Consider the following 72,089-nt stretch of genomic DNA (forward strand, 5'->3'; position numbering starts at 1 on the left):
TCCTTAAGAATTCTTGTCAGAAGCTAAATGCAGTATATCTAACTTTATTTGAAATAGATTAAACTACATTTAGAACATTTCTGAACCAAGTACTCAAATGCTTTCACAAAGCTAGATGCTGTCACATTTATTCATTGCTCTGTGATTATTCAATCATTAACAGATGAACTATCATTCTTAGCTCTTTTCAGCAGAAAATGTGGGTACAAGCAAATATATCTATGTGTAAATTACCACAAATACTTTTATTATCTGTTTTTTATTTGGTTCAGATAAGTCCATAATTCATTTAATAATAAAATAGCTAAGAAAATAAGTGTCTACTTGATAGTGCTCCAGAACTGCTCAAATGAAAAAATCACTGTACAGAACAACCAGAAATAAACTGAAAATGTAAAATCAATTTGAATCTGTTTGATTTACTTCAAATTACCCTGAAAGAAATTAATCTATTTACTTCATAGTGACTTATTGTTCTTACTATTTTGTTATGAAAAATTTAAAGTGACCAGCTGCAAGGTTTTGTTTATTTTATTTTTTATTTTATTTTACTTACCAATAGACCAAGAAAGGAGAAACAGTGAAAACTGGGAAAGGGTGGTGGTGGAACCAGTAAATGTGATTTACCATTATGACATTATGATTTGAACCTCTACACTACAGGAATCCTAAGATTTTATCTGTTCGTAGTAAAATCTCTTTAGACACCAGATTCACATTCACTGTGAACCGACCATGATTTGTCACTATTTACAGACAGCAGACATTGGCATATCATACATTATATAGCATAACATACAATCTGAATTTAAAAGTATGATTTTGCATAGTGCAAAACCCAGAAAGAGAACTGACACGGGTTGCAGACCCACAACGAATCACTGAACTGATCAAAGCATCATAGAGCATAATTGTCAGGAGCAAGCCTGAAGAATATTGGTGAGGAGGAGAAAGAGAATAAATCATCTTCATGTGGGACAGATGTAACAAATCCTTTGCAAATGACAGAACAGTAGTTTTACAGTATAGATGTGTGTAGGCCTACTGTATATGACACACACATATTACCATATAATAAACACACACACACACACACACACACACACACACACACATATATAAATAAATGCACAACCAAAACAAATAAAAAAGAAGAAACAAGAAAGGCAGCTGAATAAAGAAGTCTGTAATATTCTGCACAAATCACTAATTTACACTAAATCAAACGTCAAGTAATAAAATGCACCGTAATCCTGCTCAAAGTCACTTATACTTGTATTTGAGACAGCACCCACTTTAACAGCCTGTGAAAAATGAATGACTCAGAAAAGAATGAGAGGGGGTTTGATATATGCACAGATGTTGTTAGCCGTTGTCATCATGCTCAGAATCTTAGGGAAGTAGATTAAAAAAATGTTGCAAATCCAGAGGAAAAGAAGAAACAAAAAATGTATTTGCAGATTGTGTTGGCTGTGCAAACTCCAACATAGTTTTAAAAATATAATTGCATTGAATCAATGCAATGAATTTCACATTTCACATATATTCAAAAAGGGTGTATCCATCTAACAAATGAGAGAGATGGTGGGGGGAGCAGAACATAGTATTCCCATAAAAATTTCCAAATTAATTATTGCAAGCAATCTCTTACATTTACAGGGATAAAAGATGTCTTTTAAACCCATTTCTCTCTCCTTTATTCACACATATTGTCTCTCTCTCTCTCTCTCTCTCTCTCTCTCTCACACACACACACACACGCACACACACACACACACACAAAACAAAAGCTCCCTCTTTGCAATTGAAGTCTGCCTCTAAAAGGGGTTTGTCATTTTAAGGGGGTTTCATAGGGCTTTTGTTGATTTTGGTTTTGCACCCTCTATCAAAGGCTCACAGGAAGCGCGTTAATCAGGTAGGAGCTGGGGACGCAGAGGAGGTGGGACGAGCCATTGTGCTGCTATGAAAAGCTCGCCAAAGGGGCGTCTCTTGGCGTTTCTTTACTTTCACCTGCTGTGATCCATTTGGTCTCTTTCAGGGCGTAAAGGAGCTAGAAAATGAATGAAGAAAACGAGAAGAGTGGCTTGTCCAGGCCAATGGCTTCATCAGCAGGCACTTGTAATCACCACAGTGTGGTTCGCAATACAACTTTGAATCCGCTATAGGTTTTACTGGAAAACACACGCACCCAGTTTCAGGGACAGCCTTGGATTACGCGTGGTAATTTTGTCAACGTGGGATAGGTGAGAACAATATGGTAACTCTTATGCATGAGCAGTGTAAAATTCAGGAATATCATCAAAATATGACATCTAAGAAAAACTGTTCACAACAAGCGTTATATTATGGCCCCATCTAGTGGTCTACGGGGATATAATCATGGATGTCATCTAAATATTTGATGAGATTTTATCATTAACACATTTTATGTAGTTGTTTTCTTATTATATTTAGTTGTTTTCTGATTTTAAAAGCCCCGAATTTTGCAAATAGCCATGGTATGATGTTCACATAACAATAGAACATTTATATAATAATAAAACCTTGCCCAGCACAAGAAAATATTTGATATGAATTACTGTGTGAACAAAATCGGTATTTCTGCATAACTTAATAGGATGACACCAAAATAATATCGTCCTCCTTATTACCACCAGAGGGCGATCGACAAAATGTTTTTTTTTTATTCTAATTAACACACACACACACACACACACACACACACACACACACACACACACACACACACACACACACACACACACTTACTTTTATTGTGGGACTAATTTATACTTTTCACAGAAGGCAGCCAAAAAAATCTTAATGTTATCTCCTAAAAACCTCAAAGGCAGTTAGTTATTACTACAACATTTTAATGATGGCATAATCCTTAACTCACAGATTTCGCGCAGCTGCTTCCAACCAATAAGAGAACTGAATTAACCCTTTGTGTTTCATCACAAATGTGCCAGAATACGACGACACAAAAAAAAGAATTGAAAAGAGAATGGAAAAGAAATATAAACAAGGATTATAACATAGTGAAGGAACATGGATCTGTGATCTGAAGGTTATTAGAAGAAAACATTTCCAAATAGAATATCTAAACCATCAGAATATTTGCATTTGACCACATTGTACACAGACGTGGGACATTTTCTTAAATACCTAAATACACCTTAACCGAGATGTGTTAAACTGCCACGGGCCAGGTTCCAAAAAGCACCACAGTGTAAAAAACTGTTCTTAATCCTTGTCCTTCATTCTTTGCCCTGCCATCTAAAGGTGATGTTTGTGTCACAACACAACCACCCGCACACACATCCACATCCACAGGGTCAGAAGCGCAGAACACGGTGCCGTACATACATTACTCAAGCAGGGCCGGACATGCATCTATTTCTCAAGCACAGGCTGGCTATCTGGAGAGGTGTGGACATGCTACATTGATATAAAGGGGTCATTCTGAAGACTTGGCAGGAACCGTGTACTGTGGCGGATTGGATTCTCACATGAACGCCCGCACTCACCCCTACGCGCCCCTCCCCCACACCGAGACAGATCCTGAGTGGCAGAACTCAGTCTCTGATTGCTCTTCGATTGCCCTAAAGAAGAAAAAAACAACACCTACCAGCAGATAGAGCAAAAGGACATATTAATATTGAGACAGTGCCAGACAAAATGACAACTGTCAGAATATAGACTACCTGGCTGTCTTCTGCCACAGAGCTCTGGGCCCAGAAATCTGAGATTCTGAAATGCGTCTGAGATTATGAAACCCGTCTCTGACAACGTGGATGTGGTCGTCTGCTTCAAACTAAGATACGCCTGCTAATTGACTCCTTTAAAATGGAAGAGTGGCCAAATCAGTTCCTGCACAATCAAGTGGGTGGGGGAAGCTGTCTGCCATCTTGCCAGCTGTTTTATTCCATTTAACAGCGTGTGGTGAGAACCGTTGGGAGTTGCTGGTTGTAGGCGAGGCGATTAGAATGCGACTCACGTAAAGTGGGTCTGTATTTCTCATTTAGCCCTCCGCCGCGCTGCAGGAGATTATGCCAACGCAGGATGCAAATGAGACGCTCTGCAAGAGAGCGAGGGGCAGACACAAAGCTCAATTAGAAAGGGAGGGTGCAGAACAGAGGTGTGCTGTTGCTGTGGTGTATGTGTATGTGTATGTGTGTGCGTGTTTTGAGTTGGGGGATGTGACTGGGCACCTTATGCCAACCTGAGACATTTTGGGTTCCACACCTGAAGTGCCAGTCGGGCATATTCCTCCATCGGTAGATAAGGGGGAGTAAAACAAACACACACCCACACACACATACACAGACACATACACACACCCACATACACACACACACCACGCATGCACATACTTTGTCATCGTAGTCAGCATGATCTGGGTGGCAACATGGTCATTGCTGGCCAGGGAAGTGTGACGCCATCTCACTCTGGTGCAATCCCCTTTGTCGAAACATGAAGTACAAGCCAATGGTGTTCTGGGGGTATAAATCCTGTGTTCTATTGCTGTTTCTGTCTTTTTTTTTAACTATGTATTTTTAGCTATTTTGTAAAGTCTGCCTGTCCTACACATTTCAATCGGTCTTTCAGTTTTGGTCCAGTATCACATGATTAAACTTTGTACATTCTTAAGGGTGAAACCTCTACAAATTGATCACAGGCCGTCGCCAGACCTGTATGATGCATGGTCCCTACCTCGCGCCATCTCCGGCCCTGGTACCTGGCCAGCTCGTCTGCATGTGAGCTGCGTGCCTGATGAGGCCACGTCATTTGCCCACCCTGGGTTTGGCAAGGAGAGTTGCGCTCGTCCCCGTCAAGGCTGCTAATGTCACAACAGACACCCCCCCCCCCACCATTTTCCACCAGTCACCATGGCAACAGACCACCCGAAAATGAAAGGGAGAAATTAAATCATGCTGTCGCGGGGTGGGGCGCATTAATTTTGCATAAAAAGCAGGCGAAAATGCGGATGCGCAGGGGTGGGTGGGGTGCTCCTTTTGTTCCCTGCCAGCCACGACAGGTACATGGCTGGAACACATGCCAATTTCAATGGATCACAGATAAGACGTGATTTTTATTTATTTATTTATTTATTTATTTTAAAGGCTCATCACACCCTACCGGCCCTTATTATTACAGTCTTACACATTTTTGTGGAAAAATCTGGAGCAAGTTGGCTTCGCATTTTCAAGGGACGGTGTCCTGAAAACATGCATGACTTGGGTGGGTGACGTCCCTGTTGGGATGTCTTGCCTCATTTAACGTTGTGAGGAACCTCCTGGTTTATGTCAGGAGATTTGTGACATTTAGTGACTAAGTATGCTAGAACAAACATGGCGTTCAGTGGCTGAAACCCGTTGCCTGCCGCGGTAGCTGGAGGATGGGCTCCAGAATAGCGGAGGAACCAGACAGATCCACAGCACCGCCAAACCACAGAAAGAGCACCAGCTCTTCAGCTCATCTCAAACACAGTGTCACTTCCTCACGACAGGAGACGACACGTTCTCCTCACCCCACCGACATGCGGTTTTATGCTGATGACAAAAAAAAACAAAAAACACTCCAAGCACATAGGTTGATCACGGTAATGTTGATTTGATTAGAGCTCTGAGCAGACCCAGCGCGGCTGTAGCATGCTTGGCTTTGATTTCCTGGCCAGGGAGGTGTGTCAGCCCGCATGCACACAGGTGTTCATCACACTGACAGTAATGCATCTAGTGTTGCTCTGGGGCTTTCCACACTATTGTCCTGCAGTGCTCAGCATAGACCTCTGGTCAGCTATGACTCAGTACCTTGCACCGATATGTAATACTTCAGACTGCAAGGAGCAGTGTGCGATCATTACAATAAATAAATAATAAAATTAAAAATGATAAAACGAGGTTTGAACATAAAAAGAGAGATGGAGATAGACATTTGGGACCAGGTTGATACCATGAACTAGCAAATAAAAAAATTCTAATAGAATATAACAGCGTTTGTCTGCATAAGCCGCCAAAGCAAAGCAGCTCGTTGCCTTCTCAATAACCCAAACAGCGACACCCTAGTGAATGCAATCTGCATCTATCAGCAGTTCAGACAATAGCTGACATTATGTCCAATTTACAAATCATACGGACACACAGTGATGGCGTTACCGGGCGAAAGGCTCTGCTGACACTGGAGAAACCACTGCTGCATGACAAATAGATCATGCAAATGATCTTGCATGGATTGGGAAAGGGGCGACCACATAAGGTGGCGGGAGGTAAACACTATCCATCAGCAGTCGCTCTGCGCAGATACCACTTCCACACGGGGGGACCCTGCTTGTCATAGCTCCACATGAAGGCTACCTCTTTAAAACAAGAGCTGCAGAGAGCCGGTTGGAGCAGCAGGTAGAAGAACGCATTTGACACCACCTTTGAAAGACTCTGGGCGAGACACTTGGGCAAAGAACAAACCAAAGCCATCGTTCCGTCTGTCTGGGCACCTTCTCGGCTATCTATATACTCGAGCCTGTATCTCATCAATAATGCAGCACAAGTTCATGTTTATGCAATTGACACGACGGAGCACATATGCACGCTTGGTATTGTACATTCTGACAAGCCCCTCAACAGACACATGCAAGCGTCTACTTGAACCAGCATCTACTCAACAATTACAATGGTCAGAAAAATTCAAGTGGCACATCACTGTTGGAGAGCATTAGGGGGAGAAAACCAGACAGATAAAACAGAGGAAAAAAGCTTTAAATACTCACCTTTTAAGCACTTCCTTTGATTCTGTTTAAGGCAGGTTCTTAGTGCTTCATGATAGCACAGCACTGAAAAAATAACTCTAGTGGCATGGTGATATGCAAATTAATGGATCACGCTGAATACAGGGACATTTATTATTCATAAATTACTCATGTTTATGCAAATTAGGCTACACGAAGCTACTCAAGGCGGTGGGGGGGGGGGGGGTGGGGGTTGGTAATTCTTATGTCTTGTTGCGGATAGTCAACATGGGCTGTCTTCCAGTTTTGTTTTGGGTTTTTTTTTTTTTTTTTTTTACATTTTCATTTTATATAACCACCAATTTATTAAAATATTTGACTTACATTCTTAAATGATCATTTTAATCACCTATAATCATGGTAGTCTGACTTTCAGGGCAGAAATATTTTTCACAAAATCATCGTGTCAAGTGTGGTTACTACTTGAATGAGGTTAGACACCCTCTTTTTTACTTGCCTGAGGACAGCATTCAGTCCCCACAGTGGCTAAACGTAATTGGTTACATTATGTAATGCCTTTTAAATAGGCCACTGAAACCGGGACCATGTTAATCATTAGCGCAACAGCAACCCCTGCAATAAAGAACTCAACAGACCACAATAAGATGCATCTGGGAGTAAGTCTGGTACGTCACTAACACCCTTTGTTAGAAGCAGCACAGCTCAGACCATGAGAGCTCTAGCAAACCAGAGGAATGTGTTTGCTGCAGGCATGCTGACTAATCTGTTTGCCGTTGAAGGTTCTAACAAGTCAAACTAAATTCTGAAAATGTATATTTAGGTTTCATAGAACTCAATGTCACAGCTGTATTAAGGTTGGGGGAAAAAAACAAAATGTATTGTACAATATGCAGAAATTTCATATTTTGCCCAGCTAATGCCACTTTAGAAGACAAGAAGATATGAAACAACCATTTTCTTTTTTTTTTTTACACAACCCAAGATTTGTACAAAAAGGAATCCAGTATCCAATTAAAACAAATGTATATTGTGCATTTGGGATGAAAGACCAAAAATGATCACTATAAAGGGGGGGGGGGGGAGATACTAAAAATAAGTTTGTCGAACAGCGACCTCATGCGACCAAAAAAGCAATCACGTCGGTGTTAACTGCAAGCCAAGTTTAAAAATGTGAATTTTAGAAAATTAAAAGATGACAAATGTTTTCACTATTCACCATAGAAGTATTCATAGTGATGTGCTGAAGGAATATCCAAAATTAGCCTATATACATGGTTACAAATATCTGCGAGATAAGTACAAAAACAAACAAAAACGTGCTCTAGCCCTGTGAGTGGTACCAAAAAATTGCAGTGTCCGAAACAGACGTCCGCTTACATCAATGGGAAATGGTGACATTAAGCGTGGACAACTACTTAAGCGTAAAATAAATGTCTGTATATTTGTTACTTAGACCCAGCGTAAATATCCAGTAGTGATTACATTTCCCATTTCACATCTGAAGGGATAAACGGCTTAGGATTTTTTTTTTACTGTGTCAGAATTCTCCATTCCATCTTTAACCAGCCTTTTTGCACAAAGTCCTGTTACGCTACAAAACTGTCTTGGTGTCCAAGGACCATTGATCCTTCCACAACATTAGCAACTTCCTTCTTCAACTGGTGGATAAACTTAAAGTCACAGAATCCTCTATACAATAAACCTGTAGCCAGCGTCTTCATGGCTTCTTTCATTTGGTGAAGTGATGGTACTGTGATCGTTTGCATGCTGCCGTTAACGTGAGCTGTAACGAGGCTGTGCTCACGTTTAACGGAAAGAAGTTCACTCTGTGCGGAAGTTACTCGATCGTTAATAGTACAACATCTTCCCTCCGCGCCATCGACAGGACGGAGCTGTTGCGCCTCAGCATCCGACCTAACGTCGCCATCCAACGCAGACTGCTGAGGCACGGTGTGCTTGCTGTCCGTATTTTTTGGATAAACACGTTACCTCTCACGCACAACCACTTCTCGTTTTTTAAAACCGCTATACCAAGTTGGGCTTGGCCTGAAATTAACTATACCCATACGCACCGACAACTCCACTGCTTTCCCGTGAATCATTACATTTGTTACATAGGTACCGTTCTTCTCTGAATGATCGATCCACTTCCAGAGTGCAGCCTCCAATTTCGGGAACCATATAACGCATGTTTTGAGACTAGGAGTAATCTGGCTTTTCGATGTAAAATTTCTTTTTCGGAGAAGCCTCGAAAGGACAGATTGTGAAATATTCAGCTTTCTTGCTGCATTCCTTTGGTTCATACAAGGAAGCCGGTCGTACATTTCAAGAAGTATTCGTTTATCTTCCATTGTATATTTTTTTCTTGGCAGCCCCATCTTGGAAGACCAGAGAAGGACGTCACTTAAGAGCCCCGGGTACGTAGGAAATAGCTGGTTTTCAGGCGACGCCTTAGTTAATTTTATCCTACTCAATTTATACTGATCGATTTTATTTTTCTTCTAAAATGGTTGTTAATAAATTATAGCATTGTTATATTGGTTTATTGTACTTTCCTCTTTGATATTATTTTATATCATTAATAAAGACAATTCTTAGTATTATACGTTAGGGGGCAGTATATAGATACGGTTTTCTGCAATGTGCATACGAAGAAGAAGAGGTTGAAGTCAACCTAACGAGTTTGTTGTATAGGTTGTATACACAGTCCGTTTTTTGTGTAAAAGTGAATTCGTGCATTGTGATTGACCTGCTCACGTCCGAGATTGTGGAAGTAAAGCAATTCTCTGGCTACAAAGGTGAGATGCGTGTTGAACTGTGATAGCATTTGAGAAAAGTAGATAACTCGCACAGGAGTCAAGATGCTGTAGCGAACGTGCCTAAATGATACTTAGCTAGCTGACATGTTTCTGCTATACTATAGAATACGTTAACTAGCTAGTTCAGCGCACTTGATTCGCCTAATTATTAGGCTTCTGCTGTGTATGATCAGGTGGGTCACAGCAAGGAAGTCGGCACATTAAGATGAGCCCAAGGGATACATTTAAATATACCACTGCTACTGGTAAATTAGAGAACTGGATTACACAGACAAGTGTTCCAACGCTCCTGTTTCTGCTCAAGAGTACACAAATAGAAAATAAACATGGCCGTGTTTCTCGATTTTACAGCATTGTAAATATCTGATCACACTCGCTGTGTTAATGCCAGCTATCTGCATTGATCTGCAGCAGCTTACTACTGAACATTACACACGACTGTGGTGTTGTTTTCCAGAACGTGAACTGCTTCCTTTTTTCTCGTTTTTTTTAAATTTAAATTACGATTAAATATGAAGCATCGTGTTTCATACCTGCACATAATACAGAATACATGGTATTTTTGTAAAACATCTATTGCCAGTGCGGTCAGACATCTCGCATTACAAATGCATGTGATAATGTGTATCAGCTTAGTGTGTTCTTTCCATTGTAACACGTACATGAGCGGTATACTACTCTTCAATGACAGAGTTCGATTGTGTGTTGTTCTCGTATGTATATTCCTCTTCTAGCAGCTGTGTGTTCATATAACCTGATAGTCACTTCCACCTGGAGCTTATGAAGATCATAATAAACAACATTCGTTATAGCTGTCATGCAAGCATCATCATCAAGCTAGACACCATCACCATCACCATCAGGTTATTTCTTGATGGAAAATTAAGAGAAGAAGAAAACCGGTCTGGCTGTAGCAGTTGCTTTATGCAGCAGTGTTCTAGCTCCTAGCTAACCTATTTCTACATCTACAGCATCTCCAGTCATGTATCACAACAGCTCACAGAAGAAATTCTGGATTTTTGATAAAGAGGCAAAATTGGACCAGTTTAGACAGGAGGCCAACCAGAAGTTTCACTCTAAAGCCCTGGGTCTCAGAAAGGTGAGGAGGAGAGTAGCAGCAGGTACAGCTTTACAAGTCTGCTTGGAAATGATGGTGATTTAAAAAAATCACTTTGTTAATTACAAAAGATTTGTGGCCCCCATATGTCTGTTAAATTCCTGTAAGTTTAAGGGTTTAAACTCTTATAAAGAGTAAGTATAAAGGGGAGTTCTGTGCCAAAATAAAAAAAAAGACACTTGTTAGATTTGTGCCTCTTTTCTCTTGCACATAACAAGAAAAAGTGCTAGGACTTGGTGGAGATATTGTTGTTATAATTTGCCTGTCTTCTTCCTTCAACAGCCTGGAATAAATGAGTCCATGTTTCTTGAGCCTCGTGAAGAGAAAGTGCTTTTCCGACACTATGAGAAGAGATTGCTTGACTTCTGCTCAGTATTCAAACCTGTGATGCCTAAATCTGTTGTGGTAATTATTAAAGTGACCTCAGAAATAGTCACCAACCATATCTCATATTTCTTTCCTGAGGTTCCCACTGCTAAGTTTCCCTTTGCATCTACTATTTTGTGCAAACAGGGATTATTTTGGATTGAATGCTACAGCAATGGCCAGTTCTATGATCATTTAAATTTTTAAGATATTTTATATATTCTACTTCTTTATTTTTAGTTGTGATAGGGAAGGCAAATTATTCAATTATATGTTTGAATACTTAATCAGGGCTTACCCATGTACTGTATTACCCATGTTAAAAAATTGTAATCTTCTCTTTTAGGGCACTGCTTGTATGTATTTCAGAAGATTTTATTTAAACAACTCTTTAATGGATTACCACCCAAGAACAATAATGTAAGTGTTAAATCAATTGTACACCAATTAAAACTAAAATGGAAATAGTGGATGATAATCTGTCACTGGTCATTTCTGTAATACTTTTTCATAGTCCCTTAAAAGAGCATTGCAGCACACTATTTACTGCAGTTTACCACAGTTCATGTCAGAATACAGTTTAGTTTGTTTGGCGTTTGAGTAACTCCACCTGCATCCCATCCTCTTCAGGCTGACCTGTGCATACCTGTCATGCAAGGTGGATGAGTTTAACGTTTCCAGCACTCAGTTTGTTGGGAACCTTCAGGAGAGCCCAGCAGGACAAGAGAGAGCCCTGGAACAGATCCTGGAGTATGAGCTGCTCCTCATCCAGCAGCTGAACTTTCACCTGGTAGTACACAACCCCTATCGGCCCCTGGAGGGTTTTCTCATAGACCTGAAGGTAAGGCCACATGGGGCATGTGTGGAAAATGGCTCGCCAGCGTGTGGCACAGAGCTCATTTTAAGAAGCCTATGGTCTTTAAAAAATTTTTTTAGACGCGGTACCCACTCTTGGAAAATCCGGAAATGATGCGGAAGAGTGCAGATGACTTCCTCAACAGAGCCTCCATGACAGACGTGGGGCTGCTGTTCTCGCCATCACAGATCGCCCTCACTGCCGTACTTAACAGTGCCGCTCGCGCAGGACTCAACATGGAAACGTGGGCTTGCATTAGTAACATTACATAACATCAATGAGATGTAAATATGCAAATAACTAATCAGTTAGTCACTGCCTTTGAGGGGATTTTGAGTTAAGCAAATGATACATGTCTAAAAGAAATGATCTTTCTATCCAGATATCTTACTGAATGTATGGGACTAAAGGAGGACAAGGAGACCCTCTCAAAAATGTATGATGTAATGAGACGTACGTATTATTATACACGTCACTAACATACTGGGACTCGTGGAAGAAGTACTCCAGTCACAAGAATGGAGCTGTTTATACAAGCTCTTATGAGAGATTTAAGAGAACTTGCATTCACTAATTTTCTTATATGTAGAATTTTCTCTTGGGCATGAACAATCTAAGCACTCTGAAGTGGTGTAGAACATATACAACTGTTCCCCAAAGAAAAAAAACTAAGGACGGGGAGTGCTGTCTAATTTGTGTGAAGAATTTGTTTGAATTGAGTCATATTTTATGATGTGATTGACGAATATTCAAACATGTTTATCCTGTTGTGGTTTAAAAAAAATAGTCAATACCTAAATACAGACATTTTATACATCTTTATCAAATTGTTTTGATAAAGTGTGACAATACGGACTTTGTGAGAGTGGACTACATGAATAACTTTGGTTACCAATTATTGGCTTTAGCGGGTCATTAATTCCACCACTTGTAGTGGTGATATGTTTTTGCTTTCACCCTTTGATGGCATTTGTATAAAGGACACTTCTGTATGAATTGGTAGGGCATTTATCCTTTTAAAGCATTTTGGGTGAAATGGTCAAATATACTAATTAATGGTTTCACATGAAATCACATTCTTACAAAACGTGGTTTACTACAATTCGGTGAATTTATGATCTTTGCTTAATCTGTTGAGGCCTAGTCGTACAAACCAACTTTACAAGTATGAAAAACCTGAGATAAAAATACATAAATGTTTGTCATTTGCATAATTTAGGATCTTTTGCAATTTTAGGAATAACAACTCTTATTAAGGAATATGAACTTCCCAAAGTAGAGGAAGTAAACATGTGCAAACAGAAACTGGAGAGGATTCATGCTGAATTCACCACAAACACAAATTTGTAAGTATGACATAATGGCAGCATATCAGCGTGTCAACGAAAGTAATGTGTACATACCAGGAACCACAGTCTTACAATACAAACAGTTTTATTCAGCCTGATCGTTCATATGTGTTTTGTATCCAAGATGCAAAAGTGATGTTTTTGTTTTTTTTTTCTTCCCTTTTCTTCCATCAGATAGAAAAATAAAAAATACATAAGCATTTAGAAATTTATAGGAATCATATTACAGTGACATGCTGTTTCTCAGGTCAGTTAGATCACTGATCACAGGCATTGTCTTGCAGCTACAAAACACTAATTTGGTATATTGTTTGGGGTGGTAAGTGCATGCCTAAAAGAGCAAATTTATGTTAATTCTTAGACTACCTAGACAGTTAATCATATAAAAAATTGTTACTCATTGGCAAAAGCTGTGTGTGAACAGAAATGTTTCCTCTTCACAAAATTTACCAGCATGATGGCAGGAAGCATAGAGAGGTGTTACACGATGTAAAATCAAAAGGTGTACAGATATCTTGCATAAATCAAACACATTACAACACTGTCCTACACTGTCGATTAAGTACTTTCAAGGACCTGGTTAGCACTGAGCGTGTGCAGTACTGACCATCAGCACTGCATTACTTCATGACAACCCAATAGCTTCAGCACAGCTACATAAACCACGGCGTCCATCTAACAAAGTGCGGGCCATGTTGAGTCTATCCCGAGTCGCAGGTCAGGTTTATCAAATGTAAACGTGTGCAGATTAACTTCGGCCTGGCCACCTGTCCTCCAGAAGTGCTCAGAAACCTGTGTCCACATCACACAGACGGCAGTTTGTCTGCAGTAGCTGAGGTGCAGCATTTCATCAAGCAAAGCTGATGGTGGCGGGTGGGATGTACCCTAGGATCGCTTGCCAACTCCATAGCCTGACATGCCCTGATGGACTATAAGGAGGCTACACAGTGAGCTCTGAGTGTTTAAGGCTGGTGCAGCAGGCGCGTCTCGCTCTGATGCAGCGCTACAGGTCTTTCTCACCATGGAGGTGGTGATTTAGCATGCGTCACGAGGTTAGCACTGCTCGCGTTCTGGCTCTGGGGTGCTGTAAGCAGCAGCAGACTGTTGTAATTCCCAAGTCCTGTAGATGGGAAAAATCCAAGTTGTAGCTCCTCAGAGATTTGACTGCTCAAGGACAGCGTCAGAAAGCATCAGTCTTTGATATTCTCTGAGACAGCAACTTATAAAGAAGGGTCCTAATTTTTACCCTGATATTGATACTCAGTTGAAATTTGGATTCAGAAAAAGGACGAAGGCCTTTACCTTGCCTTCTATAACAACTACGAGTCCTCACTTTAACAAATGTGAGTGCATAAAATTTGGAGCCATTCTAAATCCAGAGTGTTAGCTGGCAGACAGTCACTGGTCTATGGCTTTATGACTCATGTTTTGACAAGTCCTTCCTGTGCAGCGACTGCTGTTGTCAGAGGACCTGGATTGTGGTAGCCATTATAGTACATTCAGGTCTGCAAAAAAGAAGCAAGGTTAAGAAAACTATAAACTTTGAAGATTAATAACTGGGCATGAGGTGTTGTAATTTTAACCTGCATGCTCTGCAAAATCACTGTGCAGAAAATTAATATTTTTAATTTGCTTAATTAAGCACTTCTTTAATAATGCCCTATAATTTTGTAAAGGCACTAAGAGTCCAGGTTGGTTAAGAGAAATTTCATAATTTACACTATTCCTTGGAATATAGTTTGTTACCCAAAACCATTAAATACCTACCTTGTCCTGTTCTGAAGAGATGACCTACAGATAAGTAAATCCAACACAAAACTCTAAAAGACAGAAATGAATCTCTAACTACACATGGAGGATCTAGTGGCAGGAAGACAATTACATGCTCAACAGATATGTAGACGTAATGGGAAACTAAGAATGCAGCTTCTACATAAGTGTATCTTCAGAGACAGACTGAGGTTGTTCTAATGGGCTTTTGGTACATGTATTCTGTCTCCTCCAGGAAAAGAAAGCATGGCTATGAAGATGATGACCATGTTGTGAAAAAGCCCCTTGTTACTGAGGAGGTAAGCAATGGCTTCCTGACCCCTTTCCCTTCCTTTACACATCATTCATTTGTCACTGCCTTCATTATATGGAATCTAATGAAGGGATATCGTGTTTAGGAGTGGAGTGATGAAGATCTGGATGCTTTGTGACAAGAATCGTCCATCTTGTTTTATGAAGACACATTTTTGAGTTTTGGACAGCTCAGCAAAGCTACTTAATCCACCTTAGTGAAGTTTGATAACTGTGCTTTCCAATTTTGTCACTTAGTTCTACAGACAGGATTTGTGTATGTGTGAGCGAGAGAGGACCTAGGCAATATTTGCTATCTTGTAATGTTGACTTCTTTACTGAAAATAAAAGTTTCATACTTCATTATCTTCAATATTTTGTATATTGATGATGATATTCTACATTGTTGTTTACACAATCACCACAGTTAAAGTTACAAAAATCAGAAAAACCTGGACATTAAAAGACAAGAAATGCATTTTTACATTTAAGGAGTTGAATTTCTTTGCACCCTATTTAAAAACACTACACAATCTGACAAAGGAGTCAGTACTTTATAAAATGTTTAATAAGTGCATGCATTTCTGATACAGTCTTTACTATTATAGATCTTTACTGTTGTAAACATTTTATTTACTCTTCCCTGAGAACAAGTCTGGCTTTGAATTAATCTCAGGGAAGACTAAACCAATTAAAAATATAATGGGGTTGGGGGGGAGGGTATTCAAATTATATACTCATGATTCCAGCAAGAGAATTTATTGTTCTGATATAAAATAATCATACTCTCTTAAAAAAAAACATAACTAAATGAAAAGAACACTAGTTTGAGCACATTTTGAATATTTGACCTTGTAAATCAGTAACAAATTACAGTTTTTAAAAAAATCATTATAGCTCAATCCAGTTACAGAGATCACTGCAACCTCATGTCAGTTGAGATTCCATATCAAGCAGACAGAGTGAACACTTTGGCAACCGTTGTACAATGGTACTCTGACCTTTGTTGGTCCTAACGGGACCCGTTTTCAGGAAAACAGAAAAGCGAATGCACTCATGATATGGGCTACAGTCAGTCAAACTGAAGGTGCTGTGTCGATAGCTTACAAAGTCATTGGTCTAAAACATTAGCCCCAGGCTTTTTGTTTCACTGCTGTAGTTCTTGTGGCATGGCGGAGGAAGGATTGGTGGAGTGAGAGGGGGAGAGGTTGGGAGAGGTTGCCATGGTGATGAGGGTGGGGCATGCTGGGATCCCACTGGCTACTCCATGGAAACGGAGACAGACTGACAGACAGAGTGTGGAAGATGGAACTACCTGTTGCTGTTGGACATGGCGTAGTGCACCTGTTTCTGCTGGAGGAGCTCAGTGATAGCCAGCAGCTTTTTCAGCACATGCTAGAGAAAGAGAGAGAGAGATGCAATTAGTGGTAGTTTCCAGTTGCCATTTATAGATGACACACTGAATGATAGAAGCTGCCTTGTCTCAGACCAAGTTGTCTCAACTTTCTCATTTGGAACATTTTTTTGCACCATATCTGAGCACCCCCACCCCACCTGCTGTGCTCCTCTCTCGTTGCTCAGGGTGCGCAGCTCATCTGAGTGAGTAGCGCAGATCTCATGTAGGGCAGCAAGGTCTCGGGACAGATCGGTCCTAAAGTGCTCCATAGCATCCGGCAGGTCAGGGACATTCTGGAGAAGCCAATGAGAGCAACCACCATCAACAATCAACTGTTAAAGGAATTATTGCACACCCAGACATGGAGCCTAGCAGCCAAAAACCTATACTCTGAATGTATGAACCCAGTATGATGGCAGGATCTCACCCCCAACTCATCCAGAAACATGATCATTCGTTGTTTGTTGTTCTTGATAAATGGATTCACTCCTTCCATGTAGGGCTCCTAGACCACAAAAAGGAAATGTCATTTTTATTCACCCTGCTTAAAAAGCCAGTGAGCATATTACCCTGGCTTATGTGCTCAAGTTAAGACAAACCTTTGCACCAAACTCCACCAGGTTGGCCAGGTTCTGGACTGACTTGGCCACCAGGGTGAGTGTTCGCCCCGCCGTGGGGGACGGAGGGTCTGAGAAGGAACACCCATAAGGTGCAGTTACATATACTGCCTTCCCTTTACTCCCCTTCCAGCTCTTAATATGCTCAAAGAAAATACTGTGACCTGAGCCAGCACTTAGCCTCGAGGGTCCCCCACCCCTTTAAAAGTCCCTAAGCGGAAGCCCTCATTATGTAAGCTGAGCACTCACCAGCGATGATGTTGAACATTCTGGGGTTGAGAATAGCAGGGCAGATAAGACGTAGAAATACAAAACCACTGTGGACAGAAACAGAAGCATCTTACTCAGCTGAACAGAAGACTATATACCTGAATGGGGATTTATAAGGGGAAAAAGTACTAAAAACAGTAGTGGTTTACCTCACGACTCTGGTCCGCATTGTAGTGTTGGTGGGCCACTTCTGCTGTACGGATTTCTGCAGGCATCCATATATAAATCTCAAGGTCCTGGGACAACAAAAACAAACAAGACAACATCAGATATAGGATAGTGCAGATATTACATTTACAATGAAGAAGGGGGAAAAAAATATTGATTTATTTATTGCACAAATTGTTTGAGTTTCTTGTGCTTACGGCGGCAGGATCTCTGCAGCCATGAAGATCTTCTCTACCAGCTCTGAGAGGATGGTGAGCAGATGGGTCAGGTTCAGATTTACGTCCTCGTTCTTCTCCAGTTTAGATGGGTTCAACTTCAGAGGAGAGCAGAAAACATTTAAAATGGAGACAATGGTCTGACATATGATGAACTAGTAGTAAATTCATTTGTTCAGTTAGACTCAGGCTACAGTTTATCATCTCAGTACACATCTACAAAAAACATAAAACCTTAAAGAGGAAATTGTTACAAAACATAACAATAAAAACTGGGCTATTTCACATACACAAGGAACCAAACACTAGGGCAAAAAAAGTGGCCTGAAAAACAAAACAAAAACAAACAAAAAAAACAATAGTATGTTCTGTGGCCAAACCTCGCAGGACTGCTTGCTCTCCATGATCCTGAGAATGGTGTCTTTGAGGGCATGGTGGACGAAAGGTGTGGCTGTAGCCTTCATGTACTGCTCCATCAGCGTGCTGGCAAGAGTGGTGGCGCGGAACAGAGTGGTGGCTTCATCTGAAGCCCAGCACAAAAAAAAATAGACATTTTGCTGCTTGCAACAATCGACTTTCTCACTGGCTTTGTAGATACCGGCTTTCTGTTTCCTTTGATCACAAAGGGCAAAGCGATGAGGGGTAGCGCTAACAGGATTTCTGCCCGAGAGCCCTACCTTCCATGTTGATCTCGCGGTCGTTAAGAGTCCTCAGGAGTGGGGCCTCAGAGTGCTCGTGCCGGAATATCCTGAGCAGGATGCTGGCCAGCAGGGTGCGGTCCTGCCCGCACACATGAGCCAGCGCATAGATCACGTGGAAGTCTCTCTGGAGGATGAGCTACAGAGAGGGGAGGCACAAGGCTGCTTACGTTCCCACCTAGAAACCAGACTGAATCATCTAATCACGTGTGATTCTGTTGATTAATCAGTTCTGATTCACATTGCTTATATAAGCTACTGGCTGGGCTAAGATGAAGAAGTCAATGGAATATGTAATAAAATCATTAACCCTTGCTTGGTCCAATTCTTATACACAGGAGTGTAATGCATGCTGTGGCACAGCCGAGGTCCGAGACTCTGTACCTCTTTAAATTCATTGTACTCCTCTTCCGGCATGATTTTCTCCATAGAATAACGAGCTCGCACACGCAGGGAGCCTGGCTCAATCCCCTTCAGGGGCACATGAGAGCTCAATGGGAACCACTCATCAATCATCTGCCCCCTCTGCAGCCGGCTCAGCTGGCAGCGCATGAACACTGTATGGACACACAGAGTGCTGCTAATATGTCTGAACTCTTCAGTACCATTTAATTTGGACACCAGAGGGAGCCCTAATGCAAGCATGGGGAAAACGCTGCCTACACCACTTTGAAAGCAGTTGTGCTGGCTGACGCCTACACTGTAGCACAAACCTGAAAATATCATGCAACATTACTTGTGTATTATTCAGTCCAATCTGTTGCGTTTCATAGATTCTGAATGTGTAGGATGTTAAACGTTGTGTGTACTGCACCAAGCACTGGTAGTTTGTTGGTAAAACATGGCATACTTACAAATATCACTTTCTTTGCTCTTCTTAGTTTTGTTGCTTAGGCTGATTTCAAATCTGTTGATTTCACTGGACAAGTCACTAAAAGAAAGTTAAGAGTTATCAATATGCACAGGAAAAATGTTTGCATTCACTTTTATCTGTACGATAGCCTGCAGATTTAGGAGCTGATTGAAGTAATTTGGAAAAATACAAAACATCTACACACTCAAAGATGAACTCCTCTGTGAATACGGGATTCTGGCCCTCTCTCGGGTGAGTCTTGGCTACCTGCACACTGTTTAGGTAGATGTTGCAGTAGGGGTTGGTGAAATGCTTTATGGGAAGTTTGTGGGCCTCTTCCACATAAAGCACCAGGCTGCTCACCTGAGGTGGAAGGACAATGATTGGTGTGTGCTCTGACGTACGAATTGCTTTCACATGCTCCGACGTACTAAATGAGTCGGTCATACACAACACTGATCTAGTCCACAAAAAGCGGTAATGTGCCTTACCTGGCGCAGACGCTTGTTAGAGGTGGCCTGTGCAGGCTTTCGTAGGTTACTGCAGAAGGTTTGCAGGCATTTCATCCAGTCCTATGAAGAGTTAATAATATGGTCAGACTGAACTTTAATGTCAGCGTTGACATGATGGACGAATGTGGGACTTATACATACTTGGGCCTGTTCAGGTATGTCCCCAGCAAAGTAGAAAATGTACTGTTCCTCACTAAAATGCTGAACCACAATCTGGAAACAGTTGGGCCTGCACGACAATATATAATACAGCCATATTCTGCTTGCGCCAATGATTTATATGGGAAATAGTAGTATGTTCATGTGCAAATGGGTCAGCAGGTGCAGTGAGGCAGCAGGTGCTGGTTACCTGCCAAACAGGCTGTCGTGCACTCCATACACGGAGCACACACTGAGGTCGATCAGCCCTTTGGGTTTGGTGGCACGTTTCTCGCTCTCAAAGTAGATGAGTTGGGCATCGTTGCCCTCCAGGATAAAGTACAGGTTCTTCCAGCGCTTTCCTTTGCCTAATCCAACAGGATGAAACCACACAACTCAGGCTACACTTGGATAGTGTGAAACCACATAACTCAGGTTACCATTGGACAGGAGGAAACTACATAACAATGAGTGCCTCAGCTGAGTCTTCCAAGCAATGCAAGATGCATTCTTTACAAAGTACTGAGAATTGACTGCCAACACTGCTATACAATATAGCTATAGTCACATACCATATAGCTATACCGTAGAGTCAATGTTTTCATATATGCCATGAGAATTATGCTTGGCATTTCTTCTTCACTGTGCAATATGGTCCTTGACACAGTTTCTACACCACTATGCTTTTATTATATCTAAAGGGTTCAGTGCATGGAGCGTTTCTACGGTCTGTCTCCGGGTCTCCTGTCCCCCTACACCGCTCAGGGCCCTGTTGATGATGATGATGATGATGATGATGTGTGCAATATGTTGTGCGATGTGTGTGCAACAATTAACCATCAGGCAACAAATATTTTCACCAAGATTTGCACACTGCTTATGTTCGCTAGAGTCACGCGAGCTTCCTTTTTTTAAAATCTTTTCCTGCTAAGCGGCAGTGGAAATTGAATCCAAAAGTGTTCTGCTGTTTTGAGACAGCCTGACTTGCTTAAGAAGGTGTGGAAAGTTAATAAAGGAACCAGACTCATGCAGCTAGCTGCCACTCAGTACCTTTGTTGAACAGGAGGTATCCTTTCTTGACAATGTTTTTGTAGAAGGCATCTTTCGTTTTTCGACGGATAGTGTTATAAATTTCTCTGCCGTCGACCAAATCAGAGAGTACTTGTTCTTGTTGCTGAAAACAAACAAAACAAAGATTAAATACATGATCAAAGATTTAACCACAAGAACAAAGCAGTTATGATTTCACCTACCTGGACTGAAACAGGATCTTTCAGGGTATATCCTTCTACAATCTGCTCTTTTCTGTAATGCTCAATGATATCATCGACACTGCCAAAAAACAAACAAACAAACAAACAAAAAAGAAACCCAAACATTGTGGAAACCCCATTAAAGACCACCATGCACTGACTGTGCTTTCCATTACTGATTACAAAAAGTACCTTTCTCCAAATATATTCATTGTTTACCTAAAAAAAAAAAAAAAAAAAAAAAAAAAAATCACACCATGTTATTTTACTCATAGCTCTAACAAATTTAGTGATCCTAGAGGATCACTGTATTATAAGTCCATCAAGGACTGCTCTTAGCAGGGCTGCCAACATAGGATCAGTCTTTGTTCCTAATAAACACGATAATACAGTTAATCATATACACAAATAAACACAATAATATAAATGAGAGGAAGGTTTTCTTTGATCAGCACCACAGTTAACAGGCAGGTCACAGTCATGTGTTCTCATCTATGCTTCCTGTAAATCTATGGTGTGCTGCCTATTCGGTGAGGCATTCAAACTGAATGAGTAAGAGTTCCAGATTTTCCAGACATAGCTACTGGGTTGACAGTCTGTCTGAGCCTCAAGAGATCCCTCAGGCCTTGCCACCACACTTTAAAAGCCATGGCCTAAGGACATACCTGTTATAGTATCGCCCTCCCATCATGTACTGGTTGTTGGGGGTGGGGCAGATCTTGAACCTTTGGATGTTCTCATTGGTGCGGAAGAAGAGCGAGTAGTCCCCCGGTGTGTTGTCCGATGGACGCACCAGGAAGCTACACACCTGGCCCACTAGTGAGAAACGGAGTGAACTTAGGGTGTGTCATAATGCTATAAAACCATTCTTACCAGGTGTAAGAAGCTATAAAATAGCAATGATAAATGCTAGTGTCATGCTGTAATGTAATCCTAATGGGTTGTTATTTTTAAAAGTTAGACAATAAAGGAAGCTCACCACACTTTTACATAAGCATTTTATGGGTATATCCAATTTTTAACCCACATACACAACATATTTATAACTGCAGCACATTGTATAAAGCTTTATTATAACCTTGAGCAGAAAATGAAATAGACTGCAGCATGGCTGAAATGTTAAACCAAAAATACAAATGTGCAGCACTGCTGACTCTCAACATTAAAATGGCTCTTTTTTTTTTTTATTTTTTACTTAGTTTACATTCAATAATACTCTCAGGGAAAATATGAGCTGAAACATTTTATAGTTTTATAGTGCAGTTATCTATAAAATTGCTCTGTGACTGCATGCATCAATCCTCAAATGTTGAAATTTACATACCCGTCATCAGGAGATTGTATGCCTCTTGTTTACTGATTTTCCCATGGTACCAGCTACAAAGACAGAGGGAAAATGAAATGAATAATAAAAAAGGAGTCCCATATTGAATAAACAAGAAAACCAAGACATGAGGGGAATTTTAGTGCATGTGATTTTCTTCTGAATCAAGGTGGCGTACTCAAGTCTACGGCATGTGGAATATGACAGCAGCGATCAAACACTTATCTACCCGTCCTAACCAATGGCATTCTCTGGTTAGATTGGTGGCCTTCATGACTGATGCGCGCGCACACACACACACACACACGCGCACACACACGCGCACACACACGCGCACACACACGCGCACACACACGCGCACACACACACGCGCACACACACACGCGCACACACACACGCGCACACACACACGCGCACACGCGCGCACACACGCGCGCACACACACGCGCACACACACGCGCACACACACGCGCACACACACGCGCACACACACGCGCACACACACGCGCACACACACGCGCACACACACGCGCACACACACGCGCACACACACGCGCACACACACGCGCACACACACGCGCACGCGCACGCTGCAAAGGCTTTTAGAAAGGCCACTTCTGACCATGCCACTACAACCTGCACAAATCTAGCCACTAGCCAAATAATTAGGGGACAAATGCAGCAGAGGGAAAATATGGATATGCTAGGATGATTTTACAACTAACAAATGGACTACAATTACTTCTGTTTCATCAGTGTAGAAAGCCTGATGCTGTCTGAAGGTTAAGCATTAATAAATGTCTTTTCTCTGGTGAGCGTCACGTACGCTTCCAGTAAAAGACTGAGCTAAGACTAAAGTCATTGGCCTTGGGAGAGCAGTAATACCACTCAATTAAAACAAAGTGGCTTCTTCACAAATCCTAGCCTGTATATCTCTTTAAGTAGGCCACAGGTCTTAATCATTTTCCCTTAAATATACCATTAGACAGAGGTTCTATAAAACTGCACTGTCTTTGGCTGAACAATCTCAATAAACATGAATCAATGATCACATTAATTCTGCTGCCTCCCATGATATAAAATGATATCAGACAATATTAAAAAAATGCAGTGGCTTACATTTTACCCTCATGGGGATCCTCTTCTCGTCCCTGCAAACAAAGTCAGTCATTAATCACAGTAAGTACCACAGCACCACAGCCCATGACCCACTCTTAGTAAGAGCTATTAGTCAGTGAACAGAGGACAATATGGAGATTCTCTTATGTTACTGCTGGGTTTAGATGAGGCAAGCAGACACTCACCACCTCCTCCACCAGATCGTCCACTATAAGGCCCTGCTCCTCCGTTCTCACATTAGTTACCCACATCCAGCCATCATCAAGTTCATTGTGAACGATAAACATGTCTCCTTTGAGGAAACTGGAGTGCACGCGCACACACACACACACACACGCACAAAAATGTATGCATCATGAATTATTCCATAGTTCATTAATGACCTAGCAGCCTAAAGACTAAGTGAACTAAGCAAAATTAACATATTGGATAGAAGATCAAAAAGTGAAAGAGAAGCGCTTTTTCAAGATTGAGAGTCAAGCCAAATAACAAAGCATGAATATTTAAAATAACTTGGGCAAGATATAATATACCAGTAAAGCTACATGACGTGAGATACTGTAGGTTTATGAGAGGATCTATACCTGATTTCATCTGTCTCTGGTACTTTGGTATATGGCAGGATGGCTCTCACTCGTCTCCTGTCCTCCACGGGCTGTTGAAGTAGACAACAAGTCAGCAATAAGTCAATTAAAACACATTCCTCAACTTCTTGAGAAGCTGAAAACCAGATGAGAGAAAGCAAAAAGACTGGATCATTGCATGATTATTCAGCCTTAGATGTCACTTTTTTTATACTGAAGCAGTAAAAAAAACAAAAACAAAAACAAAAACAAAAAAAACAATGACCAAGATTCTTAAAGAGGAACCTTTTTGCTTTTGTGCTAGTCTCACATCATCTGCACTTATCGGGGAATTGTGCAAGCTACATTTCCTGAAACACTGTAACTGGATGCTGAGATTGCAGTATTACCTCTGGGGGAGCTACTGGTGATAGCAGCTTTTCACCTTTCAGTAGGCAAGACACATAGCTGTAATAACCAATGAGGTCTGACAGTGATGAGAAACGCCTCCCACCTATGTAGTAATCCCCACACATGGCAATGATCCTGAAAAACAGACAAACAAAACAAAGTGTGTGCTGTTTCTTTAAATGTGAGACATCTAATTGAGTATTTAAATGAAGTGGTGGTATAGTTAAATATTTAACATTATAATCAAATATTTATTTAATATTCTTGTTAAATGTTGCCATTGCTCAGGCTTTTAATCTTCAACAGGCTTAGTTATTTGTTACTTTTAAAATGTCGGTATGTATGAGTATTCCACATTCAGCTCCGTGTCTGTTTATGCTTTTGCATTCTCTCTAAGATTCCTTCCTCAGTCACCTTTCAAATATAAACGCAAGTCTCTAAAGCTCCACTTAAAAGTCTCTAAGTTCCAACAACCACACCTTTGATGAATTAAATGCTTACAAACACCTCATTTATCTGTAGCAGCTGTTATCATCTGGGCAGGTATACAAGGGCAGCTTGCCTGTGGCTTCATTCAGGCCTGTGGTGCTAAGATGGGTCAGGGTCCCACAGGGCTGAGAGTTGATGGCCCGATGCATACCTGAAATGGTTGACCACATTGGTCATGCTGAGGAAGGACAACACAAAGGACCCAGGCCGTCGGTCACTCTCCCTGATTAGGTAGCTGCCCGGGGTCCTAGCCTGACGGAGACGCTCCTCTGCAATTGTCCGGTCCAGCTTCCCATGGTACCATCTGGGGCACAAACAACAGATGTCAGTATTGAAAGCTCAATCATGTGTTATGAATATTACAGCTTTTAGTTTCATTTCCTTAATGGCACACTTACTCTGATAACATAATTAGGCCTGTGTTTTGCATTCTGAGCTAAATCTGCTTTCAGCATTGTGCCAACTGGTCCATGGAGGGCAGAATAATGAATTTCTATTGTGGAGTGCCTCAGCCTAACAGAGTTTATCAGGAAAGGTGAGACAAGGCTGCACTTCAGAAGTGCTTGTATAATATTCTAAAAGGCTTTCCTAGCCGTGTGGAGACTTTCCACCCATGTCAGGACCAACATCCAGGGATGGAAGCATCCAAATATATCAGTAGTGAAATTTTTGCCTTAAGAAGGCAGCTCAGTACAGTATGGAGGCTAAAAAGCTTTTATACATAATCTCAGGCCATTAAAAACTTCCCACCAAATAAATTAAATAGTAGCTTTTTTTAACAGCACCAGCTAAAATATACAGTGGATTTAGGTCCCGGTGATAAAAATTAACACCCCTTACTGGTATGGCACCCAGCAACCTGGAACCCACAGGGCGGCAGGGTGGGAGGATGGAAGAAAAAGAATAAGAAGAGAGCAAGTGAGAAGTGCATGAGAGCGAGAGCGAGAGAGAGAGAGAGAGCACAAAAGAAAGTATGAAGGCAGACAAGAGGGCAAGACGAACAAATGCTGCGCAAGCAGTTTTCAGCCGAGGCTTAAAGGGCCACTTCTTTTTCACAAGAGCAAGAGTCCAGCTATAAAGAGAAAAGACCAAGGAGTTGGCCAGAATGCTGAGGAATCTTCCCTGGTGACAAGGCTGTGCAAGTCTGGTGAAGAGGAGAGTGTTTGGGGGGGGGGTCAGAGACAAGCCTACTATCTAGTAACTATAGAACATGGCTGCTTTTTTGGCTCGGTGGACTATGTTCAAAGGTTGTGACACAAAAATACTTCAAGACTAATTGGCTATATGCTGTTTGAAAAGAGGTTAATAAATATATAAGCCTGGATGCAAAAGGTTGTAAAGCTTTTACATGAAAATGCATGATACCCCAGGTATGTGGTATTGTATGGTATTGGTAGGTAACTGATTAAGATTGCAGTCTTGGTATGGGATTAGTAGTACAATTTTATTATCTCCAGTATTTAAACTCAAGGAAAACTGTGGAGACAATGTTTATTTTCATGGCCATAATACTGATCTTATTTAATTTGAGCCATTTACACATAAGTGTTTGCATTAATTACATTTTAGTTTAATCTCAGTATATATTCATTAGGTTATCAGAACCTGTACAGAATTCTCACTGGTGTGCACTAAAAATAACAGGATCTCAATTTTTTTCTAACGCTATGTGGAAGGAGTCTTTGACTAAGTATATGTGTATGTGTGGTTAAGAGGAAGTGGAGAGCATGTGGTAATGGTGGGTGAATAAATGTTTAACACTGATGGGAGTGTGTTGGCAAGTGGAGAGAAAAAGCCTTTGTGTTATCTCTCAGAAACTGGTCTCTGCACAGGTGACAACAACCACTCAGTATTGAGAAGCACATCTGCCACTGACATAGCTGAATGTTGTGAGACTAATGAAGGACTCTCAGTGGTGCAGGTTACTTGCAGCAGCAGCATTGTGTGTTCAGCTCTTCAACCAAACACACATTCGAATGCTTCCTCACTCCTGAGGTAAATTCTGCTCTCACTGCTGAGGCGAGTGGTAAAATATAAAAAGCAAATAATGAGAGTAGAAGGCCTTGTGTTATTTTCAGTATGTGGTCTTCACAGATGACAACAGACAGCCTGCCAACCGGCAGTCTGCCATTACAGAGATCTCCTACATCGACATGTAGAGATTTCCTACAGCTACTGCAAAGTGGGGGAAAAAAACAACAAAATAAAAACAACAAATAAAATCCATACGACAACACAAACTTTAGAAACAAACTTCACCATATAAATGATAGAGCAGAAATACTCTGTATGAAAAATTACCTGACATCAGGGAGACCAGACTCCATGAAGCTTTTTATAGGAGTAAAAACTGCATAGACATGCAGAGGAAAGGTCCCTAAGAATTCACTGAGGGTTTGCTGCCCAACACTACTTTACATAATAAAAATGACAGCAGCTGGGGAGAGTTATTAGCAGATCAGCTAATGAGCTCAGTGGCTACAGTCTTGTAAATCTGTGGCTGGCAGCCGTGTACTAGGAGAAAGAGGAGCGACGTTGGGACCAAAACCATGTCCAAATAGGGCCTGTCCCAAAGTCCATGCTTTCAAGTTTGTGTTCTTGCGCACGTGTTCACGTGCGTTCCTGCCGCTGTGCAAAAACATTCCATTGCTCAAATGTGCAAAAGCAGTGTGTAAGACCTGTTTGTGATTACTGAATCTCACAGTTCTGTGCATTCTTCTATATGCAATAAATCCAGAGGGAAAAAAAAAAAAGCTGAGCATTGGCCATAAAAATAAAAGTGTTATGTATGTATGTATGTGTGTATATATCTGTGTGTGTGTGTGTATATCTATATATATATATATATATATATATATATATCTATATATCTATATATATATATATCTATATAGATATATATATATATATATATCTATATATCTATCTATATCTATATAGATATATATATAGATATAGATATATATATCTATATATATATCTATCTATCTATCTATCTATCTATATAAAAAAAACATTACATTACATTACACACACAGCACAGTAGTGAGCTAGCTATGTAATGTTAATTTGACATGTCTGGAACTCATAGCATATCAATTCACAGTAGCATTTACTTAAGCAAGACCAAAAATCACAATGAATTTTGTTACAAAGATATTCTTCTATATGCTGGGTATTGAGAAGCATATCTCCAACAAAAAACTAGAAAAATGAGAATAATGGACAGGTACAATTTATTTTCACTTGTAGGTACATTTAGCTCTTAAACCAAACCAACGTTCAAATGTGGTCAAATGTTCATGGTTATCACACCTCTTGAGTTACTGCCGACGTGAGTGGTAAAATATAAAGTGCAAATAAAAAGAAGGCGGTCCCATGTTATTTTCAGTCTCTTGTCTGCAAAACACAATCGACAGCCTGCCATTATAAGGAACTTCATATTTCTTGCAGTGTAGCATCTTTGGCAGTGAGAAATGACAGTGTTTGCTCATGACTTCAGAAAAACAAAGAAACACACCATAAAGCTAAAATACACGAAAGATGTTTAGTGCAGAAATGCTCTGGACGGGGAATGACCCATGACATTTTCTTATGAGCGGATTTGCTAAAGACGAGAAATGGTAAGAATTACAGACCAATGTTAGACAATTGTCAAGTTCAATTTCTACTCATACTTCTCAGGCAAACACTAAGCAAATATGGTCTTCTCCAGCTTGCGAGACCATACACAAGTACAACTTTCATCATACTAAGGAATGCCTGATCATGTCACAGCATGAAATGAGGCAATGGGTAGCAACCATATAGAGCTAATGTAGATGCACTATATTACAGTTACCAATGTTCATAAAATCACCACAACACTCCTTTATTCAACTGGCAAACACGCTATATTTTCTGGTAAAACTAATGGTGCAACATTAGATCTGAGCTGGTTGACCTTAAGCTTTATGTGCAGCTGTTGCAGTGTTCCAAGCATGTCCAAGAAATGCCAGAGGAACCAAATGGACTCCAAAGATTTCCTGCTGAGAGTGGGCTTCGATCAAAATGAAGATATAAAACACAATTTACACGAATAAACTACATCTTGTACTTTATGCATGTACAAGTAATATGCAACATAAGTCCTTGATACATTTTAGGAGTGATCATCTAAGATTAGCAGTATAAATAAGTGTATAAGTAGGCCATATGGAAAATAGAACTGCATAATATGCACAAATATTAATGGCTAAAGTATCTACTGTGATGTGCCTTGCAGTAGCGTATAAAACACTTAGGAACCTTTAATGAGACATGGTTAAAGACTAGCCTGCATTACTTTTGACTAAAATAATAATGTGTCATCATTTGAATGCTAAGATCAATTAAAATACCCACAAAATACTCATCTGGAACATTAGACACACTGTACCCTTCTGCGATACCAATACTGCAGTGCCTAATATTGCAGTAACAATTAAAAAAACGGCACATAAATATATTTGAAGATTCCAGAGAGCAACTGATGTTAAAGATACAGAGTATAGTACACAAGGATTCCAGAGGTACAGGACGTTCTATACAGAAGTCCTCCTTAGAAGTTCAGAAATATTTTGTTTGCACAGCTGATCTCCACTGCAGCTTTTATTACAGTGCACTACAGTTGTCACTCCCTGAATCCACCTCTTTAGAGATGTTTGTCTATCTATCTAGTACATGATTTGACAATTTCACTGAGACGTTTGGGTGAGATTGGCTGCTAGTCTTGTTGTCATACATTCTGCATTGAGCTTACATCTGACAGCAACACTGCAACAGCTTTTCTACTGCATTAGACCAACTCACTCACCAAACACAGGAACAGGAAACATGATGGCTTGGACAGAGTGCACTCTTACAGTGTGTTATGTGCACAAGTGTGACAATTCTCAACTGCCCCCCCCGGCACACAAACACACAGACACCCCTTCATGCCTGTAACCATTTTAATCCCTAGGAGCCGGCTGTTATGCACCATATGCTATCAAAAAAACAAAAACAAAAAAAAATGAAACAAAAAGAAAACAACTTGCACGACCCTAATCCTAATTGAAATTGGATATTTTACCTTTTTGATGAGCTGTTTTATGACTGAATATTAGCCTGCTGGGAGAGGACAGAGCAACATTTTAAAAATGATACAGCAACAGATAAAAAAGGAAAAGCCAACAACATAAATCTAAGTTGTATGGTTCCCCAAGTGATTAAATGCCTATACTAGCTAACAGTTGAAGATGGGCCCCAGAATAAATGCAGTAAGAGAGATTACATGTTATGTCACATCTTCTGAGCCTCAGAAAATTGATAAAAAAAATAAAAAAAAACCAAAACAGATCAACTCTGCATGGCATGACCCATTATTTACTTCCCCATTTGTTCATTAACAAACAACATAACAGCAAAAACAAAGGCCCTTGATCAAAAAGTGCAAAGACCAATGCATGTAACTGTTCATGTGATTTATAACAAATGTATGTCTAGACCCAAACAACCTGGACAAGTAGGACCTCGAAACACTACTGACAAGATACCAGCATACATCAGTACAATAATCTCTTCCTCTCTCTCCAGGCTTCAGGTTCATCTTATTGAAAACAGGACATGACCTTTTTGTGGTCAGTCTATGGCAGCCATCCTGAGAAAAAAAAAAGAGGAGACCTCTCAATTTACAAGGCTTCATCTCAGAGGAAACAAGGAAAGCCTGGGCTTGTTGTGGCTTGATTGAGGGGTCACTCTCTGCCACACCAACCCAATCCCCCTCCCTGTCCAATCAAGGAACTTTTAGATGTCTCTCTCTCCCCAACTGTATTCTGCTCAGCTCGAGTGCATGTCCAAAGATAAAGTCACTGGTCATCATCAACAAACAAATGAGGAAACTGTACCACTTTACATTAAAAATGTCTGTGTACTGTGCTGCCAGCTGTCATCAGGGAATTTAACACAAGTGTTCATTCGTTCGTTCTCTCTCTCGCTCGCTCTCTCACACACACACACACACACACACACACACACACACACACACACACACACACACACACACACACACACACACACACACACACACACACACACACACACACACACAACAAAGCTATGAAGGTTCTACTAAAAAACTTAATCTACTTCCACATTCAATGATCTTAAATCCTCAGTTGCAACTGAAATAAACGTTTTAAACTACAGTACTACAAGACTTCAGCCACTAAATGTAAAACAGGGTAGGTTTATGACGATAGTTGTTCATAAACTCAGGGCTAGTTATGGCACATCTGTGGCAGTTTCTGCAACTCTCAAAGTTTTAATGAACAAGCTAGCTCAGACAAAGCACCAACAGAGCTCTAACAGTATAATGAATGCAAATACACGACAACAAAAGAAAACTCTACAACAATGTTTAAAGTGCAAGGAGAGAAGAACATTAAGAAAAGCATCATTTAAATACAGACAAATTATCTAGAATTATTTATAAACAAAGAATACACTAAACAACATTATCACGAACTCTGCTGTAACCTTTCTAAATCCATAGGTGAAAACACTGTAATAAAATTGATACGTTCGGCAAGCGAAACCAAGCTCTCCACATGGCACAAAGCACCGAAGCGAGCGGTGCCTACATTGTGTCCCACTTACGCCGGATTCATCCTTTGCTGCATCCTTGTCTAGGGCGTGTGCTCTTGCTGCCAAAGTAAGCCCACTTCGCTACTGAACTACGGGCGTCTGCCTCCTCCGACCAGCCAGACATAACCGACACAGCTCCAGCTTGGTCCGCGCTACGAGTCCAAGGAGCCACTGCATAGCTGAAGTCATCACTCGGGTGTCATTCAGTGTAATGACTACATCCCACCCTGGTAAGGGGAGGGGACGGCGGACTATCCCTCATATACGTTTAGTACAGCAAAAGCAGCCTTATATGAAAGACCTCCGCTTGCTGCTATTAATTTGTGATGACTGTGTAAGTTTCTGTGAGGGATGAGTGTTATTACAGTGATATTTCCTGCTTGAAGTTCTTGCATTGAAAGGAATCACATAAAGCCAAGAGTGAGCCTAAAGAGGCTTGTGGAAGAGAGTAGCCACAGAGTGTAGGAAGAGAGTTCCTACGATGCGAAGAGGTGGTAGGGAGAGGAATAGGGAGGGGCATGGGGAGGGGACTGCAGGTGGTCCGAAGACCTCAGACTAGCCGCTTCTGCACTGCCACTACAGTGTGTGAAGGGATCTCAAAAGGCCAATAAAAACTGTATTATTAAACACCTCTGGGAACCAATAACAAAAATGCTACACAGGATCAAAGAACTTATCTTCCCTGCACTAAGAATGTCATTTTAACATCCAACATCTACTTAGCAATCAGCCATTATCCAACTTTCCTGGGCCAATCAAGATATTTTTTGAAAGTTTCCATGCTGGAAAAATGGTAGTGTTGAGTAGGAATCCAGGAACAGCTGCAAATCAACTTTGTTTTTCTTCATGCATGACAGGGCGTCACAGCTTGTTAGACTCTGAGGTGGCAAGCCTGATGTACAGATGGAGGGCTAATGAATGAGGACCAGTACATGATGATTCTAACAGTTCATAATGAACAGTTTATACACAATGCCACTGTAATCTGTGGAAGCATTGGTGTGAAAGACCAGAAGGAAATTGTGAATATATGTTCAAGTTGTCATTAAATGCATAAATCTGATCTTTTACCCAATCTGTACGAGCACCTGTAAAGACCAGTTATTTTAAAATGTTCAAAGTATTCTGCACAATATTTCTGTACAGAGGAACCTGTGTTTAGGGTAAGGTTAGTTAACGTGAACAGCTTACTAAGCTATGTAACTACTGTATAATGCCTATAGTAGCCTACTGCAACATCAGATTGTTTTTAATATATATAAATACTCACTTATCTAGTGGCATTTGTACACATACCCTCCACAATGGGCCTTCATCTATCTTCATCAAAGACATAAGGTATCTTATTAAGACAGAGTAAAGGGCCTTTCAAGATACTGCAAAAGATGCTTGGCAAAAATTATACATGTTACAAAAAAGGCGGTAAAAAGTTATGCTTTGTTACCTAAAGCATCCCAGATTAGTCTAGCCTATGCAGATCCTGTGCTACTTGGCATTCCACTGGCTCCATATTTCTATGAAGACAGTTAAGCAGCATGGGAGCTCAATTAACACTACTGCGAGGGAGAGTTATATGAGCGACCACATATCATACAGTAGCAGCACCACTGATCTCAAAATCCAGCCTCCCCCGCCTCACCCCTGTACCCAAGCCCAACCCGCTGCTCTCAAAAGAAACTGTTTATGTCTCAAAATCCCCTCTAATCTTCGTGGAAACTCAAGATCAAATACCCATTTTCAAATGTGCCTTTGGTTTTAGTCTGAGCCTTGGTAGAGCGGGGCCTTGTTTAAACTTTTGTTTTGCTTTCAATAAACAGAAGACTAGTAAGCATCTGTGAAATATCTGTCCTAGTGATGACACTTCTGTTTATGAATGAAGTGTGCTCGATGATTGTTGCTGTCTCTGGCATGCTACAAAGCACTATGTTTAGTCACACATGCTGCACATAAGGGACTTTGTCCAGGCTCGTGAAGGTTTTCCAAACTATACCACATTGTTACCTCCTTACAATTCACAAAGGAATGAGTTTGCACATCCCAGAGCAAGAGCCACAATTTATTCCACTGCTCTCTCACATTGCAGTAATATTTCAAGTGAATAATATAATATAACAACAACAAACAGTGCCATGACGGAATTAAAGAAATGGCACTGTAGATGTTCAAGCTTAATTTCGGATTGACATGAATACCATATACCGGACAATAACTGAGCTATTTCAGTCACATGGAAAGGATAGTAATGGATTAAACTGACTTTACAGCCCAATATTTCTTTGTGAATATGTATGCCTTTTACATAAAAGCATCTTCTGTCTTGATTGCACATATGTACTTAAAATTAAAGCTAAACAAAAATCATCTGTTGAGATGACAGTTGAAAAACTGAACATAACTGTGCATGAAATCAGAAAGCACAGATAAATCCTTTTATGGAACAGACTTTTATTGACAGCATTTTAATTTGAAGCTGGTTTCACATTACTGCTGAAAGGATAAGATTATGGCACACCTTTGATCTTGAGTATCAGATGCTGCCCAACCTTCCCTTAACTCGCCAACCATGTTGATAGGGTCCTTCAGCTACAAGTTCCCAGCACATTCCCATCCTTATATCAGTCTGCAGTCTATCACGCAAGCATAATTCAGTGAATAACTGAATACCACTGTGTGCAGAAGAATGAAGACTACCTTTTATAATAAGCACCAATACATGACAGTTCATAGTGCACAGCCTACACACAATGCCACTATAATCTGTGGAAATATTGGTGCGATAGACCAGAAGAAATTTGTGAAGAATCGTGAAGAGTGCATGTTCATGTTCATGCTGATAATACAGAGGTTTTCACAAGATGAAAGAATGCCTTGGAATTTTACTTGGAGTGTCACCTTCATGGCTTCTATGCTTACAAGCTGGTAAAATATTCCTATTTAGCCATGTAGGAAACCAAGCAGTCATAAAAGTCTACAATATGTTATACAATATGACAATATGATATGACGCATCATACAAAATCCATCAGCAACTCAAATCAGAAAAAATCCATTATATAATTAATTTATTAAGTGATTGGTTTATTTTGAATTAAGCCACTATTACAAAACTAATGACTGCTTCTCAATCAGAATAGTACCACATTAAATAATATGCCATTATTTTCTGATAACTTGTCAAAAAGGTTCATCAACAAGTTCACATCTAACATTTACTGGCTTATTGAGAAGTATTAGTGAGTACTACTATTTTAGACTTATGTACTGAAAAACCTAAATTGTATGAGGTAATTTGGAAAGCTAGCTGTGCTGGCTACATTTTTGCAACTCTTGCCTTTAGCCAACCACACAAATGTAACTATGTGACTATATATATCCTTTAACTTTTGAATGATCAAAGGCTACTTATAACTTCTGAGCCAACAGGAACTGAGAAACACATTTTGGGTGTTACGGGTGTTCTTTTTCCACAGAAACAAGAAAGTTGAAAGTTTTTGATACAACTGCTATTAGTCATCTATCAACCTTATGTTCAACAGGAGTTCTAATGTGTACTAATGTGTTACACCTGTCTCCATTGTTCACACAGAACCACAATAGTCCTACACTTAATTTACAGTTAATAAGTAAGTTAACTGTAATATGCTTGAACTTGTTCACAGCCATAAGAATAATATAGGCCTGGTATAAGAGTGGTGGTATACATTTTCAAAATTTTGTCAAGGGTTTGACAAAACAAGCAGTTGTTACTTTTTAATGCTGTCTTTTGATAATCACTGTTGTAGTCTTTACTTTTTGTAAATAAGTAAATCAGTCAACAGGCTATGCTGCATGTGAGTGCATCTAAAAGGGGATGCATACTACGAAGATGGGCCTACACTGAGTAGAACTGCAAAATTAATCAGAATTTGTAAGCATGCATAACTGGACCCCTTGGCTTTTGGGCCGAATATGAATGTTGGATTGCAACAAGTCTTAATGTGATTAAACTACTGAAACTTGCTGCAACTGTTAAGAAGGTGCATGGCTGATGAGAGAATAATCCCCATCATTCATTACTTACACATGGGTAGAAAAAGAAATGGCAGTTTCTAAAGAATGAAAGACATCCTTACTGGTTAGTGGGTGGCGCAGAGAGTGAGAAAACAGCCTCTTCTTCCTCATATTCCGGTCCATCCTGCTGATCGCTTTCGTCCACACTCCCGTGTGCTCCGTAACCCGGTGGTGGTGGAGGCGGTGGAGGCAGTGGAGGCAATGGTGGGAAGACAGAAGGCCCATCAGAACCTGCTGAGGTGGGTGACATACGGCTATCAGGTCCCTCTGAGGTGGGGGAATAGCACAGTCCACTAGTCCCTGAGCTTGCTCCATGAGATATGGTGTGGCCGCCACTCCCTGCAGCGGCCAGTGCTGGCCCAGTCAGATCTTCTCCGGTAACCGGGTAAATCATCATGTCGGTGAGGCTGTCTGGGGATGTGTTAGAAGGGTGGCGAAAGCTTTGCGCAAGTCCCTGGCCCAAATCACTAACCCGCACTCTACTCGTCTTGGGATAAAACGGAAACTGGGTCGTCTCAGGGCCTCTGCTGTCTTTAACCCCTGTCCCCGATGATACGGTACCCCTACCCTCGTTCCTGACTTCTGCGTCCATTAAATGCGTGAAGGTGAATTAAGAAGAGAGCCGGCCCTTCTTTTTTAACCTGAAACACTCTTCCAGTCTTTTGGGATGTGTAAACTAACGCCAAAAACTTTGCTGGAAAACACTTCACGCTTAGCCAGCTCACAAGCTAGCTCACGTAGCTAGCTCTGGCTAGTCCCACAACACACAATGCTAGCCAGGCTAGCTGACGGCACACTTGATGAGTTATGTCTTCATTGTTTCCTGAGTTTCGAGTTTACAGAAATTCACACTGATTCGAAATTATGTAGATGAAATATCATAAAAGAAGAATAACGAAAGTAATTAGCCCCTGGCTTCCCGTGGTGCCAGTTCTTGGTAGCAGTCCACTTGACGGGAATCTGCGGTTTTATTGTCAGTGTGTGCGCCAGTCTTTTTGTAGCTGTTATTTTGTTTCCAATGAGTTAAAAAAAAAAGGCTCAAGATTTTATCTGAAACGGTCCACAGTAGCGTTTTAGTATCCGATACTTTTTTCTTTCTTCATTTCCACTCAATGAACAAGTTACAATGCTTTTTCTTGCTGCGTGAATTACCTTTTCTTTCGAGATTAGTGGACTGGTGGAACATTTGCCACAACTGCTCCCAGCCCCACTCCTTTCCCTGCGCGTGCTCGCCCGCGTGCAGACCGTATTAATAGAGTGTCGAGCTCTTGCGAATTCGATTACATCTACTTTGAGAAATAGCTCATCCTTCGATCGTTGTTCCGAGTTAAGGTTTGTAGTATACATTATATACGTTATTTATTCCTACAATTTAGTTTATTTGTCTTTGCTGTAATGTAATTAAACGTAGAGTTACGTAAATGGGCTGATTTCAGTGTTCTCCGAAGGTTCTTATACGAACAAGAGTATTACAAATTGCGTGTTTAGTTTGAATATGTACAAATGAGACCTCAGTCGAATACATTGTGAACCAAACAAAATCCCGTCCGCAACGGATAAGTCACACAAGCACATTAGCTCAACTTACTGGTACTGTTATTTAAAATATTTTTACATTATATGAACAAACATGGCTTCTATTTTTCAGCAAATGCTTCATTAATCTGATTATTCTTGCAGTCCCAGATTTATTTTCATACCTTGCTTCTGTTTGCTTTGCTTAAGTGAGAGTGGAGTTGTTGCTGGAAACGAGTAATCAGATAAAAATGTGATGTAGCCATGGGAACTGAGAGGGCTGTGGATGCATCTGTGTTCACCGCCACTCCTGGGAACTGAGAGGGCTGTGGATGCATCTGTGTTCACCGCCACTCTTGCCTCCAGTCCAAACATCTGCGTCTGCTCAGTGACATTCCCCATATCTAGAGTTAGTAATTTGACCAAATACTCTGCCATGCCCCACTGTAATTCAGATGATCAATCCCTAATCCGTAATTTCCTTACACATGCACAGCCTTAGTTTCATTTGACTTAATTGTAAGCGCTGTCCATCCACTTCTCAGTAAACACTCAACTTTGTCCATAATCACGATCTGCTGCTAAAGTAAAGCAGTGTCAGTGTCAACATTATGTTCAGATGTCTTAATCCCATCTAGAGTCCTTAGTTATGACTAATTCTTATAGAAGAGCAATAGATTAATCTGAAATCTGTGATAATTGTTTTCTTTATAATTTTTAAATGTCTCCTCTTGCTCTTCTGGCTTGCAGTCTGTCTACAGCAGCTGCATGTCTTTCACCTTCACCTTTACAAATACCTCAAAAAACAGCCTGTCTCATTTCCCTCTATCTGACTCATCTTGTCCCCCCTTGTCCCCCCTTGTCCCACAGCCCCCCGCCCAGGTCTCCCTCCAAGGGCTGTCACGCCCCTCAGACCCCCCCCCCCCCTTTCCTCTGACATTTTATTTCCCACACACCCCTTGGCTGTTTTGCACTTTGCACTTTTGATGACCTCCTCTCTCAAGTCCCTTAAACACAGGCCAGCAGAGGCAGGGCCGACTGGCAACCCGCTGCCAAGTGCTGTCACTCTTCGTCAACTCCGCCCTCTACTTCTCTGTCCTCTAGCTCTCTGCTCTCTGATATGATGTGACCAGCCTCTTCTGGACCCCCCCACCACACACACACACCCCTCCCACTAATAAAGCCACATCTACACACGTCTAACCCACAGTCGACAGAGGAAAGATAAATGGAAAACCAGCTGTAACGTAATTTTTTGTTTCAGGGACAAAAAATCCAGGACCTCTTACCGCCTTCACTTGTAATGGAAAAGAAAGGCTAAGGACTGTGAATGCTTTTTGCATGTTGCTATCAGTTTAATCTCTCTGGATGAACTTCTACTCACCAATTATTTGTGAAACATATACATCAACATGATAACATTAGGTACATTAGGTACATTTCCTGTTTATAATGATAAACAACCCACTGTGATTCTTGAAATCTATCCCTTGACACCATTAGCGAACAGGTTTGTGGACTACATTAGAACACAGCATGAGTCGCCAAACCAGATGGCGTAGAGGAATCGTACAAGGCACATTTCCTGCCCATCCTCCTCCAAAAGCACAGTAATCCTTCTCTGAGCTCCAGGCAGGAGTGGGCCACGTTCTCAGCGGTGTTACTGGAGTGCTCTGCTGGGTGTGAGGCTCTGGCATGGTGGGGAGGGGGTGATTTGTGAGCGAGTGGGATGGTTGTCCCTGCTTCCTGCTATCCGGTCTGAGTGGGCATAATGAAGTTCAGGGCAGGGTGCAGCAAGTCATCTGTCAGTAAGCAGAGTGTAGGAGCAACGGTGCCTGCTGAAGAAATATGTGCTCTCTCATTGTGTGCATATGCAAGCATGAGTGTTTGCACAAGGGTGAGAATGAGAGTCAGTGCGAAAGTGTGTGAGCAGCTGTGGAGGGATGTTGCTCCTCCTATTCATCAGCAAGAATACAGGTCCTGTAGTGAAAGTGTTTGAGCACACTGTGAGTGCATACCATAGGGAGGAGGAAGAGGAAGATGGAGAGGAAGATGGAGAAGAAGGGAGAGTAGAGTCGATGCCCTGGTGAAGTCTCCCCCTGTATTCTAGTGGTGCACAGGGTGCTTCGCCCAAGCTGGCTGTGATGGATGTGTGCATTAAAGTTAACAGTGCCATACTCTGTGGAAACCTCATTTCTAGACACTCTAAGCCCCACTAATAACCCAGAGCACTGTTCCATCAATATCACTAGGCTGTTTCATTAGGAACAACCACCTCAAAAGCTTGGCCCACCTCTTTCTCTTCCTCGACTTCTCATACAAATACCAGGTTTATCTCTATATCTGTATTCACATACATTTTAAACCAGGGCAGCAAGTTCTTCATAAAAGGACACTAGGTCATGCATATTCATTTGTGACCTTGTTTTTCCTTGTAGACCCAGTTAACTGTGCCCAGTTTCCCTTGTAAGGAATCTTCTTTTGCATTTATATGAAAATTTAATACAACCTGAGTGCTACTTTAAAGCAGGGATACACCATTAGTGTCATGTGAAGGAAAGATGCAGTGCAAAGGTGGTAACTCTCTATGGGACACTTAAGAAATGAGTGTTATGCAAGTTCAGATTACAGAAATGAGGGGAAAACCATGAATGTTCAAGTAGTGCTCCAGTTACCTCAAAGCACCAAAGACACATGGCAGTGTTAATATATCAATAGATGGGTATTATGTGTCATAATGCTGTGTGGTATTGCACATCGCATTATAATTACCTACTCACTGGTACTTTAAATGGCCTAGTGCACCCTTAAATATAGCAATCATTAGTTGTCTTATCTGAGTTCATTATTATGAAAGATCTTCAGATCAGGTTGTTATCACCACGTCCACATGCCGTATTTCTGTCTCATGTCACATGTTTTAGATGTGATGTTATCTTCCCATCTCTCTTTGCCTCTCTTACTTCACAGCCATGCCGTGTGCCATTTGTGAATAGGTTGCGGGATAAAACAAGTCTGAACTGAAGGCGGGTTTCTCCACGTGTGTGCTTGTTCCCATTGTTTAACTGGGGCCTCAGAAATTTAGCTCTCTTGGCATTCATCTTGAAATGTACTGAATGAACCAGTATGCCAGAAGCCATACACGCTTCATTTCCCAAAAATCATTTTGGGGCCTTGGGAAAGCACAAGTGTATGTGTCCATGATGTTTTCAAGTTTAGAGAATCAAAATTTCTTTATTGTGATTTAACTATAAAAAGAGCAGAATGTAATTGTAACATTTGTCTTTACCAATTAAAACACAGGAAAAAACAAGAAACTAAAAATAAACTAGAGTAAACATAGAGAAATAGAGTAAACATAGAGAAAAAACAAGAAACTAAAAATAAAATAGAGTAAACATAGAGTAAGTTCTAAAGATAAATTATAAGAATAAATTAAAATCCTCTAAAATCTAAATGTTGTATATGGATTCAAATATGAACTATTAAGGATTGAGTTATTTCAGATATTGCACATGTTCCACTGTATTCAAGAGACTGATGGCAGAAGGTAGAAGCTCTTAAGGAGCCTGGCAGTACTGCACCAAAAGCTACAGGATCTCTTACCTGAGGGTTAGAGGGAAAACAGGCTGTCAGAGTTAAGGGTGGAGGCTTCCGTGATGCTGGTGGTTGTCAACAGATGACCTTTCCTGGACAAGTCCTCAATAGGTGGGAGCATGGTCCCAAAGATTCCTTCTGCTGTCCTTACCATTATCCTCAGGGAGTTTTATTAATGGCTCAACTAAGGCTACAGTTAGCAATGATGGTAAAAGTTCCCCTTTTCACACTGACCTGAAATCAGTTTCTTAAAGAGCTAAAGAATGCCTTCTACATGGAGCAGTTAGCAGATCATTAGTTTGTCCCAGTGTCTCCTCTATATTAATGTGCAGTAATATGGTGCTCTAAGAGACTCCTTATTATTGTGTGTGCTTTATTAAGCATTCCCATATGAAGAATTGTTCTGAAGAATATATGCATTAATTGATCAGTGCATGAGTTTGTAAGAACACAGACTTCTTGAGGAGTTAACAGCATGACCCATTTAACATTTAGGAAGACAAAAGACATGTCAGGAATCAAGCACAATGTGCTATGAGCTTTGAGAATGATTTCTCTAGTCTTTAAACCAAAAGATAGAATACATGAGTGACTTGCATGAGATCTGCACTCTTAAATGAGTTCTTCACTAATTCTGCTGGGAATGCTTAAATTAATCAGAACCTGACAGACTGAACAACAAACGCTTGGAGGAAGAATAAACACAGATAAATTAATAGCTGTCAAATGGGATTTTTTTTATTGGCTGGCCTATGTCAAAGAATGCCAAATGGAAGACTGTGCTTCTTCTTTGATAAGAATTTTAAAAAAGAAAAAAACTGACATCAGGGAAGTTACGTAATAAAAAAAGTGATGCAAAAAGCATCCCTGCCATCCCCTTAATGCTAAAAAAGCCAGTGTCCTAGGACATTTTTAGGAGAAGTTGCACCGTGTGGAATCCTTTTGAGAGTCATGGTGAAGCAGTGAAACCAGCAAGATATATTTGGTAATCTAATTTCTCCCGAGAGCTACTGTTGTGCATATAATGTCACCTAATTTGCATGGTGTTACAAGAGTCATTACACTAAATGGAGCATTGTCATGCAAAATTACATGTGTGTTGGGCTTCTGGGTCTGAATTGGGAGAGGGAGTCTTCAGAGTGATGATGTTCCAGAAGGGCGTGAGTGTAAACATGTTTTGCTGGTTTGTTTGAAAACAGAGCTCTCACTAATGAATGTACATCTGCATTAGTGCTCTTCTGCTGAGTTCTTCTTCATAAGTTCAGCGAAATTCAGTGGAGAACACAGCCATGTGTTGTTTGTATCTTATTGCAGCCTAACTGAGTTTCTTCTACACAATCAATATGAGGTGCTGCAAAACAGACACCTTCAAGAGACAGAGAGAAAGAGACAGAGAGACAGGTATAAGGAGAGAGAGGGACAGAAATAGAGGTAGAAAGAGAGTCAGAGAGAGAGAGAGAGAGAGAGAGAGAGAGTGCTGGAGTGGGAGAGAGAGAGCAAGAGAGAGAGAGAGAGAGAGAGAGAGAGAGAGAGAGGGAGCATGCACCTACTGAAAGCTCTGTGACTTGATTGAGAAATGCATTTTGTGGCACAGTGCCTACAGCGTCGTAGCTTTAATGGCATTTTCAGATTATTCCAGCCCAGCGTCCCAGGACCGACATGCCTCCATTCCTGGACCAGCTTGCCTGGCTAGAATGACAGGAGCATTCAGGCAGCCAATAAGCCTGCTATCACCAAGGGCCTTCCCTCTAGAAAAAAAAGAAGCTGGTCATGAGTCTCAATAACAGGGCCATACCTTAAAGCCTCACGTAGATAGCTTTCTGTCCCATAGTCCAAGACTCTTAATGCAGGCCGGCTGGTATTAGAGCGGATGTGTACGGGTGAGAGGAGCCTTTTAGCGCGCTGCCTCCCCCTCAGACAGATGTGATGAAAGCTGAGCCGTGGCATGGCATACGGTGTGCGTCCACATTTGAAATGGCCTCAGTTAAGGCCACGCTCAGTTCAGGATCAAGTCTTCCCTATGTTGCCACACCTTCTACAGAAGAGCACAAGTGGAGTGTGAAATGAGGATGGACATTACGTGTTAGAGACACAGGACCAGAGAGCCTCATGGTGTAGAAGACTCCAGTTGTCATCAATGTGCAACACAAGTAGCGCCTGAAAGGCTGCGCGTTTGCTAGAAGAACTGTTTGTGGACTATTTCAGAATTTGACAAAAACACAAAGTTTGACTTAACTTTTCAAGAATACATTGAGTACTCAGACAAAATTTTTTTTAGCTCTTTGAAGAATCCTCATATAAAGTGAAAATATTCACACACCATTTTTTTTTAAATGATGGTAACGCCATATATTTTTATTTACATGGCAATGACTGTTTATTGACTTAAATAGCCAAAATCTCTTTGCATTCTCCACTCATGTGACAGTGCTCTAAAATAAAGACCTCTGTTGAAGGATATTTTCCATCTGATTGCATCAGTGTTGTAGAAGCCCCACTGAAGCCTGGTAATCTATACCAATGCCAAATTGCAGTCGAAGTGTCATGGTCTCAGACATTTGCTTTCTACTGAACATGAAATATTAGTTATGCTTTTCAGATAGGATTCTGAATGACAACACAATGAAGTTGTGAAAACGATTACTTCATGCACGCTTTTTCAGCAGTCAAACCAAACAATCTTCTAGGATTAATATTGAACTCAGTTTTAAATGTGGAGAGGTTATCTGCTACCACTAGTTATCTGCTAGACACAAGAATGTGAAGTCAGTGACTTGCCGCTCAGGAAGTGTGTGTAATATGGATGGAGAAAGTGTCTCAAGAGAGCAAGAAGCACTCATTCACTCATTCAGACAATATGGCATGGCCTCCGTAAAGCGGTCCATTTATCACAGACTGCTGACAATAAGGGCCCTGCCATTTCAACAACCAATTATGGCAAAACGAAAGTGAGAAAGAGAGTGAGAGTGAGAGAGAGAAAGAGAGAAAGACCAAAAGGAAGGAGGAAAGTAAAAGTGATGTCATTTGCTCCTCCTTGACTTATTAGCTGAGTTCATCATCTCCTCTTGCTATTCATGGAAGTAAAGCCACCTCACCATCTTCAAATACACCACGATACACACACATTCAAGTTTGCTCTGGCCATGCAGGCACATGCTTCACAATCTGGGAACCTCTGCTTGCTTTTAAGAACCCAGCTGGTTTATTCATGAGCCTCCTATGGTTGCTGTCAACTCACATCAGGTACGCACGAAGGCAGACTGTAAATAATGGAAACTCCCCGGAGACATGCTCTGAGCTGGCCTCCCTTGTCCCCATGGGCTAATCCCCACATCCCAATCACCACCCCCCACCCACCACCAACACCAGAGAAAAGCAACAGCCCAGGTCAATACTAATGACCTAAAAAGCAATGATAACATGTTATAAATAAGATAAATAATACATCATAGATCATAATGAAATAGTAATATGGATGTGTATGTTTATAATGGTAGTGTAAAGTCATGCTGTTTTAAGATATATTAAATGCTCTATTATTATTTTTATTTTTAGCAAATAGCAGTTTGTGCAGGCAGAGTCAGTTAAGGTAGGACCTCGAAACATTGACTGCCCTTCAGAAACAAATGATTATCATCAGCAACACTGACCTGTGGAGGCAATCCGTCTGTGCCTCTGAGATGATTCAATAAAGCCACTGAGATTAGATAGCTGGATCAATATGCCTCCATCAAAATATCCATGAAGCAAAAATACCTAAATGTTTGGGTCAAACCAGTCTTCTGGATCTAGCCAATGGTACATTTCTAAAAGAATCACACTGACCTACATCCATCTGGTGTACTTATATCCACATTTACTGTCTGTCAAGATGGACTTTAAAAATATACATTTGACTGGGATTCATAACAGGCTAGTCTATGAATGAATGTCCCACATTCAAAAGCTGTAGACCAACTTTTGATATAGTCCTAGTTTATCTGAAGCCTGCTGTAAGCCTGTTTTAAAATGACATATGTGTGACCTAGATTAGGCCTACGTGTCTTGTACCATTGTATGTTTCAAACATAATTTTAATGCATAGCAATTCCAAATAAATAAATAAAAAAGTATAAGGGGAAAAGGGCAAGGCCTTAGTAATTCTGCTTGATCCGCCAGGTTCCTGATGGCAATTAGCTGTCCCGAGAAATGAATGGGTTGCTGACACACAGCCGTTTAAAGAAAGACAAAGATAGCACTAACAACAACAACAACATCAACAAAAATAAGTATGTCGCCTCGGTGCAAAGTAGTGGGTGCTGTGGCGTTCCCTCAGGGAAGTGCCAGTGGCCTACCCAACTCTCCAGTGTGTCGTCAGCTCCCGCTCCTCCACGCCCCGATTTGTGTCGCCCCGCCCCAGTGTGTTTGTTTTGGTGTCCCATTTCTGTGAAACCTGGGAAAATAGGACACGTGTTTCCGTCTGTTTGGTTGTGTAGATGCTAACACCTGCTAGGGATGACAGCGATATTGCACTGATTAGTGTTTCGCATAGCCACTGCTTGATGTTCAGCCAAAAATTAAGCCCACATTGTGCTATCATTTATAGGCTTTGTGGTAGTTAACACAGTGCTCATGAAATATAGGGTACTGGCTCTATTGGAGGCCATGTTTGCTGCTGCCTCAGTGGTATTCCAATTGCATGCATTCAGTATCTACTGTGCCAATTGTAGTTTTTTCCCCCAAGAAATTCAGTATAATCGGAAATGTTTGGAGGCTGAGTTGGACTCATTTCCTTTCTATCATTTACTCTTAAAGTCCATGACTTCATGGCATGAAGTTTGGATCTCAGCGTGACTGAAGGAAGCCCAAAAGATGAGCCTTGTGCTGGGAACAACCACTGCTTCTCCTCAGAGGTTCGATTTGCCCATTCCCTCTGACAAATGCAAGCAAAAAAACTTCTATTGCTTGGGGGTTCAATTTACATGAAGATTAATTAGGAAATTAGGACATTCTCTCTGTCTCTGTTCAAGTCTTTCTCTCTCTCTCTTGCTCTCTCTTTCTCTCTCTCTCTCTCTCTCTCTCTCTCTCTCTCTCTCTCTCTCTCTCTCTCTCTCTCTCTCTCTCTCTCTCTCTCTCTCTCTCTCTCTCATATGCCTCTGCCAAGCCATAATAAAAAGCACCATTAGAATCAGCAGGAAAAATCATCTGCATCATTTATAATTTGGCCTTCAAACATCTCTTGTGCCTTTCTCCATGCCATTTCTATACATTTCTTGGCTCACTTAAGAGCTTAATCAGCTATATTGACATTAACCAAGGTGTGCATGTATTATGAAATGCAGCACAATCCTAATACATTTCCTGTTCAAAGACTCTCATACAGAACCCTGCCTGTTATTGGGCTTGGCTTGTGCACTGAAGAGAAGATGTTGGCTTGCCTGCAGATCAGTAGGCATGCTTTTGTCATTACTGGCAAGACGCTGACTATTTTTATCCAGCCATACACTGCTGCTCTGTAACACACTTTGAAATGTCCACATGTCCCCTGAATTATGTTCAGGTTTGTATAAATATTGTTTCTCTCCTGAGCAATGTTCTTTGGCTCATTAAAAATATTTATTTTTTATATTATTATTACTATTTATTACTAATATTATTCATACTATTTATTTTCTATTTGTTTATGTAATATACTACATTATAAGCACAAGCTATATAATGTTATGTTTGTGTTTTAGCCCTCAGGTCAAATAACCTCATTACCAAGAAGCAAGCATCTTGGTTATTTGAAGAGGGCCGGTCTGACCCTTGCAGTCCTGAATACAAATAGCGTCATGCTAGTCGTCATTTGTCATACGTCATGCTGGCCAGATTCCATGCTGCAAGACCTCAAGAAATTGTAATTCCTGTGAAAGTGAGGGCACTGGCCATTGTTTATATTATCATTATTGATTCCGAAGAAGTAATCAGTGCAACTGCAATTGTTCACTTTGCCTACCTGGCAATTTGTGTGGCCCAAGGCATTCAATTATCTGTCAGGGGTTTGTCTGGGTGTGAACTGCCTGCATTGTGTATTTCAGTATGTAATATGGGGCATGTAATCTCAATTCAAACCCAGCATGCAGCTCATGACTGTTTAAAGAGGAATGTTTCAGAAGTGGACCAGAAAGGGGTTGTTTGGTGGCCCACTGACGGCTGAGAGGCAGACGGGTGGGGGCTGTTGAAGTGCTAGCTGAGCATGGGTCTAGCTCACACTGCCCATCTGTGGCTCGCCCCTGCTGTGGAGCCCTTCGAGAACACGGCTGTCCCAGCCTTCTGCTTCCCCTGGCCACAAACACACACACACACACAGTCTCATGCACACACGTGAACACACGCTCACACCCACAAATACAGACACACATGCACACACACGCCCACGCACACACATGCACGCAGAAAGCTGGATGCATTCTCTCTCTCGCTCATGCAAGTGGATGGTCACATGTATGCATGCACAGTTGCACGCCCCCACACAAATTCACAGATGGGTGTTCGGAGCTGTGCTTGTACACACCCACAACAACATGCACGCACTAAGGCCACAGAACCTTTGAACCTGCATCTCAAAGTCATCCTTAAGTCCAGCTGCTTCAGCATCATAAAAAAAAACAAACTTTCATATTGTGCTCGCTATACGCCCATGTCGCCTGTGTCTCCAGAGTTGCCGGTGTTGGTTTATGGGCAGTGGCTGGCCCAGCGCTCCCTGGTGTCCCTGCTGAACGTATAATAACTGGTCCCTGTACTGAATCACTATCATTTAGTTTTCTAGCCACCATCTTTCATTAGCTTTCTCCCTGGCCGGCCCCAGGCCAGCCATGTCCAAGAGCTCCTTTATGAGGGACCAGTAACAAAGAATGAAAGAAGCCACATTGGCCCAGATGCCCCTGGGGCAAGCCTTGTCTCTGTAGGATTTTGCAAGTGCTGACCTATTCCATGCCTTGGAAAAGGGTACATAAACAAACTAGCCAATGGCCAGCACCTTCTAGCATGTAGAAAACTGGGTTATGAATAGTGTGTGCAGTGTATGTGTATGTATGTGTGAGAAAGATGTGTGTGCATTGAGTCTAATTTGTGTAAAATTAATGATTGTCTGTGCAAATGTAGTCCAATGTGATCCATTTTTGAAGGACCACTGTTTTTGAGAGGGAGAGAGAGAGAGGGAGAGAGAGAGAGAGAGAGAGAGAGAGAGAGAGAGAGAGAGAGAGAGAGAGAGAGAAAGAAAGAGAGATTAGAATCAGACTGCTGTGGGAGCATGTTCATTCTTGCAACTCCATCTTGGTTCACCTAAAGCACTCAGACGAATGCACTCCCAAGGCTTGCTCTGCATTCAGAGTTGCCAATGGATTTTTTCTATATTGCTTCATGACAGTCATAGGGTGATATTTCTTTGAAGTCAGACCACTTTGTTTGTGTTTCCCCCATCTGGCTGAATTTGGTATTGTAGCAGAGATGTTTGCCTAGAGGTCATTGTGTTATAATCTATGTTGAATCTTTGCACAATTGACATGAAATATAAATTATCTAATTATGTTGAACTAAAACAGCAGATGCATGAGTATCAGTATAAGATAAGTAGACATTTTGGCATATGTAGACTACTATACATGTTTAATTTCACTTAATACATATTTGTACTAATAAATTTTAGTAAGTAAATAAAAAAATTAAAATGACAATTATTAAAACAAATTACATTTCATTATAATATAACTGGGAGAAAACAGAAATCAGCCTCTTCCAAGAGTACAAGCCAAACATGCAATAATCTGATATTTTTCAAGGGGCTTGACTCTGGTAGCAGAACTCTTTGTAAACACTGGGAATCAATGTAATGCACCAGCAGGGGTCACTCTAACTACATCAACAAGGGCATTGCAGTATTAGGCTCAACTCTATATTTATAACCACCATCTGTCTCACTGTAAAGGGAGCCACCACTCATTTATCTGAGGACAACTATATTCCCACTGAAGCCATAGATACTCAGTATGATGATGAAACTCCTCAATATGATGGCACAATTAGTTCAGGAATAGTTTATTATGAAGGACAATAAGGTTGTCTGTTCCAATCCGCAGTGAAAAGCTTATCGAAAATTCCTAGAGTACAGTGTCAGCCAAAATCGTGGTGCTCTTAACAAATACTGATCTGTAGCATCAGAATACCTGCTTATCTGCTTATTTGTTGAGAGGCATTAAAGAGATTGACATGCACTGTTTTGGAGAAATATTCTTATAGCACTTAGTATTAGTCCATTCCTCATGCCTTATCTCAGTAACTGCACACACAATTAGCGTGTTGTGGAAGTGCCCACGAGATGAGCTGGGTTTTCATGTGAGCATCTTGTTATCTAGACATATCACTATACTTGCAGTCCTAATGGAGTATGGAATTCTGTTTACAAAATTATTCTGCACAGTTTATAGAGTGAAACATTGAATATTTGAGACAATTATTGGTGCTAAACACTGAAGCAGTCAAGTCTGTCTTTTTGTCTCTGTCCTTCTCTGTCAATGCTTTCTTTTCTTCCTGCTAAATTCCAGAGGGAGTTTTTAATCAACTGATCCATATAATCAATGATGGCCAAAATGGCTACATAAAATCGATGACTTTCAGCTTGAAAAGCAGAGAGGCTCCTCTGTACATGGTGCACACTCTCCTGAGGGCCGTGATCTCGAACGGTAGGAGGAGAGTTGCGAGCCCCCAGATGCTGGCAGCACGCCGCCTTCCCCTCAGCCCAGGCCAGCTGCCGCAGTCATAAATAACCCTAATTCTACAAAATGCGAAATTAAATTCCATAAATCCTGTTTAGAGTCACTGGGCACCAGAAGCCCCCCCCACCCCCCCAGTCAGCCGCCGAAGAAAAAGGACGTCACGTTGGTCCAACTCTGCCCCGGGCTTGCCTCTCTGTCTCTCTCTCTCTCTCTCTCTCTCTCTCTCTCTCTCTCTCTCTCTCTCTCTCTCTCTCTCTCAGCTGCTTACCCAGCTGTCCATGCTGAGCCACAGAATAGGGAAACATGGGGGGAAGTGGTGATTTAGTGGTCCTGCTTTGCTGATATGGCTAAGGTGCTGCAGGATGGCCCGCAGCTCATGCTCTTCATGTCTGAGGATGGTGATCACGCCTGATCTGAGGCCAGCTGTAGGCTTTGTGCTGATATAGGTTAGAAAGGGTTAGAGCAGTCCTCAGGAACAGTCCACAGTTTCACGTTGTCCTAAACTCTCAGCTTGTGGTGAAGTGGTGAAGAATGCGGACTGCCTGCTAGTAGTTGAGACAGAGCAAAAACGTGAATTGACTGACGGTCCTTTGGGACTGGATTAGGAAACAGTGAGGGAGCTGATGCAAAAAAGGGCACAAAAGAGTTAGACACTGACCTTAATAACCTCAGCTAACACCTTGAGAAAGGAGGGATAGGCGTCACAAGAATACAAAGCACTCACTGCAGCAGTGAGCACATCAGGGTCATCTGCTGTTTTGTTTGGAGTTATTTCTGCATCATTAGGCATCCCCAAAGTGATTAATAATGTACAACACAAGCATAAAAACAACGATTGATGAGCCATTATGTGCAAATGGGGGGGGGGGGGGTACGTTCAGAGCTGCAAAAGCAATTGACGTTTGATTCTATCTGGCAGTGATGCAGAGAGTCAGACGTTCGTTCTCTTGACACACTTTCTTTCCCGGCGCTTCCTCTTCTTCACAGGGCAGTCACTTAATTGCACCTCGTCACTGATAAATTGCGCTGGGCTGTCGCGCCGTCACTGCCTCGGTCTCCAAGATCTCGTCTGTGATTGGGCGTCATGTTTTTTTTTTTCAGATGCTGCCAAAATAACGAAGGAACTCCGCCGGGTTTCATGCCATTAGCGACGTTCGGGAAAGAAAAATTGAGCGCATTACCACCAACCTAATGTTCATTTATTATTTTTTATAATAAAACGGTTTGCGCTTCGAATGCCACCTTAGCTGATTAGGATGTAAGGACCGATGTTTGTTTCTGAGCCTCATAAGTCGTTTTTCATAAAACCTTTTTTTAAATTCTATTTATTTATTTATTTATTTTTATGAAGCGTGTCTGAAACAAATGCGGCTGCCATCTTCTATTACTGCTGTACCCTGCTGATGTGTTTGCCTGTATAGGAGCACTTTCTGTCCTCATTTGGGGCCTTTACACAGTTACGTTGGAGGGACACATCAGTAAACCTCATTGTTAGCTGTGAGCTGTCGCCGAGCAAGGCTTAGTTACGCGCACTAGGTGTGATATAAACATTTGTCACATTTATGACGGTTTTACATTACACAATATTTTCGCCCCATGACACAAATACTTTAGCATTAACGATTCTCTCGGTGTATGGCTGCTGCAATGATCGCGTACTAAAGTTCGACGACATGAAAAACTCCGGCTTGTCTTTTAACTCCCGAGGTGTTAATTACTCAGTACAGGAAACCGTGCCCTGAAATAACGTACACAGTAAGGAGCTCATCTCTAGAACGGTTTGAGCCTGTGATTGCTCACAGCGTGGCGGTGTAGGCCGAGCCAGAAATAACCCGTCAGTGGCTGGTAAGCACTGGGGATGACAGGACAAGAGCTCAGCCCGTTACGGCATCTCGAGTGCTCCTAAAGTCATATTCACTATAGCCTACAAATGTTCGTGGAGCTCTATAAAGTCTCATTCGCTTCAAGAAGTTCATATGGCACATAGGGTCACTATTATCATAGCAAAACGAAATTCTTCTGTATTGAACATGCTGACCGGTTAACCTCCTGAAATTAGAAAATTATTTAATTTTATTGTGACTACAACAGAAAAGTGACTGGTTTAAATCTTGCTGGTGGAATAACTGCAGGTTCCACATGCCTCAAAATAACCGTTTTCTGCGACACAAGAATACAAGCATGAATGTTCTTTAAGAACTGTGACTCTGAAAATGGTGACTTCATGACTTTTAGCCTGAACAGAGCTGACACCCGGTAAAACACAATATCAATGAAAGCAGGTCTAAGGCAATGTGCACTGACAGTGAGAAGAGGAAACTGGTACATTTCCTGAGATCCCATCTTTTCTTTTTCTGTGGTAGTAATAAATAGACTTTGATGTTTCTGCTGAGCAGCACAGCATAATCCCAGAGCTGAAATCCAGGAATGGATAGTCAGCATTTCAGACACTGCAGAGTACTGATTCTTAACGCAGCAACACACAAACACTCTCACGTGCAAACACACACCCACATGCGCATGCACGCGCAAATACACACACACACACACACACACACACACACACACACACACACACACACACACACACACACACACACACACACACACACACTTACTTTTCTCTCTCCCCCTCTCTCCTCCTTAGTATTACTCACACTCAATTCATAGCGCTCATTTGGCCTGTTACAAAGGTATAAAATGAAGTGCTGGTCTAAGCGGCTGAGTAGATGAGCATCTGGGGGGGTGTCATCTTAATTCAATGCACTGAAGCCACTGCCCACACTGAGAAGGTGAATATGTTCACAATAACCCTGCTATTATAGCCATATTAACTCAAAATGACAGCCACATTGCCTACGCAAAAAAAGAAAAACATGAACAAATGAGAAAGAGGGACACCACCCCGACTTAAGCAAAACTCGAGGCGGCCAAATTCCCACAGAGAAAGAGCATGAATTTTACTGCCTACAGAAATAGGTCTCTGCAAGGAACCGGGAGACTGAGCTGAGCTCTGTGCTCCAGCTCTGTGCTCCAGCCTAAGATGTATTCACCCATCAGAACCACCACCGAGGTGCCAGAGCACCCCTTGTTCAGGCCTGGCCTTAATAAGTCTGGATGAGCCCAGTGCGCTCATACCACCCTGTCACAGTGCGTTATTTTCTGCCAATGTTCTCTTTTTTTCCTGAATGATGCCATTCCAGATGTACCTTGATTCCTCTGAGAGTTTGGAATCGCCAAACATTATTATGTTGCTGGTTTTTCCGGCTAGCGTAATATTGGTCCCAAAGGTCAAGGGCTCTCTCATCTTCAGTGTCTCCATTACTTTGTTTATCTGCTGGCTTCTCTCTGGTCCACTTTCTCTCTTTCTATCTCCAAAGAGACTAGAACTGTAAGAAGTGTGCAGATAGACCTTCCAGCGGGACCCGCTTTTCAACTGAAGCACTAATCAAGACGAATATTCTGTTCTAAGCACACAGACAGACACACAGACACACACACACATCCTCTTGCACACTCTCACTTCCACATATTTCCTTTCATAGCCTTATGCAGAGATCTGAGAGATGGGGGGTGCCATTCAGTCGACCAAGCCCAAACCAAAGCGGTCTCTTCCAAGAGCCCTCTGGGACTTCCTGTTGTGTACAGTACATTCTGGCCCCCTTGGCTCATGTACCTTTCTATGTCTCTCATTCTCAGCCACACACCATGACGTATTCCTTATGCAGGGCTTTGCATATAAACCTAATGCAAACAGAAAGCAACAGTGTAGTAGTGGGAAGCAAATGCACTGCACATGGTTTTTATATGAAGCAGGGAGTCTCTGGTTTCAAATAAACCATGTCCCTTTGTCTACAGTGAAGAAAGTGTTTCTGGTGCTTGATCATGTGTGGTAGTTGATCCTGTGTGTAGGGGAACTGCTAACTGGGTATGATAATTTTTATATAATTTTATATAATTTTCTTTTCGGTCCCACTATTCCAGTGGGAGGTCATATCTTTTTTTCTCACAATCAGGCCTTTCTCACAAAGGCTTGGGAGTTTGAGGGTGTGCCTCATTATTTTTGCTGTTCCTAGGCTTGTGCGCTTCTGGATTGAGATTGATGTCAATCCTGGGATCTGTTGGAACTACTGCTCCAGTTTAAGGGCCACAGCCCCAAGCCCCACAGCCCCCCACCCCCCATCTCCAATGGGATAACCTTGGTGCTAACTTTCCACATTCTGTCTATTTATTTTTTCAGTATCCTCTTGTCTAGTTGATTTGAAACTACTTATCACTGCCATGATTAATAACTCTGTGCTGTCCTTCAGTCCTGCCTTTTCCAGCCATTTATATGATTGTTATGTAAGCCACTTCTGCTCTCTCTTTGCTATAGAAGGGGCTCATCCTACCGTGTCACTTCCTCTGCTTCCATTGTTACCAATGTGAGGAGTTTTGGAAAGCTTATTGTGTCTGCTGGTTATCTCATGACTGGCAGAGCAAACGTGTTTATGGATTTGATCGTATTGTTCCCATTCAACTGACTCTTAAGGACCTATTACCCCATGGAGGTACTTGGAGGTTGCTGCCCTCCTTGTTTCTGTCTCATGGTTCCCATGTGATTGGAGAATTTCCAGGTATTAGTAGTCTGCTATATTATATATAAGTTCAGTTCCATTTGTGCTGATCATGTTTCATTTTTTCTTATAAGTTGACCACATTTCTCCATCTTAAATAACATTCCTATGTCCTTGCTGTAAATCCTGTTAAGATGGATCAGTGAATCAATGTCCCCTTCTGTCTTGGCTTACAGCTTGATGTCATCCATGTATAGGAGATGGCTGATGAAAGTTCCATTCCTGAATCTATACTGATCTGGCTGATAGGACTCAGGCTTATGCAGAACTACAGTGGGGGCACTGCAACTCCTTGATATATACCACACTTTATGGTGACCTGGGCAATTGTCTTTGAGTTGGCTGCTAGAGTTATCTTTCAGTGTTCCACTGAGTTGTTGATGAACGCCCTTATGGTTTTGACTTTGTACAGGTTTACGCATTTGAGTAGCCACGTGTGAGGTATTGAGTTGTATGCTTTCTTGTAGTTGATCCAGGCAACACTTAAGTTGGCCTGTCTGGTCCTGGAATCATGGTAGATGGCTTTGTCTGTCAGTTGGTGGTGCTTTGAGCCTCTGGTGTTCTTGCCAATCCCCTTCTGAGTAGTGCTGATGTATTTGAACATATGCTCATTCAGCTTAGTGGCTAATATTCTTGACAGGACCTTCCATGTTGTAGATAGACAGGTTATTGGTCTGTAGTTGGTTGGTGTTTGGCCATTGTTAGGGTCCTTCATGACCTGTGCTGTCCTGTCTTCTGTTAGCTAGCCTGCATGGGAACTGGTAGTAATCAGTTGGTTCATTTGTTCTGTTTGTTGGCCATGCAGAGCTGTTAGTTTCTTTAGCCAGTAGGCATGGATCATGTTAGAGTCAGGGGCTGTCCAATTCTTCCTATTTGTGACCCAGTCTTGGTCATCTGCTGATCTGCTTTTGGAAATGTGCTGTTGAGACATTTGTAGACTTGATCCTGTTCCTGCTCTGAATTGCTCTGCTTTGAGATCTCTCAACCTCTGAGCACTGGTAGTATGTGATGATTCATTCTTATCTTCAGCTCTGGGTGGATCCACAATGAAGGTTTTGTTCCACTGAAACAGAGTATACTTTCAATGGTTCATTTACAAGAGGACATTTACTCTTTTGGCCACTGATTCTTTTGTGTAACTCTGAAGTGTAGATGCTAGTGTAGTTAAGCATTGTTTAGCAAAGTCTAGAGCCTCACTTATGAACTGCCCATTATATTTCTCCTGTAGCCAAGCCCCATCTTTAATCAATATACCCTTCTGGAGCTTATCATTTTGCTGACTTCCATCCGAGTTGTGTTCATCTTGGCTTCCAGGACAGCAGAGGATGATGGGAGTGGCCTGTGCCATGTATTTTGTAGCATATGATGTCAAGCAAGACTACTGTAATGGCATATACCAGTTTGTTATTTTCACTTATACTGGTTGTTGGCATTGTGCTTACTGTTGCGTTCATATATGCTAGCATACTGATGGTAGCTTGCCACCACATTTGGAGAGCCTACAGCAGTGGCTAGGAGTAGTTAGCTTAGTCATGGTCATCTTCGACATGTCCACAACTGGACCACACAACATGTTCACATTACGTTCTGATACTGGTGGGTTCCAGTTGCATACTGACTATTCTTTCTCAGATTCAATAGGTATATTAACCATTTCATCCATCTCCTGTTATTATAGACATAATTTCAGAATGCTAACTGCTCATGAAGCCAGTTCTCAGCAAAGCTTTAACTAGTGCCATGGTTGCGGGTGTTAAACTGACACTATTTTATCAAGCATGGCAGTGGGTGCTGGGGTTTATACACGTGCCAGTGACACTGCTAGGTTGAGAATGGCCTGTCACTAAAGAAATTACACAGATGGCAATTATTTCTATTCTGGTGCAAGTTTCTAATTCTTACCTAGGGGGTTCTGACCTCAGATTCATTTAGAGGAGGAAAGGGATTAAGTAAAACTACAGCTGAGCATAGCTCTAATTGCATCACCACGTCAAATACATTCTGACTCCAGCGGGGTCATATGAGGACTAGCTACAATTAAATTAACAAACGGCAAATGATCAGCACTGCTGGAGTGCTGAAAGAGCCTGCAATGGGTTTTATTGGCCTAATATATCAAAGCCTCAGACAGAGAGAGAAGAGAGATAGTGAGGATGTGTGTGCTCTTCTAGTATGTGGCAAAACTCTATGAACATGTCCGTAAGAACTTTAGATTGATCTATTTAATACAGTTTATTTTAAGGGTATATCAGCTAATATCGAACTGTAATTCTAGCTCTTATTGCTACAACTTTTAACAGGAAACATAAGTGGTGGCCACACTGTTTCAAACCAAAATTTTAATCGACTATAAGAAAGCAATTAATGTATCATTTCTTTCTCATATTCACCAAATGGGTAATAAAGGAGAGACTCTTCTTCTCAGAGTACTTCTGGTGTCAGATAAGAAATCTCAGCCAAGCAGAGCATAAAGGAATATATTCCATTGAAGATACTCCATTTTCAAAACCACAAAGAGCCCTATTGATCTTTTAGGAAAATCAATTTGCCTTTTCACAAAATTCATCTATATATTAGACTCTTTGAATAACGTTAAAGAGCACTGATATCAGAATTTATTAAACTAGTGTCAAATAACTTATAGCACATACAATGATAATGCACAGTCCTGGGGGAGACTGTTATACTGTAGTATAGGCTACTAAAATATCAAATCTAAATTTAATCAGTGAAAATGGAATTAACTTCTATTTAACCGACCTGGTGTGTAGGATACGTGCCTCTTACAGCACCATAGGTAGGTTTATTGTAACCTGCAAGAGTTTTGCATAGATTCCCAATGTAGGCCTAATTCAACTCTACTTTATTAATAAGCAATACCCACTGGAACTTTTACTTCTTGTTAGTTTGTAAATAATAGCTGGTTTCTCCTCGAGTAAAATTTTTCCCTGCCAGTGCAACTTGTGTAGGCTGGGAAACCACCCACATACAAGCCATTTTCAGATGTTACCAACGTTAAGCTGTTTTGCTGCTCTGTGGGCATCCAGGATATGAATTCAAACGCACAGGGACCGGTGCAAAGGCGGTCTTGATTTCGGATTCAAACGCTGCAGTCAGGGGCGGGAGGATATCGTTTGTGAACGGCGCACGTCGCCGAGCTGTTGGTGGTCGTGTCTGATATTGAAAGCAGGGGATGTTCTTTGACGCCATGTCCTCCGAGGTTATTTCGTCAGCGTAGCGGCAAGCCCTCATCTCATCAATCTCGCGCAGTTCTCTCTCTTTTTTTTTTTTTCATGGAGATCGAAATAAAGCTCAGAAACAACACGTCAAATGAGCAGCACCTTTGTAGCGTGTGTGTTGTTAGCGGAGAGAGAAAGTGAGCAGGCCTTGTTTTCAAATGTTACTGTGATGCTCCTTTTAAGAGACAGGCAGACATGCTGTGCAACAGATTTAATTGTTTCTTTATGGAAGACAGTGACTTTGACAATACAAATCCAATTCAACTACAAAGTAAGGCTTCTCATATTGTGAAAGAACAGAAAACATAACTCACACATGGCTTTATGGCACATACCAGAAAAAAGACTTTCAAAGTCTCACAATTAAGAGTTAAATGTTTTGATGGCAAAATATAGAATAATGTTGAATACAACATGCCTACTTAAATCAGAAACAAGTTTCATATTGCTGTAAAGGTTTTCTAAAGATAATTGCTAAGAGGCTTTAGTAAACAAAGAAAGAACATTCCATTGTGACTGTTTTAATATGCATGTAGTTATAAATAAATTAGCTTACAGCATGAGTCTGATCTCTGTTAATGACAATATGGGCTTTACACTGGTTTATTAGAAATTTGTGTGAGAGAAAACTGTGAAAACAGCCATTCACAGCACCTGCTTCCCTATTACATATTTAAAGTGTAAATTTCTCCACTCACATTTTGTTTTGGCATTGATCTGTGTCACTCCATAATTCAACAGTTGAGTTTTCCCACATTTCATACAGAATACAGCTTTACTCAGCCATTAGATCCAATTCCCACAGTACTCTGTTTCTGCACTGGTGCACAGCACAGAGAATGAGACTTTAGCATTGCTCTTTCATCCATTAGAAATTCAGTAAATGTTCTCCTTTTCCCAGTCACTCATTTGTGAGGTGAAACAGAGTTAGCAGGGTAGTGCTCCTACTTCAGCCTCCATCAAGGTTCTTACTCACCTTTGGTTCCCTGGGCCCATTGCGGCTACCCCTCTTTTGCACAGTATTAAGAGTTTAAATGAGTACCGTTGCATGCACGCACAAGCACAAGCGCACACACACACACACACACTCAGGGAGGAAGAGGAAAACTGCCCTCCCCACACAGTGTCCCTGCAAGAACCAGCTGACAAATGTTGATTAGTGATTGGGGTATGGGGGAGGGGTTCTTAACACCTTTCCCTACTTACCTTCAGTTCCTTTGCAATTACTGAGAAGATGGAGGCGGTCCAAATGTCTGCTGACAACTGCTATTCTGAAAGTAATGATGATTTGAGTGGGAAAAAAATGGATGAGGCATTTACATTTTGCACAAAGGTGATGATAAAATGTGGACAAAATGAAGAAAGCCTTTCATTTTCTGACACAACAGATACTTCAGTTTTTAGGCTCCACTGAGAAGGATGATTTGCTGAGGAAAGTTAGGCCGACTGTCTGTGTATTCATACTGGCTGAAAACTCATGCGGAGCTGCCAGTAAGAGAAAAACAAAATAAAACATGATGTGCTTCCCTCAAAGTAGGAGAAAAGCCACGTAATGAATGGTTTTGGCTATGACTGCTTCCTATCATGAAGACTATTCATTTAGCCTGGAAAACAAGTACCCAAAAGCATGCCGCCAACTGAAGGTCTGTACTTGTGGCCCATGATTGGTCCTCCAGATGCAGCTGCTGAAACTGGCACAGAGAAGGAACTCAGCCGTGATTTCAGCTGATTGTAAAACTTTCGATCCCCGTCCCCCCACAGCCCCACATATACACAGAGGCTGGTGAGTTCCGGATGGAGAAACTGGTGAAATTGTTGCGAGCTGAGCTCAGTTCCCCCCAAAAAGGTCAGAGCCAGACTATAAATCTCACACATCCCAGGAATTCGAGTTCACCTTGGCAGCACATTGGAGGATGGCATCATTATAAAGGCAAGTACATGTCTGTCTGCAGTCTTCTCCACAGGATCAGAAATCTGTCTATGCAGCATTGGATGTTTTATGATCATTATTATTATTATTATTATTATTATTATTATAATTATAATTATTATTATTTTAATTAATTAATTTCCTTTTTGCACACAGGCATCTACTGGGCATATGATGCCTCAGTTAGAAGCCAACAGGTGGGGGAACCCAAGCAGCAAGTGCCTTGCCCTCAGATTTTAAGCCGAATCTTCCCATATGTGGGAGGGAAGAAAAAGAAGTCTGACAAAGTGAAAAACGAGTAATGATCCACAAACATCCTGGAGGACAGGAATACACAGGAGAGCCATATGGGAGGAGCACACTGTTTCTATTAAAAAAAAAACAAAAAAAAACCTGTCTCTGCCACTTTGCAGTGGTATCGTATAATAAAATAAACAAGATCTATATTGTTAACTGCACAAACAGACTATAAATCTGCAGCTGAGGTGATTTGTAAACCATGTTCAATAGAATATCAACTGATTTTAGCACAGAAATCCACTCAATATTTGTTGTGTTATGATCCTGTGTTATGAGGCCGTAACAAGTTTTGGTGTTCAAAGATAAGAAACTGGTGCAATTGCATCAGGAGTGACCAAGGCCAACACAACAAACAAAAACCACACTAGAAACAAAAAGATGACTAACTAAGCTAACAAAAATAAACAGACAGTGACTACACTGACTACACTGTTAGAAACAAAGATAAACCCACACCCAAAAAAATGGCCACCACTCCCTACCACCAGTGTGTAACTATATACAAGACAATATATATACAGGATACAAGAAACATATATTATCCAGCAATCAACCAAACAAGGGACAAAACAAACCATAAATCAAGGGGCAAATCCAAAGTCATACACACAAAGTCTAGCAAACACAAGCTCAAAACACAGCAACCAATCAAAACCAGCAACACCAAACTCTCCTCCAATGAGCCCTCAGCCGAGCCCTTTGTCTCTTCCTCTTCCTTTTGTATTGTCCTCTGCTCACCAGAAAACCTGGTGTGGTTCTGGATGGGAGAGGAGAGGCATAGGCAAAACCTGGAACACAGAATGCAGACACACAGGCAGACAACAGTTGGAAAACAACAGGAAAAAGTCTAGGTTAAGTAGCTGCTGCCAAAAACAGTATTTCAAGGCAAAACCAGAATTTGGCTACATTCACATTATCAACATGAAGTGACTAAAATCAGATTTTTTGGCTTACTGTGCCATATATATGATTTTTCAGAGCTGTGTAGATGCACAAATCAGATCTTTTCAAATTTGATTTCAGTCATTTTGGTTCTATAGCAAATTTGTTTCTGATTCATGGTCATGTGACTTGAATGAGAACGGTTAGACAGGAATTCAAATGGCTTTTTGCTTGTACACATGAGCTTAGCCCTGTCATCATAAGCCAGCTCTGGCAGCTCGACAAAACAATGATGAAGGACAGCAACAGCAGTGACAACAGTATCTGAGAAACAGCATAGACTAGCCATCTGACTTTTTTTGCCTTCTTGATCTTATCATGTACGTGCAAACTGTTTGACATCCTTCAGAGCAAAATGCAAAGCGTATATGAGCTACTTGCCAGTTTTAATACCAAAGTCATCTCACAAATATGTTTTTTTTTTTGTTGTTGTTGGTGACTCAGTAGACTACAAAAATGTATTATGGTACACATGCATGCCATTTCAGACGACAGACGCGATCACATTAATAGCACATAGAGGTCATATGAAATTGAGTGTGAACCTTCAAGATAAAAATATCATAACTGAATGATGTGGCTTGTAATGTGAACATAGCCTTTCTGACTTTTAAAACGTCAGATTATATCTACTGTAAAGTTAAAAGCAACTCCTGGGTAAACAACTAATTTTGAAATGCATTAAGAAAGCTGAATTTGTTTTTGTAAACCCTCAACTACACACTAATCCATAACATATATGAAACACCACATATGCATAATTTTTGATACATGAAACAGAAAACTATTCCCATTTCAGGTAATTTCTAATTAAATTATTTAATGTTAAATTATATGTTTCTGTACTGTAGTATTGTAAACACCAACACAGATAAAAAAATCTAGAAGTATACTCTTTGCTACTTCCATGCAAAAGGAAACCTGTCTTTAATGAGGTATATGGATACCTACTGTAATAAAAATGTATACTGCCATAGAAAACACTCATTTGGTTCCCTTAGAATAGTACAAGGCACATAGCTTTTTCTACAAGAATCTAGAATTGCCACAATTTTTTAAAGCATTCAGCAAAGATATTCTACTAGGCTGTTAGCCACAGTTGAAGATGTTATGCTATTGTAATTTTGCCCTGAAACAGTACCTAAATTGAGGCAGGGTCTATGTAAAGTATAATGACATGCATCCTTCAAAGTTTGAGGAGGTTAATGTTTGGTGTGAGTTTCAAATCAGTTAACATCTGAACAAAATGGATAGAAACAGGAGAAAGTGTATAGCAACTCTCTCCCTTTCACTTTTACACATGCTCAAACACACACACACATTTGCACGCTCACACACTATCCTGCTCTCACCTCTTCTGAACACACATGCCCCAGAGACCTGGTGCTAATTGGGTTCTTAAGAGATAAGATGGAGTCAGAGCATGAGGCTTTTCACACTTCACCTGCTCTGACAAAACCTTCGCTTAAGTCAGCATATTTACAGGTCTGGTTCATACAAAGATTGTAAGAAAGCCTGCCAAGGGGGTGGAAGAGGTGGGTTTGGGATTCAGTTATTGAAGATACCCTTGAATAAGGAGAAGCTAAAGATGAGTCTGCACAACACAACTTCCACCCCAGGAAAGGGAAGGCTGGCATTAATTTAGCTGCAACATACAACAGTTAGCTGGTATGTGCTTTAATATGCAATCTGTGACTAAGCAAAAAATAATGTCTGCTTGTGGATCTTTGAGTAAACATGCAATTTGTAGGCGGGCGTACCTTTCATTTTCTGAGCAACATTTTAGCTTATGCTGACCTCTATGACAATTTCACACTACCTAGACAGCATTACCTTACTGGCTAAGCTAATTGTTTGATAGCTTAAAACTTAAAATTAAATTCTAAATTCAAACCTTTAAAAATTTATCTCAGTACATTTTCATTTCCCCCTTTCTACTTCTTTCTTTTTTTCCTCTTCTTGAAACTGTAAAACAACCTTGGGTTTGTGAAATATGTGCTATATAAGGCTATAACTGATTTACCTTTATAATATGTTTCTGTGGTGACTCCTGAGAAGTTAAGGAACACAGTAAATAGCAGAGGCAAGTTTTGCTCATTAGACAGACATGCATTCCTGACACGATCTTGAACTTCCTCCGTACTCTCACAAGAATAAACCAGTAATTATTTTCTGTATATGAGGTACAACAAGAAGTATAAGAAGCAAGAAGTACAACATTTCCTTATTATAATTAACACAGTTATCTTGAGTTATTAAAGGTTAACTTCACTGAAACAGCAAATTTATCTTTGTGTGTGTGTGTGCGTGAAAACGAGAGTTTAAAAATATAGCAACTTTTTGGTATGCTTGTATATTATAAATGGCAAGAAAGGTGATAGTTGCATTTTGCTTCTGCTGCTCAGGGGGAATTTGATGGTATGTTAATTTTAAAATACATCACAGTTGAAAATAATTCAATCCTAATATTTTAGGAAAAAATCAAATTATAACATTGATTTTTAATGGCTGTAGTATGTTCTGATGTATCCATGGTGTTGCAGTGCAACCTAACACTTATTCATGACAATAATGCTCTACCTATCTTCCATGTTAATACCTAGGACATGGTAGTAGTACCGAGCATCTGTAAGTGCACGCTAATCAGAGACAGCACCAAGACTCATGTGTGTGTGTGTGTTGGGGGGGGGGGGGGGGGGGGTTTCAAAGTCATGTTTGAAGTTGGAGACAAGAGAACGCTCCTGCCAAGCAAAGCTATTTCATAATGTGAGATTTTCAGCAGGAACTAAATTATTCTTCGGAAACTTTTGGAGTAGCTTCTGTAAATAAAAATAAAAGCAGAAACTTAACACCACACATGACTCCAGCTAAAGATCATTCCATCACTGTACCAATTACAATTCTGCCAATTTTTTAAAAAGTGAACATTAACAAAAAGAACATTATTAGATCTTCTCTTATTTCTGCATAACACCCCTGCAAGACTAACAGACATGATAGATGAGTAATACCCTGCCTTTTCTGCAGTGTAATCCAACATCTAATGAATTCTTGTTTTCTAGGATTCCTTGTGTCAGCCTGTACCTCCGACATGACACGTTTTCCCAATCCATACAAAAGGCTTGCTCAGTAGAAATTTCCCAAAATGAGCCCGCCTCATGTACTTTTCACAAGTTGCCCTTCTGTATTGCAGCTTGGTTGTCTTCCAAAGAGTGCCATTGTGCCTAATTGGCCTTCATATCCACTAGGGGACATGTTCAGATCTGGGATATTTGTGTCCCTTTGGAAAAGTTCAGGATAGAGACTGCATAATTGGGGCAATTTTGTCATCATAACAGGTTTGGTATTCTCTTCCTCTACCTCCAGTCTATGATGTGACTTCCATTATTGTGGCTTTGTGAAGGGGAAATTATGCTCCAGTCATTTTCTCTGTATGGGTCTTCAGGAGCAGGGAGGAAAATTATGTTATTTCCAAATGAAATGTTCTTCGGAAAATATGAGGCCAATTTCCAAGGTACAATAATGAAAGTCGAATCAACGGAAGCTTAATGGAAGACAGCAGCTCAGTCAAATGTAATTCAAGCGAGAGAAAAGTCTTAAAGAGAGAGCCAGTCTCCTGGGGCAATTCTGTACCCTTACTAACCACAGTAAAATCCATACTCAGTTTTAACATCACAGCAGTATTCACAAGATGGAGGGAAGAAAGCTCTGCAGGAAAGAAGGGCACCTCTGAATACCAAGGTCATTTTTTAAATTTAATTTATATTTTAATCACACTGACAACTTTAAACACAAAACCTAACTGTGCTCATAGTTACACTATAATACGATCTTCAGTACTCAACCACTGGATATGAGAAGCATGTTTAAATAAGTATTGTTATATTAAGTTAATAGTTAGATGTTTATGGAGACATAGCTTTTGTGGTAGAACATTGCGATCCAGTTGTCCGAAATAAACCCGGGGGGGGGGGGGGGGGGGGGGTGTATAAGTACTCTAGTTAGCTTTCAGCTCAGAGCCATCATGAGATTATTGCATAGGATAAATCCTTAATATAGTAAAACATATAGGGTTCTTTGTTTTTTTTAACACCTCATTTAAGAAAAACAGCTATATGTTTGCTTTGTTAGCAAGCAAGGAGTGTGACTGAATCATTTAATAAAAATCATTATTATATTTAATATACTATATATTTTATTAAAGATTATTACATTATTAAAATAATAATACAAAACAGTATGTTGGATGTGCTCCAAAGGTCTGGATACAAAAAAAATGGGCCAGAAGCAGAAGAGCTTAGCTTAAAGATCCATTGTCTTAGACATCACTAAGACAAGTGTCAAGAAGTGTCAATAATGGGGCCCAACCTAAAATATGAATGTTCTTTTCTGCTTTACTGTTTTAGATGTTTGCCTTCAGAATCTAGTAGCATCAGATGTAGTCAATCATTCAAGAAATGTTCAGTGTCCAAAGTTTGCTTCTTTAGTTTTGCATTGAGCTCCGAGTAGGTCAATGTAGCTAACAAGAAAGGGAGAGTATACACCTTTACATAGCTTCAGTGCGACTGGATGCCTAAATCATCACACATTTGTTACAAACCACAGAGAGTATTTTCAAACAGACTTTCTGATGTGGTTTCTCACACTGTTATCAATAAAAGTGGCACAGCATGGATGTCCTTGCAGTGCAAAACCAAAGTAGCAAAGTCATAAGAATTGTGAACTCTTATTTTTGTGGTAAGGGAAAAATTGGGTAAATTAGATTTTTCACCAAAATATTGCTTTCAATTTAGCATTGAGCATTGCCTCTGTACAATGCCACAGCAAACCTGAGGCAAACGTGTTGAACTTTGTAGGTTTACTTTCTGACACATGGGACGTGGATATAGAACACAATGTATTTACGTACAAACCTTTGGTCCAGACAATTCAGAGGGAGTCAGTACAGTCTTGCCCATTATGAGTCTCCTGCAAATCCCTCTGTGAGCAATCTTTGCTGAAAGCCCATATAGACAGCCAGACTTTACACACTTGTGCTGACATTGCCAGTCGTCACTTTGTTCCCCTTAAATTTACAAAGAACAAACTAAGAACAACAAAGTGCCTGGGTAACCTCATTGCTGTTAAAGCTAAGCAGCTCCTGTCAGCAGATCTTGAGTATATATTTTGGGCCTCAGTCGAATTACAGAGATGCCCCTCCATCTGTCTTTCTCTGTGTATATATAAATGGAATGGTTTGAATAGTTGTAGATATATTAAAGTTCCACTTTTGTTTTTTTTAATTTGTCCACTCTTTTTTGTGTGCAAGATGCCCCTGACTGTTCTACCTTTTAAGCGTTCCTTCTGAGTGAAGAGGCTACTCATGTCCAGATCGTCAACTGAGGGCAGCTTGGGGTGGAGCGCTTCAATCAGAGTCTAATGAACAGTTTCAGGACCCATTTGGTGCAGGGCTGCACTTTCAGAGAGCCTGATGCTCTACAGAGCATCCCATCATGCCACTGTGGGTATTTTCCCTGCACAGTTTGATGGTGAGAGCTTGTTCTTCCATACATACAGGAAGTGCCCATCAACGGTATAGACACAGGCAGCTGCCTAGGGCTCCAATGAGGGGGTGGGATTTTTACCCAGCTTTAAACTGTGCTTCTAAAACTGGGAGCCCCAATCAAGTGTGTGACAAATATGACATACTGATTCACAGCTCCTGGGGACATAGGTATGTTCTTAACCCATGTTGTTTTAGACATTTTAGTTAATGGGTACAATGCTACTACATGGTAGTTAAATATCTCTAGCAATAACATCTAATGTAATTACTTTTTAAACGTTTTTTTTTTTTACAGACAGCGGCTTCTTAGTCATCATCTTACTTCATGAATATATTGTGAAATTGTGCGGTGGGCCAGTGGTGGCAGAAGATTCCGGGAGAAACTTGCCTAGGACACCAGCTAGGCCTAGCAGTGTGCAGACGCTTGAATCCACACCACATCAAAGCCACCGTGTAGGAACAATGAAACAGCTAGCCACAGTTCCGCAAACCACAGAGGGCATAGCTGCTCGCTCTGTGGAAGAGTGCATGGGTCATCACGCATCGACCCCCCTGGTCTGGCCAACTTCGATCCTTCTGGCCAGCACCTTGTCAAGCCCAAAAATGGCTTGGGCCACTGACATTTGAATTAAATGAGGGCTTATGGTGGAATGCCGGTCAGCTGGAAAGAATACCAGCTCCCTTGGCTTTCGGTCCAGCGCTGAATTCTGACAGCCCTCCTCTGCAGCAGTCACATGTGCATTTCACGTTGCCTATTGCAAACGCGCCCTACAGTCACCTGTTGCCACATCAGCCTCTGAGCGTTCACTCACTTTCGGCTCCCTTAAAAAACCTTTTATGTAAAGTCTAACAAAGAGATAGAGATTACATTTTAAATAATTTTACAGTAAATGCACTCATAATATTGATTACAGCATACACTGTCTGGACAAAAGTGTCAAAGAGAAATTATTCCAGAAAAGTTGCAGCTGGTGACTGGTTAGCACCAGGAACATGGTGTGCACTGTCTGTAACTGTACTGTCTTTTGTAAACACTAAATTATTGTTTTAAAGAAAACCACCCCAGCAATCACTCATGGACTTTCATTCCAACAGGGCAAAGCTTGAAAAACGTAATTACACAATCTTTTACTTCATGCACATTATGAGGTTGCTTCAATGTCCACATTGTGTGCATATGAAATTGTTTTTCTGCCATCCAATTTCTCATTCTTATAACACTAAAGCTCTTGGCCAGTGTGTACACAAAATGGCATGGAGTTATGCAAAGCATGGAAGTCCTTTACTTTCCAAATATTACCCTGCCACTATGCTAGTCTCCCTCCCTGCTGTTTTGTTCTAGGATATTTATAGCTTCTGGCAGTGGAAGGTTAATTGAACTGAAATGGGTTGTTCAATGAAATTCCACAGCAGAGCCAAAGCGCGTGCAAGGGGAAAACCAATACCCATCTGCAAGTCTTTCAGGCTCGTAACTGGATTTTTCTTGACACATGCCTTGAATTCAAATTGACAGGCCCATTTAAACACCCCATGTAGTAATGGAACCGTTATGGAATGTCTTGTTTCATTTCCATTACTCAGAAGCACAGCTGGAGGTGTCAGAGGTATGTGTTACATGTGTCGAAACCCTACCTTAGTGCAAGCATGGTATAAATATTCTTTTATAAATCTATAAAATATATTTATTGTTTAACAAGCTGTTTTAAAAAGCTTTTAGCTAAACTCTCCTTTAATTATTTTGTGTCAAATAACTCCCTGCTGCTTCTGCTAAAAGGGCATACCCCACTTTTTCTCTGACTCTGCATTTTTCCAGTTAGACTTCAGATGACACACAAGCAGCCACCGTACACTGTTACTCTGACTTGCCAGAACAGCCAGTGTCACTGTCTTTGTGCTCAATGTTCTGTGCATTTATTGTATTTCCTGCTTCTTCTGCACTCTTCTCACAATGTTGAGCTGAGCACACAGTTTGGAGTCCTGTATACTGTGCTGCTGAACTGCTGTTGTAATGCAATCGATCAGAAGACACAGTATCTTGTTCCCGTGTATACCAAGTATAGAGTGGAATGCCAAAGTTGAAGCTCTACAACCAAAAAGAACACTCATTTTATAGGCCTGTGTCCTAAAGGGTCTTATTTACACTTGGAAAGGCAATATTTTAGTTTTAATAAAATGAGTCTACATTTTCACAAATTCCTACAATTACTCCCATTGGTTTGAAATTTCTGTTTTTATACACAAAGAAGCTATGGCAGATGTAATGGATTGTGAGGGGGAAAAAGAGAGCACAATTTTGTTGTGTTATTTTATTTACAAAGAATATTAAGGGAACCACATCCGAAGAAACAGAGAGCTAGAGCTCTCTGGGCTAGGATGCAAAATGACCTGTAACACAAAAATCACATAAGTAAGATAAATGCAAATAATTTGCTATAGTGATTCTGACTTGAATAAAATATGCAATTTGAAATATGTATTAACTTTCAAAATAGCATAAAGGATAAATTAAATTAACAGCAAATGCAGATCAGATGCACAAGGCAAGTAGCCCAAAAACATATTGTGCATTAGTGCTACGGCAAAAAAAAAAAAATAAAAAAATAAAATATATATATATAAAAATGAAAGCAGTTATCTTCTCAGGACAAACATCCTGTTTTTCTGTGCAATGTTTTATCTAAGCTTCACAGATGAAACTACTTCATATTAGCTACCTTGATAATTAAATATTTATTTATAATTCTCATAACTAGAAACTTGTCTGAGTGTTCAAACACTAAATAAATGTTTGTCTCCACAAGTGGTGCATGAAATTGTATTTTAGCTCCTTAACAGTTACTAAGAGGGCAACTACGATTGCCCGCCCTTCACACACCACCCAAAAACAATAGTGTCTGTGTGTAACTTGTGTACAGAAGTTGACATAGCTGAGGTAAAGAAAATATTTTACCATGTGAGACGGGTATGAACTTCACTTCTTCAGGATCTGATGTCTGACTACGACGAAGGGGAAGACAAAACCACTGCCGAAGAATAACATCATACCAGCCAGTAGCTTCCATTTGTTCTCTACTGAGAATGGCAGATTCTGCAAAACAGCCACTGTGATTTAGGTAAAGATATAAGTTGTGCAAATTAGCTCGCTTGCTACCTACATAGAACAAATAATGACGTTTATTTACTGCTTACTGGACATTGGTGGCAAGTATAAAACCGAGCCGCTGAATATGCATATGAATTTAACATAGCATTCCATCAGTACAGAGCATTAAGACATGCGATATACTATTATTCACTCAAGTAACCATTATCATCTTACTTGATAGAAGCTGGCTAGCTAGCAAACCTTGGTTAACACATTTAAATCTCACTTGTGCACGCTAAACTGTCATGGTTTCAGAATCAACGCCAAACAATTAAGTCTAACATTTTCCCCAATTTCAAAATTAGACAGCAGAATTTGCTTGCTTTTTCACTTCCTAGGTAGCAAGCTAGTTAGCTACCTAATAAGCAATCCAGTAAAGATGGCTTCTTGGACACAGCTGTTGTTGTTCGTTAGCCAGCTAAACTAACCAAATCACAAATCTAGTTTGTTATAGGTAGGTAGCTAGTTAATGAATTCTTCTTTCAACAAAGAGATAGGTAGCTAAAATATTCTAACGTAGTCTGTCGACTACCGTTTTATCGGTCTAACGTTAGCTGTTAACTACAGTCAGCTGGTCAGCTAGCTAGACAAGGAAGTAGATCGACAACATTTAGCTAAAGTAACCTAGATCACAAATATCCGTAAACCAAAGTGGCAGATAGTTTCTTAGAATAATCAGCGAACTACTGGTGGACAGTAAACGGTAGTTAGCTAACGCCTATATCGAAAAAAAGAATACAATACGACCGCCAGCGACTTCACCAGGGAACAAGGACATTTAGCGTACGTAGCTAACCATCTAGCTAAGTCGCTAGCCAATCACATATAACTAGGTAGGTACAGACGGGTTATTATTGCTTTAGATTATCTTAATTAACATATTTACCTGTCCTGGTCCTTCAGCATAGTGGCTACTGCGAACAACAGAGGTTGCAAATCGGCGAACTGCTTGTCCAAGCATGGTTGACACCTAGCAAAGTAACTAGGGTAAGATACGAGATATACGGGTACGGTTTGTACGACCTTGCTAAAACTGGAAAGGGAAACGAACAGTTACATGGGTAACGGGGGGTTTATGCAAAGGCTTCTGGGAAACGGAGTCTTCCGAAAGCGATACGTAGATGACTTTGCTACCATGGCTGTGATCTCAGAGCTCAGTGTCTCAACTTGCCTGAAATCATGGGACAAAAATGAATGAATGAATGATTGAATTAATTAATTAATTAATACATAAACAAACAAACAAATAAATAAATACTGTAAGTATAACACTGCGTTGCTTTCTATTTGCCAAATATTCTTTTATCTGAACAAACTGATTTGAATTACTGGATACATGTTATTGGGTCTAGAATATGTTAGCCATTGAATTATAGAGCACACGGTAAAGTTGGCAGTGGAAATATAGCAGAAGTTAACACAGATGACGCATTTCTAGATGAAGCAGCAACGTTTCCAATAAGTACTATTCACTGCCTGTGACCCCAGATTGCACTTCGGTTTCATTGCCTTCTACTGATCAAGTGCCTCAAGACAGGTGTGCCTTTGTAGTTGGCTTGTGGTACTATATGACTATTTACTGTTTCATTTTGTTTTGCAGTAACCGCACAATTCAAATTATACTAATATATGAGAAAACCTATGTCAGAAAAGCATAGACATGTTTGCCTTAAAATCTCAAATAATGAATGTGCTTATAACTGATTTTGTATCCCTCTAAGTTATGACCTGCCAATATATACAGGGGATATACATGGGAAAGTCAGACTACAGTTTTACAAAATAAATCAAAATTGGAAATGAGACATTTTTGTGTAACAGTAAAACATGATTACATCATCAAATTCACAATTTGCAATCCACAGCTTTAAGTGGTGCAAAATTGGTCATTAACACTGCTCCCAGTTTTGACATTAAAATCAGTAGTTTACATGCACAGACAGTGCACAGTTCTGCAGTTGTGAAAGTGCCTCGCTCTGTCTGGCTGATCACTGAATACTACAGTGATAAAACTGAGAAGGACACACACACTAGGCCCCAGTTTTATAAATTATTTTTTTTTGAAAGCTATTATATGAATGGAGGCACATCACATTTCCCTCATGCTATTCAGGTGTGTTACTGTAACTCTAGATAAACTCACTTCCAAGTAATCATCAGTCTGCAAGGCAAAAAACCCTTACATCTGAAATTCAAACAAGGAAATATTCTCATATATAGTTCCTTTAATAATGAACTAGATAAAAGTGGACTTTATAAGAACTTTTGTACTGAATGTCCAATAAAACTGTGGAGCATAGGCTATTTACTGTAGCACCTCACACACTGGATTCCCTCCACTTATATGAAGAGAGAGTCCTGAGTCACATTTACAGAATCATTAATAATGGAGGAATTATTGAATGGAGCGCTTTAAAGACTTGAGATGAGGAATATTTAATTTATCTTTAGGTAACAAATGGGAGCAGTTTAAGAAATGCCATACCCTCCA

At 40.7% G+C, this 72,089-nt stretch overlaps 4 protein-coding genes across 11 annotated transcripts; 1 reads left to right on the top strand and 3 right to left on the bottom strand.

Moving 5' to 3' along the window:
- Window positions 1-7,541: 7,541 nt before the first annotated feature.
- On the bottom strand, window positions 7,542-9,156 carry LOC118241970. The gene is given in 1 exon segment (XM_035529629.1): window positions 7,542-9,156. A coding segment is annotated over 1 exon segment (765 nt). The 5' UTR covers window positions 9,097-9,156; the 3' UTR covers window positions 7,542-8,331.
- Window positions 8,634-16,105, top strand: ccnh (cyclin H). Of its 5 annotated transcripts, none has more exons than XM_035529628.1 (10): window positions 8,634-8,695; window positions 9,118-9,162; window positions 10,536-10,663; window positions 10,964-11,086; window positions 11,394-11,467; window positions 11,678-11,888; window positions 11,984-12,147; window positions 12,286-12,356; window positions 13,141-13,249; window positions 15,258-16,105. In XM_035529628.1, exons 3-10 carry the CDS (start codon window positions 10,547-10,549, stop codon window positions 15,418-15,420), a joined length of 1,032 nt encoding a protein of 343 aa, XP_035385521.1. In that variant the 5' UTR covers window positions 8,634-8,695; window positions 9,118-9,162; window positions 10,536-10,546; the 3' UTR covers window positions 15,421-16,105. The 5 variants fall into 5 exon arrangements, with proteins under 5 accessions (XP_035385521.1, XP_026858641.2, XP_026858640.2 ...); XM_027002840.2 differs by lacking the exon at window positions 8,634-8,695 and adding an exon at window positions 8,792-8,863; XM_027002841.2 differs by lacking the exons at window positions 8,634-8,695; window positions 9,118-9,162 and adding an exon at window positions 9,404-9,543 and having other exon boundaries at window positions 15,258-15,321; window positions 15,421-16,105.
- On the bottom strand, window positions 13,314-37,246 carry rasa1a (RAS p21 protein activator (GTPase activating protein) 1a). 4 transcript variants are annotated; one of them, XM_027002834.2, is made up of 27 exons: window positions 36,097-37,246; window positions 25,491-25,643; window positions 24,850-24,985; window positions 24,461-24,531; window positions 24,062-24,179; window positions 23,877-23,908; window positions 22,758-22,810; window positions 22,099-22,249; window positions 21,434-21,512; window positions 21,231-21,354; window positions 20,392-20,548; window positions 20,184-20,271; window positions 20,022-20,102; window positions 19,736-19,893; window positions 19,532-19,608; window positions 19,062-19,234; window positions 18,657-18,816; window positions 18,360-18,502; window positions 17,962-18,077; window positions 17,746-17,832; window positions 17,576-17,643; window positions 17,309-17,397; window positions 17,137-17,214; window positions 16,868-17,002; window positions 16,629-16,708; window positions 15,020-15,072; window positions 13,314-14,757 (listed from the first exon to the last, which is right to left on the bottom strand). In XM_027002834.2, the coding sequence occupies exons 1-27, from the start codon at window positions 36,624-36,626 to the stop codon at window positions 14,741-14,743; spliced, it is 3,207 nt and encodes a 1,068-aa protein (XP_026858635.2). In that variant the 5' UTR covers window positions 36,627-37,246; the 3' UTR covers window positions 13,314-14,740. The 4 variants fall into 4 exon arrangements, with proteins under 4 accessions (XP_026858635.2, XP_026858637.2, XP_026858634.2 ...); XM_027002836.2 differs by lacking the exon at window positions 15,020-15,072; XM_027002833.2 differs by having other exon boundaries at window positions 13,314-15,072.
- Window positions 37,247-68,744: 31,498 nt separating this feature from the next.
- LOC113572889 (cytochrome c oxidase subunit 7C, mitochondrial) lies at window positions 68,745-70,643 on the bottom strand. Its single transcript, XM_027002824.2, has 3 exons — window positions 70,485-70,643; window positions 69,404-69,541; window positions 68,745-68,838 (listed from the first exon to the last, which is right to left on the bottom strand). The coding sequence occupies exons 1-2, from the start codon at window positions 70,557-70,559 to the stop codon at window positions 69,425-69,427; spliced, it is 192 nt and encodes a 63-aa protein (XP_026858625.1). The 5' UTR covers window positions 70,560-70,643; the 3' UTR covers window positions 68,745-68,838; window positions 69,404-69,424.
- Window positions 70,644-72,089: the final 1,446 nt, after the last annotated feature.

The sequence above is a fragment of the Electrophorus electricus genome, chromosome 9 (genome assembly GCF_013358815.1).
Source record: "Electrophorus electricus isolate fEleEle1 chromosome 9, fEleEle1.pri, whole genome shotgun sequence".
Classification (NCBI taxonomy): Eukaryota; Metazoa; Chordata; class Actinopteri; order Gymnotiformes; family Gymnotidae; genus Electrophorus; species Electrophorus electricus.

Bases quoted from the DNA above. Each gene is read 5' to 3' on its own strand.
- LOC113572889 (XM_027002824.2), bottom strand. From the start codon at position 70,559: ATGCTTGGACAAGCAGTTCGCCGATTTGCAACCTCTGTTGTTCGCAGT. The intron at 69,542-70,484 runs GTAAATATGTTA...GCTGTTTTGCAG, and splicing joins ATGCTGAAGGACCAGGACAG to AATCTGCCATTCTCAGTAGA.
- rasa1a (XM_027002833.2), bottom strand. From the start codon at position 36,626: ATGGACGCAGAAGTCAGGAACGAGGGTAGGGGTACCGTATCATCGGGG. The intron at 25,644-36,096 runs GTAAGGATGTCT...TTTGTGCCCCAG, and splicing joins TCTGCGCCACCCACTAACCA to ATGGTACCATGGGAAGCTGG. The intron at 22,250-22,757 runs GTATGTAAATTT...GTTTCTCACTAG, and splicing joins ATACAATCTCCTGATGACGG to TGGGCCAGGTGTGTAGCTTC.
- ccnh (XM_035529628.1), top strand. From the start codon at position 10,547: ATGTATCACAACAGCTCACAGAAGAAATTCTGGATTTTTGATAAAGAG. The intron at 10,664-10,963 runs GTGAGGAGGAGA...TTCCTTCAACAG, and splicing joins AAGCCCTGGGTCTCAGAAAG to CCTGGAATAAATGAGTCCAT. The intron at 12,148-12,285 runs GTGGGCTTGCAT...CTTTCTATCCAG, and splicing joins GCAGGACTCAACATGGAAAC to ATATCTTACTGAATGTATGG.